Raw genomic sequence first — 72,089 nt, forward strand, 5'->3', positions numbered from 1 at the left:
AACGGCCTGCGTAAACTTTAATGTTTCACCGAGAGCAGATTATCCGCAAAAAAATCAAGCCCTATGAGACGCCTCTCTGCGTTCAGAACATGCGATCATAGCTTAAACCTCAATTTCAAGAAAGAAAAGAAAGAAGGGATAGCTTCGGTGTCACGCGAAGTTACGAACATGCCCTCGATTGTCATGATGCACATCTAACTATATTTGTCTTGTACTTGTTTTCAACAAAATCAATCACTTTTTCCAAACCCCAGATTTGTTTGGTGTTGAGAGTGAAATTAGCTGGCGTGATGCGGACGGGAAGGATCCATGTTAAAATGCTGAAAATTGGTAAGCTGGAAGCCGACGCAGTAAGAAATAAAATTATTGCTTATTCGTGCAAACAGCAAGTGAACCATCCGAGAAGATGCCTATGTCAACTCGATATTGAATAATTATCGACCGAATGATCGATTTGTGGTGACGCACCAAATGCCATGTGCCACAAAGCCTGCTCTAACTAGCCTGCTTGGAACCGGCATGCAGCGTCACTGTTTTAGGGTGCACGTCTGCCCCCTTGTCTTAAATAGATGGAAAAATTAATCCATCAGTTCGAGAGAGAGAGAGAAAGCAGTGACAGGAAAGGCAAGGAGGTGAGCCAGAAGAGCACCCGGTTTGCTGCCCTACACTGAGGGTGGGGGAAAAGGGAATAGAAAGACGAAAAAGACAGAGAGTAAGCCCTGAGTGCGTGTGGGAGGGACGCTATACACAGGGACACTATAAATGGTCTCTTAAGCCGGTGCACATCAAGTATTTTACTAGTGCACGAATCGGTTTTCGTGCCAGCGACGGGCCACGGTCGCTGGCCACGGTCCGAGTATCTTTGACTCGGTGAACAACTTACGCTCCTATTACTGCACCAGACGTATCATGACCACATACGTATATATATACCGATGGTTCGACCTCACCTGCCAGCTCAAGTGCCGCATTCGTCGTTCCAGCTAAGCAGGTTACAGTTAGATTCAAATTGTCACACATCACTACATCTACGTCGGCAGAACTTGCAGCTCTCCATGTCATCAGCTTGATCTGCGATGTCTTATATATGTGGTGCCGTCCGCCTGGTTCCAACCGCGCTCCGGCTCGGGTCGCAAGATTCAGGCGCCTGCTCTAGATCTGAACCAGAGGAAGCGTGCCCTAGCCGAACCTGCAGCAACTCGCCATAAGAGTACATAGAAGCCGGAAGCGGAAACGCGTCAGCAGTTCTCGTGTTGTAAAAGAAAGCATGGTGAACCAACAAGACGTGCGCCCTTGGCTGCACACGTCGCGCTATCAACTAAAGTTGGAGCCACCCCTTCGCCGAATCTCCGTCACATCTTGGTCGTACAGTATACTAGTTCGAAGAGAGCGCCTTCGAGCGCTCTGAGCTAAATCGCGGCGCTCTGGTGGAACCAGGCGAATGTGTTCCGAGCGCTTGATTTCGTTCAGCCGAATGCACCGAGAGTGGCCACCGCACCCGAATGCGCAACCCACCGAATGTACCACCGGTGGTGGTGATAAACTTTATTAAAAGGGGGAAGGGTAAAGAGGGACGTGGCTGAGGGTTAGGGCTCAAGTAAGGCCCTGGGCCTGCTTGGCCTTTTCCGCCCAGTCCACCAGTTCAAGTTGTCGGTCGACGTCCCCGGAACTGAGCCAGGCTGTCCAGTCAGTCTCGCTGCTGACGGGGGGATGAGAGAACGGGAGCGAGGTGCATTCCCACATTATGTGTGTTAGTGTTCCTGTTTCTGAACAGAGCCTACATTTGTCGCTTTCCCTGCCCCCTGTGATTTTGTTAATGTATTTTGGGTGTGGGTATGTATTTGTCTGAAGTCGCCGAAACGCGACCACTTGCGTTTTGTCGAGTTGCTTGAACTCGGTGAGCTGCTCCATTGCGGCCTCGTCCAGGTTGCGTAGGATCTTGTTGGTAACGCGGTCCGAACCCGGCGCCGAATTCGTCCGCAGCTTGTAGGCGGCTGCCGACACCTCAGCGAACGTAATGTCTTCGTCTATGTGCGCGTTCGGCCGGCCCTGGTAGGCCGCAGGTAACGGTGTCTTGAGTTGCGGGCCGATGTACTTGTATCGCATCTCGGCCAGGAACGCCCCCGGGTCCTGAGCATGCCTGTGGATTAACTTGGCCATGTTTCTTCTGCCTTCGGCCCTGGTGGTGTCCGGGTCCAAGAGGTGGCGTAGGAGGTGCCACGTCCGGGCTGCGCTGAGGCGTCCCCTCATGCGATCACATATTTGGTACCATTGCTGCCGGGTGACCTCGGTCGCGTGATCGGTAAAAGAGCGACATCTACTTTTACATGAACACGGTGAAGGAAGAAATGTGTGGGCTTCATATCGAAACGCATGCAGGACGGTGCGCGCTGCAAACACTGGTGTTCCTCCTCCGACTGCTATTTGTGCAACGATGAACAGCACGTGAGTCGTGGGTGTGTAGCACGAACCGTCTTATCGGTGATTGACGACTGCCATTTGGCTCCGGTATGGCTTGTCCCAGACGCACATCTGTCAACTAAGAAGACACGTTTTAGGAGTAGAAACGAGACACCCGAAGCCTTATAGCGTGCATAATATTACCATTGAAGTTTCTCTCCAAGAGTAGAGAAGTCGTTTTACACGGAACCAATCACTGACACACATGCACGTGTCATAAAAGCGATTCAAGGGCACGATGCCAAAGTGTGCACACACGCCGTGTTGATGGTGCCATGTTAATCGCAACAACATCGATGTCCCGTCTCTTAAGAAAGACAAAGATACGGGGCGGCTGAACACTGAAAGCAATCAAAACGAGACAAGCAGGGAAATTAAGAGGGCAAGTTAGGGAGGTTTAACTAGCACGTGGCTGTTTGGCGAACCTACACTTGAGGAAGGGGAAGGGGTATTTATTTATTTATTTATTTATTTATTTATTTATTTATTTATTTATTCATTCATTCATTTATTTATTTCATAATAACTGTCAGATACCCCAAAGGGGAACTGTGTAGGAGGAAGACATGCAAGAAATAATGAGAACTTTGAGCGTTGAAGAATTAAAATTTTAAAACAATCTAGCAAAATACACAACTAAAATACAAAATACATTAGGCAAGTGAATATTAGAGGGAAAGTACAAGATTGTCTGAGACAACATCTTTAAGGGGATTAAATAGATACAAGTACAAGGAAAAGAAGCAAAACGAGGTCTTCCTCGGAAACTGCGGAAGTTGTCAACTTAACAAATAAATAAGACATGTCAATACACCCATGCAACGTACACGCAAATTGTTAAAACAAATGATCACAAGAGGTATTATTACACTGAACAACAGATTAACGAAGGTTAAAATAGTACACGATGGATAATTGCACGTAATCGTTGCAAAAAATTTCCTGAAATGTTTCGAAATTGGTTTGAGTAGCAATGTGTGATGGCAGGTTGCACCATGCAACTAATGTTCGGGAAAGGAAGGAGTTATTATAGTAGGCTGAGCCAGAAGTTGTGCGTTTTATCTTGAAGGTATTGATGATGATAAAGTTTGTGCAGCAACGAAAGGCGGGTGATTCTATGGTGGTGAGATAAGTCGTCAAGCTGAGCGCGAGCTTTTAGTACTGAAATGCAAATATAGGGTGAATAATCCTACAAAATGGAACGGAAGCGCGCAGTTTTGTAGCGATTTGATTTCTTGGGTGATATAAGTTTGCAAGGATCCCAGGTTGCTGATACAGACTCGATTTTTTGGCGTGTTACTGTGATGCATGCTAGTCCACGTAGTTTAGCTAGAGCATCCTTAAGGTTGCGTTTGAGGAGGCCTAATGAGCGGTTAGCTGATGCCAACGTCAGGCGGACATGATGATTCCACGTTAAATCAGATTGTAAGTGAACGCCAAGGTACTTACATGAAGTTTAAGGTTCAATTTCGTTATTTATTATGTAGGATTCTGGAAAACGGTGGTGGCGCCTAGTAAATGATAACCTCGTTTTATCTGTATCAACAGTCATCAACCGTGTGCAATAACATGTATTCGTTGCGTTAAGATCGATTTTAAGAGTATCTTTGTCACTGTCGCATGAAATTAATCAATATATTATGCAGTCACCGACAAAACGTCTGATGTGAGAATACACACAGTTAGGTAAGTCATTAACATAGACCAAGAAAAGGGCTAAGGACGGTACCCTGTGGAACATCGGAGGTTACTTTGGTAGGAGTTCCTGTTGTTAACAGATGTGTATTGTACTCGGGATGAGAGGAAATCCGTAATCCATCAAATAACGGTTGGATGTGTGTTAAGTTTCATCAGCTTCAGTGTTAGTCCATGTTGAGCAACGCAATCGAAAGCTTTTGAGAAATCCAGAAAGATAGCACCAACTTAATATCCTAGATCTAGGCATGAATGTAAGTCATATAAAAAGCCAGCTAACTGTGTGCTGCATGAATAACCCCAGCGAAAGCTATGTTGCTAATCTAGTATAATTTGGTGGTCTTCTAAGTAGTTCATGCTTTCAGTAGAGAAGATGTGGCCAAATAACTTACAGACAGTACTAGTTAAGGAGACGGGGCCATATTTTAATTGGTGAGTTAGGACTCCTTACTTAAAAAAAATGGATTTGACTTTTGCCACCTTTCAGTCGTAGGGAATAATGTTAGTTGATAAATACCGCGATAAGAGTGCACACAATATAGGTGATAAGCTAGGCGACACATTTTTAAAACCTTGTTATTAATTCCAGTCTGATCAGATAGTGAAGAAATTGTAAGTGCATTTTGTGAAGAAGAAATTTCTGCGTCACTAACAATCATTTCTGGCTAATGCTGGATAAGCTGATGAGATTGTCAAGGGGTGGTGATAATGTGGTGTCTTTCTGTGCAAATACAGATTAAAATGCGCTATTCAAGAAATACGCACATTCAGAGTGGTGGGACATACTCCCGTCCTTATTACCGACTGCTATATCCGGATATCTCTTCGCATTTATTACGTGCCAAAAGCGTTGAGGATTGTTAATGAGCATAAAATGTAAGTCATGGACAAAGAACAGTAGTTTAGGGGATTTTAACAGTGACCGCTTTTGCTAATCACCGATCTTATAGTGGTACCAGGAATGTGAGAGGCGGTCCTTGTCAGTTTTACGATAAAAACGTTTTTTTCTTATTATTAAGGTGCCAAATCTGTACGGTAAAGCATAGGGCTGTTGGAGCGTAGGCTGTTTTTGTTAGAGGGAAGAATCGATCAATTAGTCCAGCACGAGTGGTTTTATGTTCGTTATGTTAGTGTTTTAAGTTATGTTCAATGGTTTGACATTGGTATTTATTGAGGAAATGCAAAGAAATGTCAGATAGCTCGGAGTCTATGGTGTCACAATCCGCTCTACTGTAACATCTGGTGTACTTATCACATTGCCATTTGTTGGGCGTGTTGGTAAATTGAAAGCATATTTAGCGAAGATTTGGATGAGGTGGCGCCACTGTGCATGGTTTATATAGGTGTACTTCCTAAAAATCAAGTTGTTGAAGTTAGCGCATTGTGTTGTCGTCTCCCTTCCGTCCTTGTTTGCTGGCGCTAAATATGCTTACTTATCACAGGATGGAAGGCTTGGAAGGTAAACAGCAAGACTACCTGCTATGACATCATGATCAGATGGCCCATCTTGCGAGTAAAGTCGAAGCGCACTTCAGAGATCACTGGTTCGTACAAGATGTAAAATATTAGCGGGTGTAGCCGAAGGTCGCCTGGGACGGGTCATAGGCTGTGTTAAAGAAAAGTCGAGACGTGACTGCTAAAAACCGTGGGCCTCTGACAGGTAGGCTGTTGATGAATGGTTAGCCCAATCCATTGAGGCAAATTAAAAGCACCGAAAATTATTACTACGGATTTAGGAAAACGAGTAGTAATGATTTCAAGAAACCGTTCGAATTCACGAGATAACGTATCGGCCATGTTAAGAGGTCGATAAAAACCACCAATGATTATAAGGTCTGCTTCATGTTAGGTTTTTGACCGATCAGTGGCAACCAAACATAAGAAGAAGGAAATATGCGAAAAAGTATAAGAACAACTGAGATTTGCAGAGAAACAGTAAAAGTCACACTACAGGCTCAAAAATTATACTTCATAGCATATCTACGGCGTCCGCCCATCCTGTTTGAAGCGTACTTCTACGCCTTTAAAGACTGTCATATTTCCCTCGAGACCGCAAAGGTGGGACCGTTCAAATTTAGTGCCATCTTTCTTGCATAGGACTAGCAGTATATTGACCGGCACGGATTCCACGCTATCACGCATGTTCATCACGGTGCAGTATTTCTAGACGACTCTGCTTATGTTTAGTGCAGTTAGCACTCTTAGGATAATTCACGTGCTTTCCATTTGCTACATATGTCTCTATCAATGTCTCTAACCGTTGTGCCGCGAACTTGAGTCACTGGTAATCCATTATGTATGGGTAGAGAATCAGGCTGCGGTGTTTTGAGCGAGCCATATTAGAAACCAACCTTTGGGCTGACTTGGGCCACTGACTACGGACCACTGGGTGCATTCCGCTTTTCCATGACAAAAAAAAAATCTCTTGAATTTGTTCTGTTGCTTGGCGGAATCGAGCCCGCGTCATATGTATTCATGCAAGGTTTTCTGAATATGTAGGGTGTCCTCGGTAATACGAGCTAAACTTTCAAAAATATGCAAGTGCCACGTAGCAGAACAGAATCAAGGTAATGTTTTCCGTCACTAGGATGTACTCAGAATATTTTTTTTGCATTCAGCCTAATTACATAACTCGTAATGATCCATTAAACAGCTTCTCAACTATTATAATTAGATTAAAAGTGGCAATGAAAAAATTGTAGAGTAACATGAAAAACTCCCGATACAGTTTCCTGTTGCTTGATACGTGCTACATAACAGTGTTTTTAGAAGCATGAGAGAAGCCCGCGAATACACGCAAAGTGCCTCGAGTGGCCAGTTGTGCGGCACGTACCTGTCGACAGTGGCTACGCATCTTTGGTGCCAAGGTGACAACTGTAGGATGGCTGGAGCGAGAGAAGTTAAACCATTTGAGCGACCACCTGGAAGGTGAAGCTTTCTGCTAGTATTTGAGTGACCTATTGGACACCGACGAATCATGGGAAAGCTTCAAAGAAAGCATGCTCGAACGCTTCGCTGCTGAAAAGCCGAAGAAATTTCTTTCTGACCATGGCGCAGGATTCACAGCAGGCAAGTTGAAATCATTCTTGAAACGCAACGTTCATCAGCTCTTCACATCGTCTCAGCATCCGCAGTGCAACGGCATGAACGAACACACAAATTAGGCTATAATGAGTCGAATAAAACGCAAAATCAATGAAGAGCCTTATAAATAATGAGAGAGAGAGAGGGAGAGAGAGAACGGCAAAGGAAAGACAGGGAGGTTAACCAGAGATTATCTCCGGTTGGCTACCCTGTACTGGGGGAGGGGCAAGGGGATGCGATAGGTGAGACAGACAGAAGGATAAAAAAAGGAAAAAAACTAAACACACACACGCACGTACACACGAACTATTTCTGTGGGCACTGTCACGAAGCCCGCAAAGGCGTTCCTAGTCTTACGCAGTGTCACCGTACAGTCCTACGTGACACAGTGTACAGTCACAATTTGTCAGAAGGTCCCATGTCTTTCAAGTATCGCAGCAGCGCCTTCATAGCGGATCGCGCTGATGTTCGCGTAGGCCAAGTTCCAAGGATCTTGTTTTCTGTCATTGGGCGCTTGTCCCGTTTGTATAAGGTGGCTGAGAGTACTGCTCTTTGTGGGTTAAAACGAGAGCACTGACAAAGAAGATGCTCGATCGTTTCGTTGCACCCGCAGAAGTCACACAGTGGGCTGTTGGCCATTCCGATAAGGAGAAAGTAGGCATTTGAAAATGCTACTCCAAGCCATAGACGGACAAGAAGGGTGCAGTCACGTCGTAGAAGCTCGGGCGGAATATGGAGCTGTATATTAGGGTCCAGGGTATGGAGGCGTGCACTTGTGAAATCGGAATTAATTCCATTGGGCTAATGTCGGGTCACGCGCAAGTGCGCAAAGTTCTTTCGCTGCGTCGGCTCTCGAAAGAGGAATGGCAACGCAGTTGCCGCCGTCATGGGCAGATCGGGCAGCTGAATCATGAATTCAACATCTTTCAGAGGTCGTTCACGAGTACAGCAGGACTCCACACGAAGTGACAAGATACCGCACTTCTTTTCAGATGTATGATATGCCTTCTTAGCCACCACTGCTAAACAGCGATCCTGAAAATCTGGAAGAGCGAAGAAAGGCTGCAATTCGCAATTCCCTCGCATACTACGAAAAGAACAAGGTCAAATACGACAAAATGTTTTTACCAAAGGAACTTCACATTGGTGACTTATTGCTCTACGAGACTACGAGACACCGCGGCATCCAAACCAAGCAGAACACCGTGCAGTGATAGAGGGACCTTGCGAAATAATCCGTAGCGTCTGCAGTGAATTACGAGATTTACCGATCCGTGATAGCGAGAATATTCTCCCAACCTACTCATGTTTTCTCTGTGCTGAGGGAGAAACCTGGGACGGTTCTTCAGTAGTATGACCGTGAATGAAGAAGTGAAAGTACCAGCGTTAAAAAAGAAAACCCAATATTCGGGTGGTCACCATGACCTATTGGTCACATGTTTGAGCAGTTTTCAAAATTTATGCGTAAATGCACAGCCTTTGTGGTGAGCTTCCCTGTCTCTTTTTTTTCTTTCTCAACTGTTCTCGATTTTTCGTTATTTGAAAGGTTATGAAATATCAGTGGGGACCTATAGGTTTATCTTCTTTCTTATCTATTGCCAACGCCTTTTTATGTATCCTATTGTTTCGAGCTCCCACTACAGCATATCGGCTGGTGCGGTGGCTTCTGTATAAAGAGATCTGGCCTTTCAGCATTGACATACATACCCGTACGTACGTACGTACGTACATACGTACGTACATACGTACGTACATACGTACATACATACATACATGCATGCATACATACATACATACATACATACATACATACATACATACATACATACATACATACATACATACATACATACATACATACATACATACATACATACATACATACATACATACATACAATCCTTCAGTAGCATTTGTTTTCAAGAAAAATGGTTGTGCTATAGCGTTACCAAAATGTCAAGCTTGGGGCAAGAAAATGACGATTTTTGAAGAGTTGTTTATTTGAGCTCTTGGTCGTCTTGTTTTTCTTTCGTGGGTATAAATGGATTGCATCGTTCTTAAGTTTTCTATTGTACAGATTTATCCCTACGATGTAAATGTCAATATGCTGCTGCTGCGACGATAACATCTGTATGGGATAAACTTCTGTGCCCATGAGACATTTTTCTTGCATCAAAAAGAAAAGTTGTTTTCCCGTCTCGCTCTACGAATGAGATTCTAAGCAAGTGTTTTCACGATACATTGAGTAGTGCTCCCTCCTTGCAGCTTTAGGATCTGCCATTGCTTTCGTTAGTGAACTTTCTAAAAGAGCTGATCACTCTTCGTATGCTCATGGCCTTTCTAGCGAACTAAACAATTATCAGCAGCATGGAAGGGGCATAAATATACCAGTCCGCTCTTGCAGGTTTTCTGTATTTCAGTGCTTTTCGGCTGTTGTGCACGCAGATATGCCGTTCAAAGTAGGACACATGCTTATATCAATTTGCGCGTTAACAGTAATTAATTGTGAAGTGGCCAAAATGAACGATGGGTCTGACCTTGCTGTTCTTCAAGCTGAACTGCAGTGCCGATATATGAACAACTCGTAAGTCATGAGCAACCATAAACATTTTCGTGTGGCGAAGCATCATACTTCAAGGCACGAAGCCCTGCGCACTCGATTTGCTTCGTCAGTGTACTATAATACATTTATTTCTACTTCTTCGCACAGTCAGCGTACTATGCTATTGAAGCTGAAACAATCCTGAGATTCATAGATTTTTTTTGTGGCTTCCTAAGAAATGACTCCTTCCATGTATTAGATTCCTAGGTTCATCTTTTCAGTCCGCCGCGGCTTATCTTTATATATACAAAATATCTTCCTTGAGATCGTTTTTAAAGGTCAGCTTTATGGTTCGTGTAACAGAAAACCGAATATTGACACGTGTACTTGTTAATGTGTCTCCGGTGACAACTTTTCACCGGCTAGCAAATGTTAAGTGTTATTCCTCAGCACAAGACGCGCCTGAATGATTTAGACCTTACGCCAATGTTATCGTTCAATCTATCTGTTGTATGTCCTCGCCGGAGCATGTGTTAACAGACCACACACGCGACACGAATTGCGTAGTAGTTTCTGGAAACCATGCGGGCACCAGCGATTGCCCTAGAACCTCCCACGAGTGATGTATAAAAGCCGAAGCGTTTGACCCGCTGATCAGATTGCGAAGAGCGCCGGCTGTGTCCGCTGCTATCGTTGTGCGTTGAGTGTAACTTGCTGTTGTGGGCACAGGTTCGCCCAATAAAAAGCTGTTACGGACAGTTTCGCTGCTGTGCTCTTCCCCGTCACAACTACGTGAGATCTGGTGGAAGTGTTTGTGCGTTCATGCATCGGACGCCCTCGCAAAGCCGCAATCCAAGCCCGCAACCCGAAGACAGCACCAACTTGTCCCCGGACTATCGAGCAAGCCGGAGGCTACAAAACCTGCCACCGGAGCACGAAGTTCTACCCGAGACGACCAATAAGGTCGTGGTGAACTCGACAACCCCAATGGCAGGCCCAGCGTCTCCCATCGTGCTGCAAAAGTTCAAGGATCCGCGGATCGTCCTTTGAAGACCCGGAGAACTGGTTGGAAACATGTGAAAGGGTCGCTGCATTCAATAACTGGAACTCCGACGACAAGCTTCATCTTCATATTAATTTCAATTCTGCATCCTCCCCACGTTTTCCATTCGGACATGTAATTGTCTTGCTTCGAATTTTTTTCTAGAACGGGCAAGCTATGAACGGCTCTTGCGCAGATTGCTGTTTTGTTTTCCTTGTAGGTTAAATGATTTCTTTTTTTTAGTTTTAGATGGAATGTGGCAGAACGTTTTTTTTTTCTTTTTGGGGGGCTTTTTTAGAGGGTGTCTCTGAGGTTACCCGAATGCCATCCCAGCAATACTGCCTGTGGAGCAGCCGCTCCAAAGAAGAACCAATTACTCTTCTAGAAGAGTAATTGCCCTCGTAGTGAAGTCGACAAACTCGACAACGAGGTGCGTACGGATTCACGCACCACCACTTTGAACGAGGAAAGATTTGAAATTTTTACATGCTGTAGGCATTGGGGTTGCGTGGCCGATGGGATATCGAGTTGGTGTCGTGCCCGGACAGTCATCACGCCAAGTTGAGAGAAGGAAGAGAAACTCTACATAGGCGTTTACATCGTTCAAGGATCTCAGTGAACAGATTGCGGCGCTCCTCGCTGCGCCGGCTTTACTTGCCAGGTTGAGGTCCATCCCTTTTTTTTTCTCTTTCTCCACGCGGTGGCCAGGATAGCACCAATCCGGGAAACTTGGGTCATCATAATTCACGAACATGCACTTGCACGTGGGCTGAGGGGGTACCTTTCTCCCTCTCAAAGGTCAGTGTCCAGTTGACGGCTCACGAATGTCGAGGTTGGGTGCTGACAACTGGCGACACCTCTGGCAACCCTTTTTCAAATTTGGCAGTTCGTGGAAATTACCTTATCCGAACCTGATCGACGTCTGGCGCCGGAAAGGGTAGACCACCAGCGCGTGGTGCGCTATTGTTTCCTCCCTCGGATCGTTCTTGGTCGCTGAGCGGGGTGGGAGGCGGAGGAAGGGGCGGGGATGTCCGTGGTCGGAGCGTAATTGCCTCCAGGGGCGACGTCACTACAGCGTTTCAAAGCTACAGGTTAGGCGGTCAAGCATCCTTAGTCAAGAAGGACCGTCAGGCACAACGCTGAGAAGCAGAGTATGAACGTCAACGTATGTTCCGCGCCAAGTAGGTTAACCTAAATTCTTACGGCGAGACCTCCGGATCGCGAAATCCTGTTCGCGCATGGGACGCTTGAGAAAATCTCATCTGCCCTCTTCGAGGAGCCATTACTGTTTCCCTCGTGGCTGCCGCTCCAGGCGAAATAAAAGATGTCAGAAGTAATATTCGTAACAGGGTCCTTACCATCGATGTTTGTAAACGGAGTGCCTTTGACCCGTCAACGCAGTTTAGATTCATGGTGTAATTTTTGCAGCGCGAAGCACTGAAGTGCGGAGAGAAAGGTAAAAAGGACGAAGGAATAGTAAGAGAAGGATGGACAACTTTCTATGGCTACAAAAGGAAAGCTACGCGCGCATGGCTGCTACACATATGTTAATGCGCCAAGTAGCCCGGCAGTGTTTGACAATGCTTTTTGTTGCTCGGAACCAGATGTCGGAACATACGCTGAATCGACGCAGCTTCCACGAGCGACGGTTTCGCGTTTCCCCAGACTCTTTAAGGCAAACGCCGCAAAATAAGTAGACCTCTACACTCAGCGGAGGGTTAGGTCTTGTTTTAAGTGTTGCTAATACGGTGTTCATGTTTTCTCTTCATCAGCCTGAACTAACGTGAATTAAAACGTGGGACTCTTTTCAGAAGCGCCCTCACGTGCGCCCGCGTTGCCTCCGTGGCTTTTTCTTCATAGTCACAGAAAGTTGATCGCTAGTATATTGCCTGTTCTTTTTCTATTCCTTCGTCCTTTTAACCTTTCTTTACGCACTTCAGTACGTCGCGCTGCAGAAATTACACGACGAACTTAAACCAACTCACCCACATCGCTACTCTACGCGGTTTAGATTGTTGAGCAAAATCAATCAGATACGACATTGTACAGATAAGCAACAGCTATATGGTGATTATTTACAACATTATCATCTGGATCGGTAACAAGGGCCTGCATCACTTAATACCGCGTTTGTATTTTTTGGCTTTATTCAAAGTTAATGTCGGCACCTCAATATAACAGCGTCTTCGTTTAGTCTCAACTAGGACAAGTGGCTTAGCCAGAATTTTATTGTTTTTTCTTCGGGGCGGATACCCTCACTTGACTGGGGATGGGGAGGGAGAGGAAGGGGGAGGGTAGCTTGGAAGGGCCGCATACCAGCAGAGAAATTTGGCGGGGTTGTGATGGGGCACATGCCCGGTGGTCCACTCCATGGCTACCCCGCTGAGTTAAATCATTTGTTCTTTCTTTGGAAACGGACAATATTTTGACGAGGCATAATCAGCATCCCAGCGGTTAAAGCAGGTGCAAGATAACCAAGTTAATCAAGAGAACCTTAACTATCATTTTCATATCGTAAGTTCCTCGCACTGTCAATTTGCCTGTTCGTGATTAACGTGAAAATCATCATCACTGGTGAGGGCGTGCCATCGCATGCCGCGTTCGAATACTTAACGCACTTTGTAATGCTTCTCGTCCGCTTGCCCCTTAAGTATTGTAATGTAAGCACTGAATACGTGAGTGTTGTCTGGCAAAGCCCCGAAACATGTCTTCTGTGCTCCGAGCGCAATGGCCTTGACGCTCGTACCGACGCGCAACCGAGCGCACCTGCTTTAACTGCTGGGATGCTGATTATGCCTCTTCAAAATATTGCCCGTTTCCAAAGAAAGAACAAATGATTTAACTCAGTGAGGTAACCATGGAGTGGAACACCGGGCATGTGCCCCATCACAACTCCGCCAAATTTCTTTGCTGGTATGCGGCTCTTCCAAGCTCCCCTCCCCCTTCCTCACCCTCCCCATCCCCAGTCAAGTGAGTGTATCCCACCCGAAGAAAAAAGAACAAAATTCTGGCTAACCCACTTGTCCTAGTTGAGACTAAACGAAGACGCTGCTATATTGAGGTGCCGACATTAACTTCGAATAAAGCCAAAAAATACAAACGCGCTATTAAGTGAACGTATAATGGTTTCCAGCAAGTACGGACGCGAGCACAAGAAGTAGAAACAGACAGGACAACGCTGGACTTACAACTTTTTGTTGTAAGTTGTAAGTCCAGCGTTGTCCTGTCCGTTTCTACTTCTTGTGATCGCGTCCGTACTTGCTGGAAACCATTATACGTTCACCATGCACCAACTGGCCCAGCAAACTACTCTACTAAACGGTATTAAGAGATGTATAATTGTGCGGTGTCTGACCTACCACCATGGGAGCCATGGTTAGAAACCCAACAGTGTGTTGCTACAGACAACAAATCGTGGCGCGAAGGTCTAAGTCCGTTATAAACTATGGCTACTTAGTTGGTCTTCTAAGACCTTGAAAATCAATGCCCAACGTCCTACCGTCCCTCAGTCTGCTAATTTACATTAGAAATCTAATGGAAATGATGGTGCTGGCATGACTAACAAGATTGATTGATGTTTACAGAATCAAGAATGTTTGAAACGATTAACCATGACAACGTCCATGTAGGTAAAACGCGGTAGTGATCTAAAAATAGGCGACTTGTTGCACTTCAATGAATTCACAGCTATTTGAAGAGTGAGTGAGTAAATAAACTTTACTGAATTATCAGTTATTGCGCTGGCCTCATGTGACGCTTATCGTAGGTCGGGGCCCCTGTTACAGGGCTGCGCTGGCTTTCGCAAGCCTGTTGGCTCTTCTTACCAGGAGGATCTGGTCCTAAAGAAAAGCTACATTATGGGGTTCTACGCGGTAAAACCATGACCTGATTATGAGGCACACCGTAGCATGGCTCTCCGGAAATTTAATGACCACCAGGTGCTCTTTAACCTGAACCTAAGTCAAAGTACATGGGTGTTTTCGCATTTCGCCCCCATAGAAATGCGGCCGCCGTTGCCGGGATTCGATCCCGCGAACTCGTATTTAGCAGTCCAGCACCATAGTCACTAAGCAACCGCGGTGAGTGGATCTGGTCCTCTAGGTCTGGGATGGCCAGCAGTGCCTCCCACTAATCTCTATTCGGATTTGTTATGAGACGTTCTATGTTGTATGATGTACACTCCCATGTTATGTGGTACAGGGTTGGTATTGACCCGCACCATGGACATATGTCCCTAATGGCCATGTGCTGTACCTTGTGTAGTTTATGTAAGCTGTCGAAGGTGCCTGCCTCTATCCTATGCAGGTTGGTGGCCTCGTCAGTCTTTAGTTTTCTATTTGAAGAATAGATTATCCTTCGTGCTTGCGGAAAGTCAAAGTACACCTTACCACGCAACCTTCCAAGGAGGACGCGCGAGCTTACTTCCCATCGCCGGGATTTTCATCCTAGCAGTCTTCGGTATTATTGCAGTATTAGCAATAGCAGTGCCTGATATCTACCTACGCAAATAATATCTGCGCTTGGCCGTCAGGCGCGACTCGCCCAGACAGAAGTGAGACTGAAAAAGCAGTAACACAGGAGTCTTCCTACATTCATAAGCAGAGTTTAGATCTTCGGGAAATAACCGCTCAGCTGCCTTACGTGCAAATCGATGATGCTAACATGTGTTGTACGGACCAATGTTAAGCAATTATACACCAGAAGTTACAATGTGTTAATGAATACATTATTGCGGACAGTGACGTTATACATCGCACGTCATAGACTTTCGACTTCGGTTGCGTAGGCGTTCTATATTATTTTTGGCAAGCAGTCACGGCGCGAATGTGCACAATTCACTCTACAGCTTAAGAATTTGCTGTTGATTGGGTGATTAAAAGGAGGAAGACGACGTTGCTTGCTGTAGACGTATATTGACTCGCGCGACTTGCCAGTCATTCCTTCACCGGAGCGCAGCCTTTCAGCATAGCTTAAGAAACGTAAGGTCTATGCCCTTCTATGAATAATCATCCCTTAGTCCAGCATCCTGTTAGTCATCCAGCGCACTGTGCCAGGTCGTACCGTTCCCTCCCCCCTCCTTCGCCGGGCACAATGCCCCAAAGTGAGTTTCCTAAGCGTTATCATTCCCAACCTAAGCTCACATCACCTAAAAAACTTCAGAAGTAGCCGAATACACCTCCCCTAATAACCACAATAACGACAAACTCACGGGCGGCCCAAAGGGTATTCATTCGCATACAACTCCCCGCAAACGTATTGTCTGAACTGTCTTTCTTTATTGAAATGAAAATAAAAGAAAGAGGCGCAGTCACCTTATGATGGTGACGGCTACTCCTTTTCTCATAGCAGAAACAACAATAGAAAAATATCTAGGAAAATGAAAAGAAGTCACTTCATGCGGTCAGAAATCCACAGCACAGTTCTATACGCCCATGAACATAACAGTATAAAAGTGAAATGCAAGTTGCACGACAATGAGTTCGTAAACAAAGTCACAAACACACGCAAACGGTCGTGATGTAGACTTCGATGAGTATATAAACAGATGAGTAATTACGCAGTGTTAAAATAATTCACGCACAAAGAAAACTTTAACATGTAATATACAAGGACTAATAATTGCAAATAATGGAATAACGTTATAGTAACATCGTGTGATTATTCAGTGCAATACCTAGTATTTGTTAAGAATGCCTGTTTCTTCACAAAAATGTTGAAGTGCGTTCAATGCTTTTCGCTGCGCTATTTTCAATGGTAATGGGCCCAGCAATTTTGCGAGTGAGAAAGGCCGGTGAGGATGAATGGAGTGTAGCTCTTGTTCTAGCTGCCCTCTTTGCATCTCGTATACGGGGCATTCGAGGACTAGATGGCGAACATCCTCATCGTCGTGGCCACAGAAGCAAGCCGGGGAAGGGGCCCGTTTGGTGCGATATAGGAAGTGTTTGGTGTATGCTGTCGCAAGGCGCTGTCGATGAATTAGTGTCTCATTTCTTTTAGAACGTTTTGCATCCAGCTGGTATTTGAATTGAGGGTCCACTTCGTAAAGGATTGATTCCTTAGTGTTTTCATTAAACCATGTTGACATACACAAGTCTTTCTTTAGTACTCTCAATATCCGTTTTGTATCCATTGGTGATAAAGGGATGAGTTGAATTTTTGCATCTTTATGGACCGATTTTGCCAATGAGTCCGCTTGTTCGTTGCCTGCTATATGTTATTCCACCCCACTTCGTGCCTGCGATTCTGCGGAGAACATTAACAACACAACTAATTTGGTCCTCCAGGGCGGTCAAATGATGAATCCATCGAAGCTTATGGTCTAAAATCACGCCGAGAAAACGATGTTTCCGAACCAGCTCGATCTTATGGCCTCTGTTTAAAGACCAAAATTTGTAACCCTTCTTCTTGTGAAAGGCAGAACCGCTGATTTTCCATAAAATATCCTCATGCCTCGTTCGCCTAAATAATCAGCTATTGCGTTCAAAGCTTCCTGCAGCCGATGCTTGACAACTTCGAGAGACTTCTTCGATGTCCATATGCAAATGTCATCAGCATACATAGATATGTGTATGTCTGCTGGAAGTACTGCTGGTAAACCTGCCATTGCTGCATTGAAGAGAAGTGGACTTAACACACTTCCTGGCGGAATTTCTTTGTTTATGGTGTTTGGGTCGCTTTGTCCGTCATTTGTATTTATAGAGTTACGTAGGAAGACGCAGACGAAAAGCTGTATACAAGTATATTTACAAGGAAATATGCCGCACTTGGCCAAGAGGCAACAGCCCGCGCTAGCCTCTAATCATCGTCGTTGTCTTCACACTGCTCGCCTCTTCGTCATCGCAAATACCGTTCCGTAGCAATATATGTCTCTGTTTTTCGAGAAGTTAGCGATCCATTTGAGAACTCGGCCATGCACTCCGAGAGTTTAGAGTCCAAGCATAACGGGAAGGTGACTGACCGAGTCAAAGGCCGTCTTAATATCAATATATACAGAAACATCAATGTTCCCACAGCTAATCTCATGGTCAACAAACGTGACCAAGTCAAACATGCGGTCCATTGCACATCTACGTACATCTTCTTACGGACATCAAAATTCCGCCTTGTTGTTGTTCTCCTGAGTGGCTGTGGTTAAATTAGATGTTGAAATCACGGGATCGGGTGGTTAAATTAGGTGTTGAAATACACGGGAGTTAAGAATTTGAACATTCGAGCTTAAAAAAAAAAAAAATTTGTGTGTGGGAAAAAAGCAATCCGAAGAAAACCATGAATAAAAAGATCTAATAATAGATAAAACAGTAAATAAATAAATAAATAATTGATTAAATAAATAAAAGAAAGTTATAGTGGGGAGTGAGCAAGATCATTCTAACATGGATTATAATCGATTGGTTTCAATTAGGTAATTTTGGATTGCCAAGCCAACTTTTCTGTCACTGAACCCAATAATGAAAGCTTCATAAGGTAGGACCACTATGTGGTTCCTTTAAAATTGACGCCAGCGTTCTCTTCCTCTTTGGGCTATACCCACTCCCACCCAAAGACCTTAACACCCGGGCGTTAGAATATTGCCCCTGGTTGTCGAGAGATTTACGTGCCGATTTATAGCCGACCAGAAGGAACGTCACAAAGAACGAAGTACCTGCCCTGGGACGTTCTGGATATACAAAGGAGAGCTTTTAGACCTTCTAATTCCTTTGCGAAATATCTTCCGTCACAAACACATACTTATAGCACTAACATATTTTACAAAATGATTTTGCGTTACACAAAGCACAACTAACCTCATATGCGTCCCATTGCCAAGTGTGCAGCCCCATGCCCACACCTAGCCCGTCCCTACTCGTTCCACCAGAGTTGGCACACCAAAACAACACTCGCTTTAGAGACTTATAAGAAGGATAGAGGGGGGAAGGCAGATAAGGGGGCAAGAAATCCTTATAGTGGGTCACTTTCTTTCACCATGTATACGCTACCATGGTGGAGAACTCTCAATCCTCAACCTAGATTTTAACATCGGACATACTGTTACGGGAACGAAGGATTAAGACTGGAGCCTATTTACAAAGTATATTTAGAAAAGATAATGCAGCGCTGGCCAATTCAGCCGACAGCTTGAGAGCCAGAGAGCATTCGTCGTCTTCGTCGGTGCGCCCGCGTGCATCGGCCACAAGCAACACGCAGTGTATGTACATGTATCAACACTCACGCTCAGTGATCGAATAGTTGCGCTCCGAGGGTGAGAGGAGCCTGCTGGCGTAAGCGATAACACTGTCATTGCCACGCTGGCGTTGGGCCAGTACTGCGTCAATTCCGTGACCGCTGGCATCAGTACGGACTTCGGTAGGCGCAGAAAGATCGAAATGGGCCAGAACGGTAGGCGTTGTGAGAAGCTCGATTAGATGCGAGAATGCAGAGGCCTCGTTATCGCCCCACTGCCAAGGGGCGCTTTCTTCAAAAGCTCGGTTAGTGGTCGTGCTATGGCCGCAAAATTTTTCACGAAACGGGGTTCGTACTCCGCACACGCAGAGTACGAACAAAGGCCGATGAAGCTGCGCACATCCTTGACACACTTCGGAACAGGGAAGTGCGTAACAGCATGGATCTTGCCTGGGTCCGGTTGCACTCCGTTCGCGTCAACGAGATGCCCAGGCACGGTAATCTGGCGACGGCCGAATTGGCACTTCGATGAGTTGAGTTGCAGACGGGCTCGACGAAAAACGTCCAGGGCTGCTGAGAGGCGCTCGAGGTGCGTAGCGAAAGTTGGCGAGAATACTGTAACGTCGTTCAAGTAGCACAGGCACGTGGACCATTTGAAACCGTGAAGAAGGGAGTCCATCATGCGTTCAAAAGTGGCAGGAGCATTACATAGACCGAACGGCATCACTTTGAATTGATAAACACCGTCGGGTGTTACACAAGCAGTCTTCTCGTGGTCGAGATCGTCCACGGCAATCTGCCAGTAGCCGGAGCGAAGGTCAATAGAGTAGAAGTCGCGAGCATCGTGGAGGCAGTCGAGGGCGTCATCAATCCGAGGTGGAGGATACACGTCCTTTACGGTAACCCTGTTAAGGTGCCGATAATCCACGCAAAAGAGCCATGAGCCATCCTTCTTTTTTACCTGTACAACAAGTGACGCCCATGGACTACATGAAGGTTCAATAATGTTCTTGGCAAGCATTTTGAGAACTTCTGCGTGAATAACTTGACGCTCAGTCAGTTACACTCGATACAGGCGGCGTTGAATAGGAGGGGCATCCCCGGTAATAATGCGATGTTTAACAGCTGTAAATTGGGCCAAAGGATGATCGTTAAAGTAAAAAATATCGTGGTAGGAAAACATAACGCGGTAGAGCTCACGAGCGTGCTCGTACGGCATGTCGGGCGCAGTTACTTTCTGTAAGTCGGTGACGGTACGAGTTGCCGACAGCGATGGTAGAGGAGGATCAGCTGAATTGTCTACTGCAATAGATGCTACTGAGTGATCCTCGAATGAGCGAAGCTGGGCTAGAGACATCCCGCGTGGCAGCACCTGTGTCGTCAAGCCAAAATTGACCACTGGCAGGCAGACGCAATTCGCCGTGATACATAAAACTGTATGATGTACTGTGATCCCGTGTGTAAATAGGACGTCTTGCATAGAAGCCGCGTGTAGTGACCATCACGCACTGGTGGGGATGACACGAAGTCAACGTAAGTCAATGCCGAAGGTGGCAAGCGAACGAAGTCGACGGAACTGAGACCACTGGGGTGTGGGGTTCAGCGGAATCCAGAACAGGCAGGTCAAGGCGGAGAGTACTGCGGAACAAGCGATGAGAGCAGAATGTGCGGAGAGGAAGTCGAAGCCGAAGATGATGTCGTGGGGACAGTGGGCGCTGACTGTAACTAGCACGATAGTGGAGGGATCGGCCAAGGAGACGCGGGCGGCACACACACCAATTACAGGGGTTGTTCCGCCATCGGCGACACGGACAACAGGCGTCGTGGCGGGCGTGATTATTAACGCGGCAGCGTTAAGGAGCTGGTGTCGCACAAAAGCCGGTGTCGGCGGTGTCGGTGTCGGCGGCGTTAGCCGTGAGCGATAAATCCCGGGAGGCACTTCGTGAATAAAAAACAACTTGCAAGATGGGCTGGGTGGGAATCGAACGAGGGTCTCCGGAGTGTGAGACGGAGATGCTACCACTGCGCCACGAGTTCGATGCCTCAAAGCGGTACAAAAGCGCCTCTAGTGAATGCGGTGTTGCCTTAGAAACCAGCCGTAGAAACTTATACTGCGGTTTATATCGGTAATTATGAACATGTAACTTACAGAACTCGCAGTTACACGAGTAGCGAAGTGCGTTTCCGCTACATTTCTTCTGTGCTTTCCACACACGCAGAGCCATCTTGCGGCAAACACAGAAGACCCCCTCCTCTCAATGTACGGCGCTTCCCCGACAGGTGGCGCGCCACGCGCGCATTGGGGCTGTGCGGGGACCGGTGCGAGGCGCGTCGCGGCCCGGACTCCCTCTCCCCTGACGACGCTTCGCCGCGCTCCCTCACGGATTTCAAGAGCAAGCGTCCTTCCTTTCTTTAGATCACTATCTGTCTATCTCTGTGCCCGTGCCGATCACGACGTTTGGCTGGCGTACATCGTTTCCCCCTCCGAGACACCGAGTTCTTTGGTTCGTTACGCTTGCTCAGGCGCACGTTTCGTTGCCGCGCGGAACGCTGCGTTGCTCGACGCTCACCGCGTGATTGATGGGTGCAAAGTCCGATGCGGGGCGCCTCGTAAGTGATCACTGCGCCGTAGCGCATTGTCTTACACTCCTTGGCGGGTCGACGGGAACGCTGTCGCGTTCCACTCTTGAAGGCGAAGCTTAAGTGTCCTCCAATTTTTTTTTCTTCAGGGGGTGGCGAAGGTCAGCGCTCATTACCGACAAATGCGCCCCAGTGTCTATAAGAGCAGATACAGAAACACCGTCGACTTGCACGTCAAGAAGATTCAGATGAGTGGGCAACGTCAGTAGAGGATTTGGCGGCGTAGGGAGCAATGCAGCGTCACCTCGAGGCGCTGCATCGTCTAGTTTTCCGGCTGGAAGCGACGTCCGAAGGAGGCGAAAAAGAGCGACGGGGCTGGGCAAAGCGAGATTGTCGTCGTTGGGACGAAGGTTAACGAGAATAGGGGCAGTTCGGCGTAGGAAAATCAGTGGCGGCATTATCGGAGGACATAGGAACGAGAAGGGCCACCTGAGGGGCGAGAGTAGTCAGTATAAGTAGACCGGGTCGGGGAACTCCAGCGACTGCAACAATGCCGAGAAATGTGCCCGATTTGATGGCAGTGAAAACAGATGGGCTTGTCGTCAGCAGTGCGCCATTCAGATGGGTTGCGGAAACGTGGTGGGTAAGAAGATGCCGGACGGAGCGGAATCCATGAAGCCGGTCGGTTATCAGGGCGATGGGCTGAGCAGATGGTGTGAAGACCCATGTTTGCGAATTCCTGCCGGACAACTGCCTGGATCAGGGAAACTGTGACTGCTGGTCTGTTGGAGGGGCTGGAGTCGAAGGCAGCCGGATTGGCGGCCTCGATCTCACGCGGCACGATCCGGGTAACATCGCCAGTGTTGGTGGGACGAGGAGCGCCGGCACAGGAAGATGTCGCTGGGGTGTTGGGCAGACGGGCAAACTGCTGGTCAATACGTCGGCTTTTAGCGAGTTCCAGGCGGCGGCACTCTTATAATTGCATCCACCGTCGCCACGTTGTTGAAAACGAGCAAGTTGAAGGCGTCATCGGCAATGCCTTTGAGGATGTGGGAGACCTTGTCGGACTCAGTCATGTGTGCTTCAACGTTGCGGAACAGAGCCAAGACGTCCTGAATGTATGTGACGTAGGGCTCTGTTGACGTCTGCACGCGGCCGGATAACGCCTTCTGCGCGGCAAGTTGGTGACCGTATGGGTTGCCGAACAAGACTCGGAGCTTTTGCTTAAGCGAATCCCAACTGGTGAGCTCATCTTCGTGCGTGCGATACCAAACTCGAGGTGTGCCACCGAAGTAAAAGACTACGTTGGCGAGCATGATAGTAGGGTCTCACCGGTTATTGCGGCTGACGTGTTCGTACAGGCTGATCCAGTCACCGACGTCTTCCCCATCTTTGCCCGAGAATATGCCAGGATCACGGGGAGCGGGGAGAGTGATGTAGGTCGTCGAAGTGGTAGCAGGTGTCGGAGCCGGCGGAGTCGAGTTGTCGTCGCCGGGAGCCATGAAGGAAGGCTCGACGTACCGTCCACTGCGAAGCTCCATGGCGAGGTACAGGGAACGTCCACCTCCACCAGATATGTTACGCAGGAAGACGCAGATGAAAAGCCATATACAAGTATATTTACAAGGGAATACGCCGCACTTGGCCAAGAGGCAACAGCCCGCGCTAGCTTCTAATCGTCGTCGTCGTCTTCTCACTGCTCGCCTCTTCGTCATTGTAAACACTGTTCCGTAGCAATAGAAAGGCGTTCGAAATAAATGGTTGGTTCTTTTCTTCAAGATGCCCAGTGTCGTCGCCGCAGCATCATATCGTCCACCTCAGCATAAAAAACGTCTTGACGCCTAAGTGCGTCAGCGATATTTGTGCTTTCCAGCGAGTTTAGGACACTGTGACAATTGATATTCAACGTCATCGCATGATATACACGCCACACGTAAAATTGACAGGGCAAGTTCAGTCATGTACAGCCATGCGGTTATAGATTGATCACGCTAGCAAATAGCACTTTCTTGCCATTTTTTCTTTTTTTATTGTTTCCTTCGAATCATTATTGCTTCTTATTCTTTTTTTTCTTTCTTCATCCCGTTCACAATCTTGCTGTGCCCGTGCGAAACGTACAGATACATTACAATAAAATGATGTCGCATTATTCACATATTTGCTGTTCCGAGCTCTGCGTATACAAATCGACGCGACCATGCATCCAGCTTATGCGGTATATGTACAACCAAGGAACCGATTTCAGAATAACTAACCTTGAAATCTTTGGGGGTGCACAAGGCTATTGGTGCTTTTGAGTGTCAAGATAGGAGTTGTTTAAATTCTGATTTGGTAGTTCATGACTCTACTTTTTAACGTGTATGCTATTTTATTTACGTGCATCTTTGTATATTTCTGGTTATTCTGTTCGTCGATGCTGCAGCTTATTTTCTTGCTCCCAAATTCGACTGTGTAACCTCAAACGTGACATGTACACGGGTGTCATTTCGAATTCTGTAAATATTTGTTTTAACTACAATAGATTCTATTGTAAAAAGTGTGAGGAGCTCTAATTTCTGGAAAGAATGGTGAAGATTTATGTTTCAGCGTTGTAAACTCCTTCTTTGCCTGGCGACTAAGGGCTATATAAAAATATAGCTTTTTGTCACAACAAAATGTTGCAGCTGGCAAAATATTGCGAAGAATTTCTTTAATGCACAGATGCCTGCAACGTCTTCCTGCAATGTCGCATCTGTTTTTAATCGTCTTTTTTTGTTTGCTTGTTTTTCAGTGACCCGTCCGAGGACACCATTCTTGATACCATTGATGCTGGGATGCTTCTGACACGTTTTACTGAACTGAGAAAAGCCAGTCGTGTTTGTTTGCCAAAGCCATGCGACAAGCTAAGGGCATATTCTGGATATATTCCTGTTGACAAAAGCAACAAATCATCGTACTTGTTTTTCTTACATATCAAGTCTGAGGTAAACAGCTTCCATCAACGACTGCGCCTGCGAAACATACCAATTTACAGAACATAAATCTAGCACTGCTTTGCATCTTCGCAGTGCTATTTGCCGTCTTATGGTGCTGCATTATGTTTCGAGGGGAATAACGTTCGTCTATTAAATTGAATGCTCCCACTGTTTTTGTATGCATCGGAAAACGAGACTTCTTGAGTGAGCCTCACTGGTGTAATTATTGAAATTTGTATTTTGGCTATGTCAATGTCTCAAGCTACTATTAAAATTGCTGACATAATTTAGATCAATACATAACGTGCCGATTTTGATAATTGAGTACATTTCAGAAGATGAAGTCCCCAAACTTATATATGTTCTGTTCGTACTGATTAGTAAATTTCTTGATAAGTGATATTTTTCAATATTCTATTTAGCCCCAAATGGTACTAAGTGATTGAGGTCCACAATAAAAAAAAATTGCCCCCAGCATAACTAAAAAATCAACGTATCCTTCCAAATCGAAGAGACGTCGTTCATGTGCATTGATTGGTATCACCAGGAGAGCATTTTTCGTGTCATCATGTACATATAAATAACAAGAAGCTAAAATGCCCTTGGAAATGCGGATTCTTATCTGACGATTAAGCACTGGAATCGCCATCTCGCATCTTGGCTTAGTAGAGTGTGCTTCCGATTTGTAGCCACTCTTCGCAAAAGCGGCCTTTCTCAATACCCTCTTGAACAGCAAATACGCTTCATAGTCACGCCCAACAAGCTGATTTTGGCATTGCGGGTGCCCTAATATTTTAAGTCAAGCCGCGTGCTTAGCCGGCGCCGACGCGTGCTACATAAATTAAGTTTTGCTATCATCCTTAAACCAAACCGTACACTCACTGCTTTCTCCGTTAAGATTGCGTCTACAAACGTATGCAAACCTCATTCTAAAAAAAATCGCGGGACATTCATCCCATGGAGATGATTGGCGGCAGTAATTCACTTTCTTGCCACATGTGTGTAATTGGTGATTATGCGTGATGGATTGTTGTGATGGTGGAATTAACTAGACAGAGAAATGATCGTCGATTGCATACTGCTTATATATATTTATGTAGCTTAATTGACTTGTATGTAAATTTTTAGGTACACTAACGTACATTTGCGTGTATAGAGACGATATGTATGTTTTATGCATCTGTACTGCTTAGGAAGAAATGTCCATAGGTTCGGCAATGCATCGTCTTCTCGTCTGTCGTTGATCACAACGAGGAGACGGCGATAGATAGAGAAATACCATGCATACGTGTGAGGTCTAAAGTGTCTGACTCCGCGGACAAAGATGTCAAGGAGCGCACGGTCGGTCCTAGCCGTGGGTACCATGTCGAGGGAGGTCCGCTCGGCGCCAAAGGCCTCCCTCATGTACCGCGGAAACCACGCGTTTTGGCGCTTCGAGCGGTCGATGTTGAAGTCACCTCAGACGGCGAGCGGCACGTCCCGTTCGCGAACGTTGTCGTAGCAAGGTATCAGGGCAGTCTTGCAGTAAGCTATTAGGTGCATTGACATCAATTCCTCCGCCATCTCTTTGGTGACCCGTGACTGACGTAAATGGCGGCAACGGCGATTTTTTGGCCGTTATACGTTACGTGAGTGTGGACGTCTACCACTCTGTTGTGCACTAGCATATTGTAAAACGTGGGGCGATAGACGTAATGTTACGGATTCAATACCGAAGGGGCGTCTGAGAACGTTCTTGTATAGTGCGACACCGGCGCTCCTTGACTTAAGCCGCATGCTGTGCCCGAGCAGTTCAAGCTCACTTGCAGCAATGGTCAGTTGTCACTGGTACCATGTTTTTTAAACTCTGTTTTCTCAGGACAGCAGCCCGATGCTCCGACCATTCGACCATGGACTATACTGGGACCCTAGTTGGCGGGAAAACGATTAGAGACATAGATAGATTCCGTGTGTCGCTAAGGGCACTAAAATTAAGAATTGAAGAACTTATTGATAGCGTTGTCTACTGCTATTAAGTATAGAGTAACTTCAACTTACTTTCTGGTCACAGTACAAGTTTGGCCACAGTGCTATGCCGCACTTATGTAGAGCGTGGGGATTGTCATAACGTCTTGGTATCTTTTTCAATATGAAAGAACGACGTACTACCACATCGCAACATGAGAACATTATATGTGCTCCACAGCAGCGAGATGCTAGTGCTCATCTCTCAATAATTTAACTTATCAGTTTAGAAACTTTGAATAGGACTTATTTGTTAAAATCTGTCTAACAAAAAAATGCAGCAGCGTTTTACACGGCAGAATATACATAACTGCCTCTCAAGGCTGACCAAGCTGTCCCTGAAGGGTCAAAACAATAAATATATGAGAAGACCTATATTACCCTACATGTTACAATCCGCACTATGGATGATAAAAGAAAGGAGTCTGATATTTTTCAGTAATGACCATAATTCTACAACATAAGAATTATTTCTCATCCACAGCCCGATTCCGGAAAACCTCTGCTTTTATGGCTGCAAGGTGGACCTGGAAAATCCTCGCTTTTTGGACAGTTTCTTGAAAACGGACCCCTCGGAATTGATGCCGCAGGAAAACTTTACTACAGAGAACACACCCTACTAAATAATTTCAACATTATTTACCTGGACCAGCCTGTTGGATCCGGATACAGCTTCAGCGAAACGAAAGCATACCCTTCCTCGCTAGATGAAGCTTCGACCCATGTCATCACATTTCTTGAGGAGTTCTTGAAAATTTTTCCCGAATACAAGGACAAAGACTTTTACATCGCTGGCGAGTCCTATGGAGGTACGTGTCTGCTGCCTATTAATGCTCGCCCGAAAAAAAGGTTTCTAATAGTGGCGCTAGAGCAACTCAGGCGCCAAATACACAAAACTCAAAGATCAGAAAAAACGACGCTTATATATGTTTACGGATCCACGCTTTAACTAGTTAACGACTGCACTCGACCTACTGTCGATTTCGGCCAAAAGTCGTTCATATATTTTATTCTTTGGAACTTGGCTAAGTAAATAATGTTCATGATTCCCTTCTTCCAAACACTCAAATATTTCTAGTAGCTTAGTTAAGCCTAAAGGAAGTTTAGTTAATGAAACACAATAACCTTGCGTTGGGAACAAAAAACGAAAGGATGAGAAAGATCCGCAATACCAAAATGTAGTCATTAGATTGCAGTAACAGCCGTCCTGCATTCACTTTAGAATTTTTCGTGTTCAAGTGACTATGGACATGATTTTCACGTGTCGATTTCAAAATCTGGGTCTCCCAAGCCGCTAAACTTGCTAAAAAGTGCTGCGGCCTCTTTAGCTTTCTTTATCCCACTCGGTGTTCGGTGTCTCTATCCTAAATACTTGCAAACGTATTTTTTGTGAGCCATTTGACACATTTTCTTTCAAATACCTTTAGTTCATGGAGTTACCAAAATTGCACGCAAGAGAAATTATTTTTTAATCACTGAAGAAGCAATGAGACTGCCCAATATCTTAATCAGTAGTTTTTATGCTTGCGATTCTATCAATGTGGACGCTGGCATTTGTCGCAGAACGGCTGCTTGCTTCTTTTAACTAGGCTTGAACTGCACGCCAAGGAAATCGCTACGCCTTGTTTAACACATACACTTATTTTAATGACAAGGACCTGTTTTACTTAAAGCAACACTGCTGCAGCCAACTTTTTTATTCTTCGTTTGATTCCTTCGCATATCTGTGATGCACTGCCATAGGTTTATGTGTAGCTTCAAGGAACAGAAGGCCAAAAGGAATTGCCATTTATTTGGTGACTGCGTTGATGTCGCGTCTACCATCGTCGAGCCTATATGCCTGATGGCGCGAGCCCAGTCACGTCTTTTTCCGCCGAAGGGCTCTATGAGTACTGTCCTCTACATATGGCTCCCCCAACCCTAGCTATGAACGTACTGCCGTTGATCGGTTTAAGTTGTAGGCATGGCATTGCCAGAGTCTAGATAAGCTGGCTTCGAGCGGTCGATCGAATTTGTCTATTCGCGTCCACTGACAAGAAGTGCGAAAACATGGCGTCACGCTTGAGGACTTTGAAGGGACCGTCGTAAGGAGCATGCAAAGGAACGCGAGCAGCGTCGGGACGGATGAAGACCTGACTCCTATGAAGTAAAGATGGGCTCATGTAAACATTTCTGCTGTCGTTAAGAACCGGCGGTGGTAGAACAGTGGCCATTGTAATGCGAAGGCGCTTGGCGTAAGATTGTAGGTCAGCAGATGATGGTTCCGAAGCAAAGAACTCACCGGATACACGAAATGTCGAGCCGAAAACGAGTTCTGCTGAGGAACACTGCATCTGATTTCAGAGCTGTGCGAAGACCTAGTAGAACCAAAAGCAGGCGCTCTGTCCATGGAATTATGGAGTCATAGGCACAAAGTGCTGCTTTCAGTTGACGATCACGCGCGGCCACAGGTGGAGGGATGTGATGAGACCTTGTGTGACGCGCACTCCAGGCTACAATAGGGAGTGTAGCGCGTCAAAAACTTGCTGCCGAAATCGTTGTTGAACGTACGGTGTGGAACGTACGTAATGTTGCCGCTGATTCTATAGCAAAATAGTGCTTGTCTAATTAGATTGTATTCGTCAAGCGAATATTAGTTTACATTCTGGAACTAACGCAAGCACCACTGGGCTTGAATGTGCGATGAGTCATGTATAAATAGTCGACGCATTTTACCCGGCAATCAGATTTAGACGAACCGCCGTGGTTGCTTAGTGGCTATGGGTAGTGGCTTAGTGTTGGGCTGCTAAGCACGAGGTCGGGGGATCGAATCCCAGCCACGGTCCTACCCTACGGCGTGCCTCATAATCAGAAGGAGGTTTTGACACGTTAAACCCCATAATTTTTTTAAAGACAGAAAATGGGCGCTAAACAGTGCAATCGCAGCTCGATGCTAGACGGTGCAGTTCATGTACTCTGCTCCAGAAACCTGCGGGTCACAATTAGAACACTTATGCGCGACGAACTACGAAGGATGTTCCCAGCGTCGCAGCCCCACGTTGCATCAATTGCAGACAACGTCCGGGAAGAAATTCGGCAGTCGCTACGAATTTCTGGAGCAGCGATGAGCCCCATCGCTTCCGTCCATCGCTGATGTACACCCACCACCCTCGCGTCACTCGAGAACCTGGCAGGTGGCAAATCTCCGAGTCGCTTATCGCTCTCGTGTTGCCGCTTCTCGGCAGTTTTCTTGCAAAGTTGCGTGGTTTCACTAGCGCCAAGCGAATAAGTCCGAGCGCTACTTTTGCCGCTGCAGCCCAGACAGAGCACCAATAAGCGCGTTGCGCAGTCATTGTCATAACGACACAATAGGAGACAGTCGGAGTTCGAGGTGCCTCGATGTTGCCCTCACACGCTGCTCCGTCGGCCAGGAAGGACATCAAGTGAAGGTTTTCAAGTGTAGACAAACAGCAACCGATGGAGGTGCGGTTGCTGTTTGTCGAAATGCACAAGATCATCCGCCAACGATGACGAAGTTGAAAGAGCCATCTCGAAAACGTGGCAACGACACACCTCCAGCCAGTCGAAACATTGAAGCAAAGGAAATACCACCGATAAAATAAATACCTGATGACGCGATGTAAGAACAGCGGACCTGTGCGAGGCAGCCGTGACCCGACGGAGCGACCTAATTGGAATGCAGGCCAAAGAACCCCCGACGTTGAATGCTTCGCGATGTCAAGAAAGTCCCCACTCTCGTAGACACGGGAGCCGACTACAGCACCATCAGTGGATAATTCGGCGCCAAGTTGAATAAGCTAAAGACTGCATGGGATGGTCCTCAAATCCGCACCGCTGGAGGACACCTAATAATGCTTACTGGAATTTGCATGGAAAGAGTTACAGTTATGACCAGACTTACCATTGCAACCATAGGAATTATTCAACAATACTCCTGAGACGTAATTCTCTGCAAGGACTTCTTGACCGAACACGGCATGCACGGTCACCGACTTAACTTCCAAATCAATAACGCTGTGCCCAGATCAGCAGATACCGTCGAAGAGGGTTGTCTATCACCGTGGTTTGATTGTATTAAAACATGAAGTCGGGATCCCACCTCATACCAGCATCACCATTTCTGTCGGCGCAGCGTCAGTGTACCTCGGAAGCTAAATCATCAATCAACATAACAAAACTTAAAACAACACCCAAGTAATTAGTCACATTTAGATTAAGGAAGTGCTGGCGAGTGTGACAGGCAACCTTCCCTGAGTGTGACTGGCACGCTAACGAACGTGCTTGTTGGATTCTATGTGCTACTTAGCTATATCGAAATTAAGCGCTACTTATGGTACAGGTCCTACCATTTTAGGAAAAGGCAGGGCTCTCTCTAAAATATAATGAAATATAGGGCACCGTGCTTGTCACAATTTTCTTAAGTGTCCGACAGGTTTCTTTGGCTTATGTCTGGAAAATGCAAGTCTGATAATGTTCGGTTTAAATCAAGTTACATAAGTTATTGCATATTAGAAACGACCAAAGCGTGCAAACGAAAATCACATGACACATTTCCGACGGACATCCGGTGTCGCGCCTGCGTCTCTTGAAACCCTTATAATACTCCTCGCTATGACTATTCTGCAGAGGTACAGCGTCGTGTTTATGCCCCGAAAGTCCACAGCTAGTAAACCCCACCCCAGCGAATATGTAGTCTCAGGGTTGAACGGGTGTCCAAAGCAAGCAAAAAAAATTTACGCGACCCTTGTCGCTCGAGTGTAAACGAGCTGCAATGGCGAATGCGGAGCCTATGACCTATGCTTGCCAGCTCCTTACATTTCTCCGTTGATTAGGTTTCACCGTTTCCAAAGGATACCTTGGAAACCTCACGGTACTAACACCGCACGGTACCAAGACACAGATCCCACTCACACATCGCCTTTGAAGTAAAAAATAACGGCGGGCTGGAAGAGCTGCAAAAGATAAAGTGCGAAATCGCAAGCAATCGTGATTCCATGGATAAGCAGAAATGAGAAAAGAATGAACGAAAAGAGCGCATCTCAGCTTCTGCCAGACTTTCAACCCTTCCATCTGAAAAGTGCTGCTCCAACCATTTGCCGAGCAGGATGTTTTCGTAAGGATATTTCATACATCATATTCACTAACCTGAGTGACTATGAGTGTGACAAAGGGCACATGGAATACGAAGGCAGCCGCTAATGCTCTCAGAAACGTCAGCTACTTATTTACAAAACAAATATGATATCATTTACATTCGTAGAGATGCGCATAGGTTTTCAATTATTCATGTATACCAGGAACACAGCAACGTCTTACGCGAGAATTCCGCATACTCTGTTTGCCGTGTTTAACACAACAGTCGCGCGCTCCCATCGGTGCTTACGTAAGGTCAGTTGTTTCATATTCTTTCTTTCACTGCTTTAAGAAAAGATACGCAACAATTTCCTTCGTGTCTTAGTCGTTTGTGCGTCTCTTTTTAATCACTCTGCCACGTATTGAATACGGAATACGAAAGATAAAAGAAATTCTGTCTCTAGCTTCACCATGGCTTTTACTTTTCCATGTTTTGTATCACGTGTTCAGCTTCGTGAATGATTGTAACATAAAGAAAGCAGAAAAAACAGGGGCACATCTCCGCCTGTTTCTACAAGGCCAGAAGACGATGTTGTTGCAGCATATTATAGAAACAGATATCCTAGGGACAATGCAGTCAAACTCAACGCTAGGGAGTCGGACGTGACACCAAGTGGTGTTTATTTCTCGTCAATGCGCCGAAGCAGGCAGGTCACAGGCACGCACCCAGACAGCCGGGAGCTTCAACCACGCTCCATACTCTATTCTGCTGAGCTATCTTAGCATCGGACTGGCTGATCAAAGAAGCTTCATACGAGTTGTGCTGCTCAGAACATTCACGAGCTGTTTTCACCTTCACAGTACGCTACCATGCCTGAAACGATTAGTACTTTGTTAGGCAAGAGGTACGCGGCCTTTGACACGCATATCTAATGCGAAACTTGCTTAGCGAAATGTCCTGCCAAATAGCTCACACACATGACAGCATTCAAATAACGAATGTGCTTATAGGTGCCAGCAACTGGCTCTGTTCCCTACGGAATTACACAATGAAGCCAAAAATGCTACTTCTATATTCTCACTGCCAAACTGCACGACTTCGGGCACATAATTCTTTCATTGAAGCTACCATTTCTATGCATTTTTTCAGGGGTTTGGTGGGTCTGCTAATTCGGTGTCTCACAGAGTACGTGAAAAACAGATACATAGATTAGAATTGTCGTTTTATTGTCCATTGCATTTGTATGCCTACTAATGTGTCCGTGTTTTACCTTTTACAGCAAGGTCAGCCGTTGGAGTGGCACAAATGTTAGTGCCCCAGGCATCGCGCCCGTTTCCCCTGCACATTAAAGGAGTCATGCTTGGCGTCGGATTTCTTTTCCCTCTGATGGATATCATCAATTCAACCGACTTCCTCTACTACACCAGTCTACTTGATGATTGCGGTCGCAATTTGTTAGCTCAAAGGTTCGATATGATTCAGACGCTTGCTGCAGAAGAACAGCATAAAGCGGCTGTACTACTCAGCCAAACTGTTCTCAACTTGCGTATGAAAAGCCAGCAAAGTTTATTCGAAAGTCTCAGCGGGTTCCATCACCATGGAAGCATCACAACACCTCAAAGGCCGAGGGAAGTTTTGTCGTACATGATTTATGCAAACAGCTCAGAATTTAAGAAGAGAATTCACGTCGGTTCTTCGAGGACGCTTGATGGAACTAGGTATCAAATAGCACTAAAATTAGCGTTAACAGACTTTTTCGTGGACCTTAAGGATAACCTAACGAATGTTCTGAACAACGTTCGTGTTCTCTTATACACGGCGCAACTGGACGCCGTATTTCCAGCTGTCAACATCGAGCAGTCTTTAAAGAATCTGGCTTGGCGGGGGTCAGAAGCGCTCCAAAAAGCTAACCGCACCCACTGGTTCGATACAAAGTCGTCACTCAATCTTCTCGGTTATGTGAAAGAAGCTGGCAGTGTTATGTGTGCCACAGTTTTGTACGGAGGCCACTATGTTTCGTTGGATCGCTCGCGTGCAGTCAGTGAGCTATATAACCGGTTTTTGGAGTTCCAAAGTAAGCCTAGCTTACCGGAGGTAAGGAGTTGCTAATTTAGTTTGCTATTCTGTCTAGCAATCAAAGCAAACAAAACTGGGGAATATTGCTGCATTACAATGTGTTTACGGTATTTTGACGAAGCTTTGTAGAAAATGTGGTTTCTTTCGCAATATGTAACCAAGTACTCGACGGTTGCACTGCTCCTATTAAAAATTTTCGTACACTGTATTGCCTCAGCCCAACTTTTTCTAATTAAAACACGCGTATTAAACTACGTGGTCATTGGTGCATATGGCGCGAATTAGGTGTAACGGTTGCATCTTGAAGGTCACGAAATTCATTTGCAAAATGACAACATCGTTTGGCTGAGAACAATGCTAAACATGTTGAAATTTCAGCGCACGAGCTGGACAAGCACGAAAAGGAGACCCCACCACATGAGCGCTAATTAACAAGTGAACGATTACTTTGGAACAATGGGCAAAATTAAAAAAGCCATGGAAAAAAGCAGTGCTTAACATGGCGAGGCAACATTCGGCTACATAACATAATCTCAATATATGGTTAGAGAACGAGAGAGCGCTAAATATGGTCCTGGGAAGAAAATACTTCCAGCTAAACAATGAAATCATCAAAGAACAGTCGTACAATAGGAGAGCGGGAAATGTTGCACGAAAAGAGATCAGACTGCACAGAGAGGCGTATCGAACGTATGAGAAAAGACGAGCTCCAGCCACTCTTTTTCAATAAGACTAACGCTGTTTGAGGGCCTCCGACATTTGACATAGTTGGGCTTCAGCTTTTTGGGGCTGTCGTTCAGCAGCAATACAATTGTGCTATGCCACAGGCAACACTGTAATATATGCGATTTATCCTAGAATGACCAACATAATGACGTCCTTTATGGAAAATTGCTGGGCTGTAGTAGGCATAACACCTGGCTGTTAGAGCAAAATTCTCCGCCAACATTCTGCATATGATCTTGCCCAAACGTCCTCATTACACCTCTGTCATCCATAACTTACCCGGTATTAGCGACCATTATTTACTAAATATTCCCCGTAATGCTCCGTTTCTGAAACTTTTATTGTTTTCCGTCTCCTTTAAGATTACTACTTTATAAAACCCTGTAGCATTCGAAATTAGAATATGCTGCAGTTATATGGCAGCCCTTTCACGAAAACCTTGTACATTCCCTTGAACTAAGCCAAACCCAGCAAGTGGTTTTATTCTTTGGAATACACCCGTGCTGCGAGCGTATCTTAAATAAAATAAAATCTGATTCTTCAGCACTGGCAACACGTTGAAAGATTTCTCGCCTACCATTTTTCCATAAGCTTTGTCCCCACCCTACTCTTCATCCTAAATTCATGTTGGGACCATAGTTAGCTCACCGTACTAATCATCAGCCTAAAGTTAAAGCTAGTGCATCTACCACGACGTTTTTACACTCACTTTTACCACGTACGTCGAATGAATGGAATGAACTTCCCTTTGATATTGTTTCCATAAAAAAAAAATGAAAATTTTTGAAAAGCACTAGTCAATATTGTATAATAGCAAGCATATGTACGAACTAATGTTGGTTGCTGTTGTGTTACTTATAATATTCGATGTTGTATCACTGTATTTAGAAAACTTTCAACTAACATTGTATAAGTAGCAAATAGTGTGTACACGCTCGTAACATATTTCCTCTCTATTTCTTGTGTAACCCACTCCCTTTTCTCTCGTCGAAAGGCCCTGAGGGTAAATAAGCAAACAAATGCCTAATGTTGTCGTTCGGATTTGGAAATACACCTTGTTGTAAAAGCAACCCGCGCGAATACGATCCCAAATCTCAGGATCGCATGCACCGCCACGTCACACATCTCGGAGGCCCTGTGCGGACTTCGCGAGCGCGCTGCTAGATAGTGCAGCGTGTCCTAAAGGAAGCACAAGAGAGGATCCCGACTCCAGTACACTGCTTATGCACTCCGATGCGGCGCGGGAGAAATCTCAGAGGCCACGCAAAGTTCTCAGCGCGAAATTCGCGGCGACAATGCTAGATGGCGCAGCGTGTCCAGAGAGACGCATGAGAGAGGATCCCGGCTGCAGTATAATGCTCATACATAGCGTGCTTTGGCTATCCGCATACGTGCATAGTCATCGTAGATGAGTTCTGCCTGAATTTTATTACTGTTGTAAAAATGGGACTCCCTAAATAATTTCTTAGCATCGAGAATTGCTGTACGAAGCAGGTAATGGTTGCATACTTGTACGTACTGAAGCAAATGTAACTTTGCAATAAATATGATAACGTCGTCGCGAATCGTCTCATTTTACTCCGCAACATCACGGCCAAACTTGGTCAATTTGAGTAGCCTATTCTGTATCAAATTTCCAATGAATTTTTGCGACATATTTTCTGCCGCAAGGAACATCGCTGCTCGTAGGCACCTTCGAGGTGTTACTTCGGGGTACCAAACGCCCCCGCCCCTTGTAGTTCTTCAATGAACATCTTTGACATCAACTTAGCTCACTGGGTATCAGATCTCCTCAATTGTAAGACACAACCCATTACAATTTGTACTGTGCTGGGCGGAATCGAATCTGCGTTATACGTAGAGACAAACTTCTCAGAATATACTACCAGGCGTTCCTACGAGGACGTTAAGTAACATTTAAAAATAGGCATTCTGAAATAAAAACGTGGTTCCTTCGGAGACGTAGTCAGCGGTGCCGACCACGGGGTTATGGGTGGTGCATGGTAATTAGTCGCAAATTCGCAAAATGAAATTAATTAACTTTTAAGCTTTTATTTTCAGCGGGTTCATCATAACCTGGAAACTGAAGCAAACTCTCCGTATAAACAATATCAAGTTTTGGATATGGAAAAATGTGATTTTCCGTGAAAATGTGGTTGGAAGACTTTCGGCCAGCAGAGCGCAGGAAACGGAACTGAGAGCACTTCAATTGGGCCAGTTGGTGCGACATAATGCAAATTTAACATACACAAAAAGTTAAGTAGCTAGGTGCAAGCTGGCCGTTCCTTCCAATGCTAGGGTTTTCTGCTCATCTCCGTTTTTATCCCATTCAACACTCTGCCTTTTTTGCTTTGCTTGCTCATTGTCATCACATGTAGTCTTGTGATGACGTCACTTTTCAAGTCGAACCCTTTCCGCATGGTTACTCGTACAGTGCGTTCGTAGATCATCTAGTTTCGCTTTTAGTGATTTTATTATCTTCTCATTTCCACCTAGCACCGCAACTTCACATATTATAGAACCATACCTAGATCTAGTGACTGCTTGTTGCTAGGGATAAGACATTGCATGCATTGATATGTTCACTTTGCACTGTGCCACTTGATGATTTCTTTTGCTTAGGAGAATTTGTGTTCTTGCTTTCAAGATAAATACCTATCACGACAATTGTGATACAACACCATTTTAAAGGCGCGGTTTTTCGAATAAAATTACATTTCGTTCTGCGGCGCTGTTTCTGTGTATATGTATTCTTCAGTTCTCGTTTATTGCGTTGGTTAAATGTGGAATATGAAACACGAAGCAAACAGGTGATCCAGCAATGAAAAGCCAGCCCACTGCAATAGCAGGAGTACGGACATCGCCTCCACTATTAAATAAATAATAGAAGAGGCAATGGTACGGAGCACCAGGATCAACCAAACGCCAGTCAATGTTTTCTGGTTAATTGGCGCTCAACCACGTCGCGTATCGCATCAACGCAAAATGAGCGTCGAGAACACAGCAGGCACAAGGGTACGAGCGGGCTTTGCACCTAGACTAAACCCACGACGCGGATCGCTTTCAAGATAGGGCCCACGCGGCCGCACCAGGCGCAGTTGCTGCCGGACTACAACGCCGCCGTCCCTTCCGTCTCGAGCCTTTCGCGCAATGGAAGACGGCGCATTTCCTCCCTTGTACGCACGAGATTGAGCCGCGATTGTCGGCACCCTTCGGACGCGGTCGCGCGACGCACAGTGGCTGCCGAAGTACAACGCCGCCCTCCCCCCCTCCCTCCCTTCCACCGCGGGCTTTTCGCGCGACGGAAGACTGCGCGTTTCTTTCCCGCTTACCTCCCGTGCGCGGGATATTAAGCCGTGGCCATCGACTCCCCTCGCACGCTTCCACTCGCGTCTACAGCGTGCGGCAACGGTGTTATCGCCCTTCAACTTTATACCGAACATCACGCTGACAGCGACGACGGCAAACATGCTCCTGCAGTATCGATACAATTGCTACCGCTATTAAATTCCTTCAATTTTTCTTTTAATATTTATTATTGCCTTGGGGGCAGACGTCTAAAATTGCAAATTTGAAGGCAGTGACATTTTCATGCATTCCCATTCTTTACAAAACGTGCAAATCTTATAAAAATCTATATTTCTAAATGAACTTCCTGTATATTGAAATCCATACACAATATCAGTTGGTTCTTATTGAGTGCTGGGTTCGTCTCTTCTCGTAATCGTCCTGTCTGTAGCGCTTTTTCCTTCAAGTTCACTAGCCAGTCTGCTTTCCGGAGACTGTCAATCGAGTTTCTTAATATTAACGTAAGAGAGGAGGAACACGCCCGTGGCAGATGTTGCATGCTCGTGTTGTCTAGTTCCCTAGAATGACGGAGCGGCGACATTGTTTTCTACCATTTATATCTCCTAGCTGGCAGTTCACCGCACAATGTGAAATGGCAATATTCAGTTACGACAAAAGGTCATTAAAACCTTTTACGACAACAAGGATTCAAAAGGAATTTATTACTAAAATAAATAAGCATCAATTGCGCTAGACCTGTCACAAGAACGAGCAAAACGCCCGTTTCTAGATTTGATATGAAAAAGGTTATGTCGCAGCTGACAGCGTCACTGTCCTCCAGCGTATTGTGAGCATTATTTATTGTTTTGCACCTGACTGAGCCCCGATGTCCTAAGACAAAATATGTGTCACCGCAAATTCATATGATCTACTTACCGTTAGAAGCACTTCCGAGAAAGCTTTTAAAAAATGAGGATAACTTATTTCAAATTTTTCTAACCGTCAATAGGTACGATTCCCTCGTCCTTATATGGGCTGTTTTTTTTTTTTTTTTTTTGTTAGACTACACAAAACTATTTATTATTGCCTGAGGCAGATAGCACTGCTCGAATAGTCGAATTTTTTCCTGTCCGTCTTCTTTAGCACGTCTCGGAGATCACACTGTATAGAAATCCAGAGCACATGACCGAACCAGATATTATTTTTTTCTCGTTATTCCTTACACTAGCGAAGTTCTTTGCATATTAGCCGCACTTGTTGACTGTTGGTGCATTAGGTATGCGAGTACAAATAATGCAAATGCAGGGCAGGCACTGCATGACAGATTTTGCCAAGCATTGACGAGCTGACAAAAATGGATGATGACGTGAAACATGGTAACTGGCTGCGCGTTAAACAGAGAAAAACGAAACCCTTAGAGAAGAGGCAATAATACTATTATTAGGCCCACTTTCTGTTGCAGCCTTTAAGGTCAGCAGCTGCATTCATTGAGTGTGCGCAGTGCAGTCATACTGCGTGGTGGTATTTCATCTTTTCACCACAATAACCATCGCTTTAGTGGCTAGCAGAGAATCTCTATAAAACAGCGTTCAGTTCGTTTGGTGTTTATTGCTTTGCATTCCGTAACTGCATTTGCTGTGGCATCGCTTTTAGCGTATGTCCTCGTGGTTAGCGTGAAGTAAAAGGCGCTTTGCTTATATGTTGTTGCACATTGTTGTGATGTGTAACTTCCTATTATTCTAATACGAAAGTTGTTACCTAGTGCATATGTACGTTCTTATTTTAAGCTCTCGCGACGGGTAAATATTTCTTTTAGAATAGGTTAGCTTTGTTAGATTTATTTTTCATAAACGTAACTTACGAGTTTCAGTGAATTACCTTACAATCTACAGAAAAAGTACAAATTTTAGAGGCATGCCTGTCTTTGATGGTAAGGCGAAAGCCTTATGTGGCTCGTTGCAATAGCTCGTACCCGAAAAAGCGGTACTCCAGTTATGCAAAAAATCAGTGATGCAAAACGGTCATCATTAGGAATGGTTCACACCCGCTACAGCAAGCAAAGATGGAATGGTGGGATATGAATGAAAAAATGAAAGGAAGAAAGAAAGAAAAAGAGAAAGAAAGTGGACCGAAAGAAAAACGAATGAAAGACCAAAATAAAGCAACAAAGAAAGACTAAAAAAGGACAGAAAAAAGAGCGCAAGAAAGAACGAACGAAAGAAACACGGAAAGACAGACACAATGAAAGAAACAACGAAAGCAATTATAGGTAATGCATTAGGTGCTTGAATGTGTCATTGAGGAGGTCGACCTACAGTGCCGTGGGTTTACTCTACACTGTGGCTCGTTATGTCTTGAAAGAAGTCTGACCACTCCGCTCGATAACTTAATGCACCACTACGTGGGTAGTCTATAGGCTTTCGCCTTCCCGTGTTATAGGAGTGTAACATGCTTCGGACCTTTTCATTACATTTGGACATGCTCTGAATATAGTTAGAGCATCTGGAATCATGCCTCCTTACGTCATAATGCAACCGAAGCTACAGAATGCTCGGAAAGAATGGAATGAGGACAGAAGAAGCAAAGACGGGACCCCGCAATTCCGACACATCGCACTTTTTATTACAAGTTTAGCTGTGTCGAAGATAGGATCCTGTGTTGCGCGCCAAAGCCACTTTATTTTGTCAAAAACTATGTGACTGTACACAACGGAAGCCTGCGAGGATGGTGATTTTTACGAGCGCTGCTAGCTGCTTTACCAGCATACTGTCAGCAGTTTCAGATGAGTACTAATACTTTCTGCAGTAGGCTTACGAACATGATCATTTGCTTTGTGTAGCTTCACGTACAGATAGACTACTAAGGTGGCAACCCGCCGTGGTCGCTCAGTGGCTATGGTGTTGGGTTGCTGAGCACGAGGCCACGGGATCGAATCCCGGCCACGGCGGCCGCATTTCGATGGGGGCGAAATGCGAAAACACCCATGTGCTTAGATTTAGGTGCACGTTAAAGAACCCCAGGTGGTCGAAATTTACGGAGTCCTCCACTACGGCGTGCCTCATAATCAGAAAGTGGTTTTGGCACGTAAAACCCCATAATTTAATTTTTACTAAGGTGGCATTAGCATGAGTGACCAAAAAGAAAATCTGACAGAGTGAATTATATTCTACATCATATAATCAAATTAGAGCGGAGACACAGGCAGTGCCCACAACGAATATCCCAGACCGCGAGAGAAACCGTCCTTCGGCATTCTCTGAGGTATACTTCGGAAAGAATCCCACCGAATCTCTGTGACAATTTTTCGTCTAGAAGCACTGAAGCGTGACTCAGTTTGTACGGTTGTGTACTCGAACAGAATTGCTGACAAAACGTTTAATTTGCGATACGCTTCAACCTAATAAAAGCAAAGTAGAGCGAAGATCCTGCATAAGCATTAGACCACAGCGAAAGCGGACCCACCACGGTATGAGCGGAGAGGACTCTTTCCGATCTATTAACCACGCGATCTGAATTTATGTGACGCGAATGTCCGTTTTTCATCATGTACAGTGATCGAGGTTCATTGTGCCTTTTTCACAAGATCTGATTTCGCTTGCGAATTCGTTTGCTTGCATATGCGCTTTGCTTTTCCAAGGGGATTTCTTAAATGTGAAGTGTCAAGAAAAATCGCACCATGTTAAACTACGCCTCTGACGACTGCAGCCGAAACGAGTGATGTCTACTAATTAGCGCTCGCCAGAATAAAATCAGCTTCCTCGGCATAAAAAATTGCTTATCACACACGCCAGTGTTATCCTGATCGTACCAAATGCTAAGGCTACACTAAGCACCTGCCAAATCAGCACAGTCGTGACAAATGTCTTTTAAATGTTGAGCAGTTGACCCGGCCATGACCACTGGCTTCAGACGAACTGCGAAACGCGCATGTGTAGCGCAATTCACCAAACAAACCCTTCTCACAAATATGACAGAAGCTGACTTACTTAACTCCCCTAACAGCTGCGACCCATTTCTTTCGCCGTTCTAGTTCGTGAGACCTGCCAGAAAACATGTACCAATTTATCCCAGGCTCGCATTCATGCCTGCGAGTTTTACGCAGCAGTATCGCTGGTTCCACTTGTTCTTTTTCATACTTCCGTGATTTGGACGCTTGTCGGCCTGCCCGTCCCGACGTGGGAGCGGCCCGCAGCGGCTCCTCCCTCGTAAGGGAGTTTCGGAGTCGCTCCTCAGGACCCAAATAAAGTTCATTGCCTGCCTGCCATGAAGCGTATGCCATTGCACTGTCGCAAGACGTATTCGAAAAAAAAGGAAAATTCTCATTAAGAAAGCAAAACGATCCCAACCGTGAGCGACACGAAGTGCAGTGAGCGTGAAGTAATACGCATCGCGCCGGCCGAGCCGCAGAGCCCCCTTCTCAGTACTGTCGCATCGCAACGGCAGATGGAGCCACAGTAGCCGCAAACTGGATTGTACGGAGCTTATAAGGTCCAAAGTTCGAATAGGTCTGCAGCTTTCATTCGCAACGCGTTGTACATCAGACTTTTGGAGTGAGAGAGAAAGAGAGAGAAGGGAAGACAGAAAGGCAGGGAGGTTAACTCCCTGCCTTTAGAAAAGGAGGCACATATTTATTGCTGACTGTGCGTCACTAGGCTCTTTTCTCATTACTACATATCTCATTATTGTAGTAGTGCTGGCGAAGAGCATGCAGCACAATGTCCAGCTCGACATACTTTGGATGATTTGCTATAAAAACTTTGGAGAAAGCTTAAGCTACGCCTTTAAGAGTGAAACGCGATAGCAGTCAAAGCTCCCTGACTGCTTCTCACGCTTACCGGCAACTGCAGCTTATCTGACCGTAATGTTTTTCTGGAAACGCTGGCGTCAAACGCTGTGCACGAAGGCAAGCTTCCTGTTTTTGCTTTTTTTTTTTTTTGATGGTGCTGCAAGGAACCGAGCAGGATGCGCCGCTCCTACTAAGACAGACCTTGACGGGCACCTGGAAAAGGGGTTTGTGTTTGATTTTGCGCGTAACAGAATTACGTTTCCTGGTATATTCAAATTGCAATCCGACGCTATCATGTCTGTAAAATGTGGGTAAGTGTAGACGGAAGAACTGCGGAGTGACGCGGCGGCTTTTGGTTAGCTCGAAGCGGTAGCATTCCTTAAATTTGACATACAAGCTTATTTATTTTTAAGGGCGTCTTATGACAATCCTAGAAGTAACATGTTGAGACCCAACTTCTTTTTTTTGTCGTCATTATAGCCATGACGACCAGAATAGAAACAATGTAGCAAGATCAAAAATAACGTACAGCGCGAAGGACAAGGACAGCGAGAGACGGCATACACAGCGCTGACTTCCAACAATATTTTATTGCGTTGCCACATCGTTCGTGTGCATGTATACAAGAGGGGGGCATGCGCAGAAAATGAATGGCAGTCACAAGGGGTGTTCTAACAGCAAGTCACTGTACTAAAAGCACGGTCACTTGAAAAAAACGAACATTACGATTTCTATCTGTATAGATACGTGACTTCACTAGGGGTCAGCGCGATAGAGGGGGCACTAACGCACATACTACCAAGTTTTCTGATGAAATCAGCTCCCACAATTTCCCAGGTGAGCTGTGAGCTGCGTCTCGGTAAAACTTTAGTATCTTCAAAGAGGGGCACGCAGCCGCGGTCCCGGCAATGGATGCCCAAGTGGCCTTGTACAATGTTACAAAACTTGGACTTTGTTACAATGCTCTCTTAGACGACCGTTTAAGCACCTGCCTGTCTGTCCAACATATTTACTGCCGCAAGACAAGAGAGTTTGGTAGACTACATTCGTTGTGCACGTTGTGCACGCTTTATGTGCACGACAGAGCAACAACTCTGATGTGATTTAGGCGCGTTAACACGTTTACAGTGCCTTGCCAAGCTTTGCGGGGCTGAAAACACGACTGTGATTCCTGCACGCTGTCCAATTTTCTGTAGCCTCTGGGAGACATGATGCACATACGGTAGCACTGCAAACCTGCGTCTTTCAGCCAGCTGGGTCCTTGGCTGAGCGAGTTCATCGCGTTTTGTGCGCCTCCGAAGCAGTTCCGCTATGGCTGAAATTAAGTCCAAAGGGTAGCCAGCTCAAGAAAGGCAATCAACCTGTGCAGCAAGACTATGTTGCATCTCGTGTGGGCAAGATTTATTGAGGCTGTTAACGAGACATAACCTTACAATACCTCGTTTAACGAGCTTTGAGTGTGCGGAGTTGAAGGGCAAGAGTGGCTTCTTACTTCTCGGTTCGAAGCACCAGTACACATATTTGTGAGCAACCACAGCCTGAAATCAAGAAAGCGCAAGGAATCATCAATGGGGACCTCATGGGTAAGTTCTAGAGGCTCCAGCTCTTTGTTAAAGATCTCCAAGACTTCAGAAACAGCAGGCTCAAAAGCGTGATCAGTGCCATCAATAAATATCAGGTAGTCGTCTACAAATCTGCACACTTTGACAACAGGAGACGCGGCTAGGTGACCATGAGTATTGTGATCATGACGAGCTAGATAAATATGACTTAGTACCGGCGCCAGGCATGATCCTATAGAAACACCGTTCCTTTGTATGTAATTTTGTTTGTTCATTCCATGAGGTGTAAATTGATTTCAAGTAGAAGGTCAACAATTCAAGAAAGCCGCTAACATAAACACCTGCAGCATTCTGAAAGCCAACTGATCCAAAGTCATCAATGTATCAAATTTCATCAATGATAAGCATATTGTGCCGAACGCCCACTGACCCTGTTTTCGGCAAGCATGTCGTAAAGTTTCAATATATTTTCTAGCAAAGAGAGAGATAGAGAGAGAGAACAAGCGTTTAATAATCTGAACCAGTGAGAAAAAGCGCTTCTTGCTTCACCCAAGGCGGGTGGCCTCCTTAGTACAGGTAGCCATTTGCCTTTGCCGCTTCCTTGGCCTGGCTCACCAAGCTAGCGAACACTAATTCTGATGAAATGCAATTTACCACGGATGCATTCCGTACAAACGATTCTCAACACTTACGTACAAATAATTTTAGCATCGTTATTTATATGCAGTAAGATAATGTGGAGAAACTAAAACAGGAAAAAAAACGCATATGATTCCTGATTTTCCTAGCACATATCACGTGGCAGCTACTAGCACAGTAGTAAAGCCAATCAATTAAGTATGTATTAAAAGGATGCACGCTTATGCACGCAGAATTTGGTATGAATTTGTTCTTTTTATGATATCTTTATTCCTTTCAGCAAAGTGTTTTTCTTCACGCAAAGAAAGCAACGCTAAGAAAAAAAAATAATTTAGGCATGGCTGTAACAATGAGGATTATTGATTCTGAAGTATTTACCCTTCGCAATTGTATGTGCCCTCGGCTCTTTACCCTTCACGCTATTATTGAAGTGGAATGCTATCCTAGGAAATACGTCGCTCTCTTTATTGATATTCTCGAAGAACACGGCATGGAACAATTTACGATAATTACTGATCAGCTCGACAGCATAATTTTATCTGAACAGGAAAAGAAAGATAACTTGGACAATTCGTCGAAACTAGGGAGGAATACCTGCTAGCTAAATACCAGCACAATGGAATTGGAGCTGTAGATCTACCCGAGAAAACTAATGTGATCCTTACAGCACATAGCTCCACGGATAGTGCTACAAGCTAGAATCCAGAGTAGTTGACATCTGTAACAGAGAAAGGCGGGCTAGTTGGTGGTCGATATTTGAATCCGCACTTGTCCAGTGTTTCCTTCTCCGTCCGTTGTCGTTTGCACGGTTACATTATGCATTCAAATAGTAGGCATATCCCAGAGTCTAAGCCCCGATTAGCTTCATCTCCTGAAACATGGTCTTATGCCTTGTCACACGAAGAACGCAGTAAACGAATACGAACTCCACCATGATATTACAGAGCTTTCAAGACGCATGCGCATCAAGGAGTGCTTTTTCGATAGGCCGGATGTAGGAAAACAGGATAAAGACTCTCTTAGACCACCTAGCACGTGGACACGGGAAGCCGAACAGTGCCCAGACTGATTTACACGTAAAGCTAATCTAAAAAAAAATCTAGAGTCAACGCGGCATTGCCGGAAGCGCAAGAATTTCTCCCCCGCTCCGCACCATCTTCTTCAAGAACTCGCAGAAAGCGATGGTATTTTAATAAAACTAGAAGACAAAGGCGGCAGTATCGTAATCTGGCCCATACAAAAGTACAAAAATGAGGCCTCCAAACAAGTGAGCAACCACACTCATAACAGAGAACTCGACTCGAACCCAACTTCACACTACAGCAATACCGTGCAAAGCACAATAGTGGAGCTCCAACCAGGGAACTAATCACGCTATCTGAATATCCCTTCATGATGCCTAAGAACAAATAAGCGGGCCGCTTCTATCTTCTTCCTAAAACACATGTGGTTCCCGTAGAAGAAATATTTACAGCAGAAATCCCAGGTTGGCCTATAGTGTCTAATAACAACACGCCTACCGAGTCACTATCTAAATTCTTAAAGCACCCCCTGTCAAACATCCCCCCCCCCCCATCTCTTGCTCAAGACACGCCGCACTTCTCTCGAAGTATGGACGGTACCAACGCCACCAAATCATTTCCGACCGCTCTATTCTAGTCACTTTGGATGTTTCTGCCCTTTACACTAACATATCCGAAAGTGAAGGAATTGAAGCCGTATAGAAATCCCTCGCAGCCAATCCCCAAGCGCATGCTCCTAAAGTTTACCTGTCACTCCTTGGGTTAGTTCTCACATTCAACTATCTCGAATTCGACTCCTTTCACTACTTCCAAACATTCGGCACTAGCATGGGAACATCATTCGGTTCTTCATATGCGAACATTTTAATGGGACAGCTTCAACTATGTACCAACTGGCCCGGATTTCAACCCTTCTGCAAAGCACTTCTTCTTCTCTGGGCGTTTTTCTAAATGTTCGTTCTCCCGGCAGTCAGGCTACGCTTTGTATTGGCGCAATTGCTTCCATCACTTGTCGAGCACGCGCCCTTTCCCACTGCCTCAAGGTCAACCTCGCTCCGCCAGAGCTTGTGGCCTTCTTCGGTTTGCTGGAGCCTTCGAGAGGCCATTGGAAACGAATGGTCAAGATTTGGAAATCGGAGTGATGGAGGCAGGCGAGGCTTCTGCACAATTGGTTGCGAGTGTTTTACCTCGCGGGACGTGATGAACTGTCAGCAGTTCGCTGTTTCCGGGATCATCGCCGCTTGGCAGGCCAGGCGACATAAGTGTTCTGGAATCGGCTGAGGGCTTATTTGCCAAAAAAGAAAAGGCTAAAGGTGAACAGGGGCTCAGTTACATACTTGGAAGGTGCGACAGTGCCCATGGTTGATGATGATCTGCTCCAAATGGCCCAAGTACAGCCTCACACCAAGCTTAAGGAACCATGAACTGCTCGCAACCGTACATCAGCTCGCTGATAAAGCATACAAGGATGAAAAACAGCGCTGTCTGTCTGAAGGGGTTGCGTTTTTCTGAAGGTTTATGGCAAGCATTTAGGACACAGCAACCGAGTACTCAACCGGGTTGTCGACCACTTCACCGAAAATGATCTGACCTTTCTCCAAGCGGACAAGGATGGTGGCTTCGTGGTCGTTCCGACAAGGTCTTTTGGAGAGAAGGCAATGGCTGCTGTAGCGATGAACTTCGTGTCTACAAATCAGCAGCCCTCGAGGTTGAAGACGGCAGCGGTGAAGCTCCTGAATGAAAACAAGTTGGAAAAACTTTCGCGAAGTGTCATGAATTGCAAGGGGAACCACCTGCGAGTGCTCTTTTCAGCAAAAACACACAAGGTTCGTTGCCCTCCTAGAGCCACCAACACGGAGACAGGTTCATGGCAGAACTTAACGAGTCCATTTCTTCAGCAACAGTTGACGGCCCTCCCAGTGCAGGATCTATTCAGCGTGGCTCGCTCGGCAGCGGTTGTAGAGGTCCTTAATAGTGGGATCCTTGTGGCCAACATGGCCTTTTCAGTTGACATTGAAGACCTCTTCTACAGCGTTCCCCACGATGAACTCTTTGTAGCTGTGCATGGACTTATTGGTCACTGCAGTCCTGTAAACTTCCGGAACGCGTGTGGTATGTCGGTGGATGCCTTTCTAGAGCTCTTATTCCTTTGTTTGTCATCCACTATTGTTGAATTCAAAGGCTCCTTGTTCCTTCAGAAAAAAAGAATATGTATTGGCTCTAGTGTTGTTCCAGTGCTTTCCCATGTTTTTTTAGCAAAATGTGACAGGAAACTTCAAGGCTTCCTCCAAAACAAGCGTGTGTGCGAATTTTTTAGGTATGTGGACGATATTTTAGTACTTTTAGAACTTCTACCTAATGACACTCTACCCTCAGCAGTAGACGATGAATTGACAGCTTTTAAAGCTTCTTCACGCACTCTTAATTTCACTCATGAACTTCCTAGCAACTATTCTATCAGGATCCTAGAACTGCAACTAACATTCTTTGATGACGGGCATTTATGCTGGATGTTTTCACCTAGAGGCAAGAAAGCTGTTTTACCATTTTGTTCCGCACATTCGAAGTTTGTAAAAAGAGTGACTGCAATGAATTGTTTCCGCAGTGCACTCGAAAGAAGCTGTCACCACGCTATTAAAAGTAGCGTTGACGCACAATTCCAACATTAGGAAGCCACAGGGTTCCCTCAGCCCCTTTTGAAAGCGGTGGCTGAATCATTGCTTCAGAGGCTAAAGAAGGAACGTAAGAAGCTGGCAGACGTTGGGGAAACTGAACGTAGGAAACCTGAAGTCATGCCGTATGTGCATAAAGTTAGTCACAACATCAAGAAGCTTGCCGCCAAGCAAGGAGTAAGTGGTGTGTTTTCTGCCCCTTGCAAGCTTTCGGGTCTGTGCTCGCGCACTTCTCGAGGGAGGGCAAGGAACCACGTTTGCACAACGCAGCTTGAAAACCGTTTTACGGCATGTGTCGCAGGGGTTGTGTATAAGCTTCCTCTCAGATGAGAAAGAGTTTACAAAGGCCAAACCAGTCGATGTATTAATGGCCGCCTGCGTGAGCACCACTGCTCCCTGGGGTCAGATAACGGTGCAAACTTGCCTCGCCATTGCAATGAATGTGGCTGTTACCCTTTGTTCAGCAATGTAACGATTCGTGGTAGGGGCAAGGGCAAAGAAGAGCGAGAAATCCTGGAAGCATACTACATTAGTTTATTAGGTGACGACTGCATTAGTAAAACCTCGGTGCGGTTACTTGAAAAAGAATATGCATTTCTAGGTCGGTCAAGATAGATGCGATATCTTACCTTTTCATGCTCTGTTATTAGCGATGCTGTGGTTGCGCATGCTCTGCTGGCCTTGCTGGGACTACGCCGTTTCTAATAAAGCTCAGTTGATAGTCCAGTAGTTGTGGTGTGAACCTCTCCTCTTGTCCTTTGTGTTTTGTGACTGGTTTTTTCCTTCAACTATGTAGCAACTGGCCCGGATTCCAACCCTTCAGCTTGAAGCAGATCTGATAAAATCTTACTCTTTTAAACCCCACACCTATCTGCGTTACCCCGACAACATATTTATAATATGGAAACATGGCACAAGCGAGTTAACCGACTTAATCAGCCATTTTAACCGCTTTCACCCAAGTATTAGATTTACTGCTCACCACTCTCCTAGACAAATCAACTTCCTCGACACGACGGTCTACATAGAAAACGAAAAACAGAGAACGACTATTTACCGGAAGCCTACGGATAGCCAGTAATATTTACACTACAGCAGCCATCACCCACTACAATGCAAGCAAGGAAGTTTTGTCCGGCAAGCGAAATGAATAAGAAGAATCTGCTGCGAAGACCACGATTATATCCACCACCTAAATGACCTTAAAACAACGCTAGCAGAAAAAAACTATCCATAACTTGCTCTCGATAGAGGTTATGATGTCGCGTCAAGATTGGATTGACAGGATTAGCGAAGAAACAGCCTACACCAGAATCTGACAGACCGCCAGCCTTTATACCAAAATATTCTAATGCACTCCAAAACATAAACAGCATCCTATGAAAATATAACCCGATATTATCAAGTAACGAGCGTTCGAGAAGAGCCTTTCCGGATGTACCAAGGCTTGCCTATCGCCGCAACAGGACAATTAAAGAGATGTTAGTAGACGCAAAAGTCAACCAACATCATTCCCCCGTAATAAGAGCATGTTGTCGCCCCAGGTGCAAAACCTGCAGGCACCTTCAAAGTGACATTAAAATTATAAACACCGCAAATAGTTATATACACGAGTTCGAATCTAGCTTCACTTGTACGAGATGTATATGCTTGAATGTTCCTTCTGTAAGAAACAATATATCGGTGAAGCGGGACAATCAAAGAACGTCAGATTAAACGGACATCGCGTGAACACCGCTAAAAGCTTCCCAAAGCCGTCGCCGACCATTTCAACCAACATGGTCGTAACCTTGATGAACTTAAGCTCTACATCTTACAGTCGAATTTCCGTTCTGAACGAGAAAGAAATACAGAGAATCACATTTCATCCTTAAGTTCAGTACATTTCAACCAATAGGCAGAAACGTATCAAAGGGGGCTTCATAATATATACGATGTGCTAAATTTGAAGCTTAGTTATTTGCATTTGGTTGCTTAGTGATCTTTCTTCATCCCTTTCTTTTTTCTTTTATTTATGCATTGATTCCATTTCGGAATTTTTTTTACACGAGCACCGTTTTTTGCCGCTCCTTTTATTAGCTCTTTCAGCGAGACGATAGCCAACTGGTCTCCAGTGAAGCAGATAATAGAAGGGTGCGGTGCACGCGGCCGTTGGCAGGCCGGCTGACACACGGCCGTGTCACCGGCCGTGTCCATAGCACCCCTTTCTTCTCAATTCTACAACCTCGCCGCTAACACACCTTCGGTCGTTGCCTCAACCACCCACATTACCCCCTCTTCCCTTTAGAATCATTATCATCATCATCAGCCTGGCTACACCCACTGCAGGGCAAAGGCCGCTCCCATACTTCTCCAACTACCCTGGTCATGTGCTAATTGTGGCCATGTCATCCCTGCAAACTTCTTAATCGCATCCGCCCACCTAACTTCCTGCCGCCCCCTGCTACGCTTCGCTTCCCTTGGAATCCAGTGCGTAACCCTTAATGACCATCGTTTTCTTCCCTCCTCATTACATGTCCTGCCCATGCCCCATTTCTTTTTCTTGATTTCGACTAAGTTGTCCTTAACTCGCGCCTGTTCCCTCACCAAATCTGCTCTTTTCTTATCCCTTAACGTTACACCCATCATTCTTCTTTCCATAGCTCGTTGCGTCGTCCTCAATTTAAGTAAAACCCTTTTCGTAAGCCTCCAGGTTTATGCCCCGTACGTGAGTACTGGCAAGACACAGCTGTTATACACTTCTTTTGAGGGATAATGACAACCTGCTGTTCATGATCTGAGAATGCCTGTCAAAAACACCCCAGCACATTCTAATTCTTCTGATTATTTCAGTCTCATGGTCCTGCTCCGCGGTCACTACGTGCCCTAAGTAGACGTATTCCCTTACCACTTCCAGTTCCTCGCTACCCATCGTAAACTGATGTTCTCTTCCGAGACTGTTAAACATTAGTTTTCTGCAGATTAATTTTTAGGTGCACCCTTCTGCTTTGCCTCTCTAGGTCAGTGAGCATGCATTGCAATTGGTCTCCTGAGTTACTAAGCAAGGCAATATCATCAGCGAATCGCAAGTTGCTAAGGTATTCTCCATCAACTTTTATCCCCAATTCTTCCCACTCCAGGTCTCTGAATACCTCCTGCAAACACGCTGTGAATAGCTTTGGAGAGATCGTATCTCCCTACCTGACGCCCTTCTTTATTGGGATTTTGTTGCTTTCTTTACGGAGGACTTCGGTGGGTGTGGAGCCGCTATACATATATTTCAGTATTTTTACATACGGCTCGTCTACACCCTGATTCCGTTATGCCGGCGTGACTGCTGAGGTTGCGACTGAATCAAACGCTTTCTCGTAATCCATGAAAGCTATATATAAGGGTTGGTTATATTGCGCACATTTCTCTTTAGAATAACCCTACCTTTATATACTGTGCCGAGGAACGCATATGTCGCCTTGAAATAGACAAGTCCACTTGTCTAAACGTTGGCTCCAACTTTTACCTTGCTTTTGTTTTGCTCATCGTCTCGAATTTCCATCTCCCGCCTTCCCCATGTTTCTCCTTTTGCTTAATTGTGTTTCGTGCTCGCATTCCTGCAGTTTCCCAATGCAGTCTGTAGGTCATAATACATTTTCCTTCAATTGATTTGTAAGACCGTTTGCTCGGTTGATTTGTAAGATCGATTGGGAGGAAATTTGAAATTTCGAATATGAATCGAATAGTCTTGGCCTTTCACTTTGTATTTTATTTGAGAATTGAACATTCGGAATTATCGAATACTCTTTCCTATTCTAATATTAGAAATTACTGTAGTTACCGCAGCGTCTCGTGAGGCAAACTGATAGAAGTGAGGATTGTAGCGAATGATTTTGTTTGTTTCCGAGCCAACGCGCTTGTTTCCGTGCCAACGCATCAAGCAGCTTATTTTATATCATCAAGATCTTACTGGACATTTATACATCGCCAGATAATCATAAAGTAGGTAATTAACTACCGTAAGCCAAAAATAATATATTTTATAAGAGACGTTCTGCAAAGCGCACACATATTAGGCACTTGTCTTTTGAGGCTTTCTAACGGCCATGTGTCATGTACGCGGAGAGTAAGAAAAGTCAGCTTTCATAAACATTCCATCCTCCCCTGAAGCAGAGCAGAAAATTAAGGGAAATTTGACGCTGAAAACAAAGTTGAGCGCGACACCTTTATTTTCTCACGGCAAATTCACCTCACTAAATGTGCCATTAGTTCATGCCTAGCAATATTTCAAGTGTCACATGGAACCCCACTTCTTTTTGTGGAATTAGGTAATGTTTTCCTGGCTTCTGCATTAGAACAAAATTGCAAAACGCATCCAAGTGCACAACAGAATCATTCCTTTTAGTCACCTATATATTCTGTCTCAACTTCATTAACAACGATTCGCAGAAACACGACCAATGCCCGAAAATTTTCAATATTCGTAAGGAGAGCTCTCTAAATTAGAGCATACAAACATTTCATTAAATCATGCTTCTGAATTATCAAACCTTTTTTTTACAGCCAGGGAAGTTACCGGGATGGTGTACTATTTCTTAAAAGAACCAAGGCACTATCCCTCCTACCTCAAAACTGCGATGCTTGCCACGATATTTGTGTTTCCTTTGCTAGAAATGGTTAATTTTGCTGGATACCATTATTACTCTGGGTTGTTAAATAATTTCTATAGATGAGCGCTCGCGCATTGGCTTGAAATGACGAATACTCGTGTGGAAAAAACAGAACCCACAGTAGCTGCTTAAGAATTGGACACTCTTCTCAATGTGGTTCCCGCGGGAAAAATGACTTTATACCAACTGCTCATCGTTTTTAAACATCATGAAAGCATCGTCAACTGCTCTCCAAGCAGAACTCAAGGCGTATTGGGCTTACCCCAATAGCACCACGCTTAAGAGAAGAGTCCACGGGAATACATCGATGCTTCTTTCTGAAGCCAGGCCTCTGCTCACAACGCCACCGGATTTAACAAATTTCTTTGCGGACAAGGCAAGGAAACTGCAACACGCCCTCGACAACGGCTCGTCCTCTACAAACACAAACGGACACGAAAAGTGCCTGTACCAATAAGTACCGGCCATCAGCAACGCGTGTTAGTGTTTCCACATGGCCATAGTACAGACAGACAGACAGACAGACAAAGAACTTTAATAACAAGGTCCTGAGAAGCTTTGCCCTAGGGCAGAGCTGCGTTGAAACCATCTGCATTGAAATAACAAAAACATTGCCCATTAGGTGTAAACAATGGCGACGAGAGGCAATAGGGTTGGAAAGGTCGTGTTGTTGTTCGTGCCTGGCTACATCACACGAATGTGCCGCGGAAAGTCGACCGTCTACCCTTTGAAGTAAGGAATGAAGATTGATATCACTGGCCCTGTACGTCTACAACATCAGACAATAAGTGTAAATGTTGGCGACGCCAGGCAGGGGTCTTGAAGGCAGACAAGCTGCGGAAGCGAGAACAATCGCCCGCCTCGCACCTCGCCCACACACGACTTCGAAGTGCACGCGGAAACAAACCCCGTAGGAATGTGACATGGAGCATGTAGGGATGAAAAAAAAAAAAACGCTAGTCAAATTGGAGCGCGAAGGAAACAATGGAACACATGTAGAGACATGGAACGAGGGCTAACAGTTGCTCGGTCCAAGCAAAACAAATCCAGAATGTATCGCCACCGAGCGCGCACCAATATGCTTCATCTTCATTTTTCAGTCTTTACGCGTCTTTCACGCTATCACCACGTAAATGTCAGACAGGCAATGCGTCTCGATATCTTGTTTCCGAATCATACAGCGACGAGAGCTGACGTAAGAACATGTATTCTTTTTCTGCTCTTAATAAAATCAGCTTCTACTATTTCGCGTCTTACGGTATTCCTGCTATGGCCTGAAATCTGCTATTCCTAAAGCTGGGCCTTGCAATGCGCACCGTCTTTAGTTGTTACTAAAGTTCTTACTTTAGCTCCTACTTCGTGTGCGTTCACGAGTTTGATCGTTCACGAAGAACCCCCAACCACTAACATAACTCTTGCCGCATATCAAGCGCGTTATACACAATGCTCAATACAAGCATATGTCCTTGCATGCTTGTTCTGGTAGCGTTCTTCTGGAAACCTGAAATTGAACCTGAAATTCGAGCACCTTTGGCACCGAGAAAGCAGCCGGAACATTATAAGTCATCATCATCATCAGCCTGGTTACGCCCCCTGCAGGGCAAAGGCCTCTCCCATACTTCTCCCACAACCCCTGTCATGTACTAATTGTGGCCATGTTGTCCCTGCAAACTTCTTAATCTCATACGCCCACCTAACTTTCTGCCGCCCCCTGCTACGCTTCCCTTCCCTTGGAATCTACTCCGTAGCCCTTAATGACCATCGGTTATCTTCCCTCCTCATGAAATGTCCTGCCCATGCCCATTTCTTTTTCTTGATTTCAACTACGATATCATTTACTCGCGTTTGTTCCCTCACGCAATCTGATCTTTTCTTATCCCTTAACGTTACACCCATCATTCTTCCCAATGATGAGGCAGATCATGACTTTGGTTCTCCTGAGAATTTACATTATAAGTATCTGTTATAATAGTCTAACTTGTGTCCCTGAAGTAGAGCAAGTCACACTGCATATTCATGAAGTCTAACTCCATAAATCATCATCAGCAGCCTTATTTGCGGCCACCACAGTACGAATGCATCTCGCAGTGAAGTCGAATTACCGCTGCTATGCTCCTACGCGTCAGCTCACACCGGTCGCAATACTCCTAATTTCGTCATACCTTGATTCTTTGCCATTTTTGACTGCCATTTCCTCCAGTTGACAACCACTCTAACTCTAACCCACCACTGGTCACGCATTACATGGCCGGCCCTTAATATCAACTAGAATATACCATCCTGCTGTTTGCTCTCCAGTCCACATAGCAGTCTTCGTGTCTCTTAGTGTTACCGGTATTTGTTTTCTATCACTGCAGTTTGTTTTTGTTTTCTGTTTTTAGTAGAGATACAAGGCAATAATTGTACGCTTTCCTTTTCATGGATAACGGTCTATTTCATCGGACAACTGCCGTAAGCACGGTGCAGGAAAACTGCCAAAATGACACGGTGCAGTACACCAGGCCCGTTTTCTCTTTCGCTTTTCTTTCACGGTATTCACTCTTTTATCGGTATGTTGCATATATGCAACAAGGCGGAGTAAAAGGTTAACCCTTTACAGCACCTTCACCTTCAGTGCACCTGCACCTTCAATGGTGTTTTGCCTGTAGTGTCCTTTTTAATTATTCATTTGTCATCCGGTTGTCACCGAGCATCAGTTGAGAGGCACATCACATTCCTCGAACGTCACTGCACCTGCTTTTCAAACAATGAAACGCTGACTTTCATCACTTGTGCCCATCTGCTTTAAGATATACCTACTCCTAAATGTTAAGGAAGGGTGCTGGAAAAATTTCAGTCCGAAGCAGATGAAAATGACGCATCGATAGCAATTGATAGTCTCACATAACGAGGGTCTTGAATCTGGCAACATTGATGCCTTCAAGTAGCATGCGTGGGGTTATTGACCAGTTGCCTTCAACCAAAAAGACCACGTACTCGTGACGCCTGCAGCAAAGAGGCTGTTCCACATGCGCCGCCAAGTTTCGTGAGTGGTGGCGCTGGCTAACACTCCCAGGGTTAGTTCTAGTAGTAAAACATAAATACCAAAGAAAGTCTATGGGGAAACGGCGCCACGGTAGCTCAATTGGTAGAGCATCGCACGCGTAATGCGAAGACATGGGATCGTTCCCCACCTGCGCCAAGTAGTTTTTTCATCCTCATTCATTTCCATTAATTTGTCATTTCTTTATTTCAGTTAGTAAGTACAAGTAATTTACCCTATGTTGTCCTTGGTGTCATTGTTTGTCGGCTTCCGAAGGTACGATTAATAAAAATCGGGCCCCTTTGGTTGACTCCATTTCTTCTCGTTCGATAGAAATTAAGCATTTTTCCACTTATTCACCGTCGACTAGAATGCATCCATCGGGTCTCTGCTTGAGATGTTCTACAGCTGTGCGAAATTTGTGAATTCTGGTGCGAGATATATCTAGAGGCAACTGTCATCGAACAGTCACTGCTTTGCTTTCTTTTGTTAAAGAGATGAAGGTCCATTAGGAAAGTTAAGGGATTGCGCTGTGACAATGCTAGATCTAGAAAACCGCCACCACTCACTATCCCGCTTAAATAGGGTGGAAGCTAGGGCCAGTCTGTGTTGCGCCATTCAAGTTCTGGAGGACCAGCGCTTTAATGAAGCATACAGAAGAGAACGGCACACACCGTGCAATGAGCTCGTCGCTTTTTTTCTGACTGCTTAGTCTAAGCGCTCGTCGTCTAGAATTGGAACAATCCCGTTTCGTACAGTTTAGGCGCTGTTACGTTTCGCCTACAACGCACGGTAATGCCGGCGCGGATGCAACGGACGCCGGGGCTTCGTTCAAAGCGGCGGACATTTTGGCCCGTTCGACGCCGCCGCAGCGCCTCCCCGCCAAGCGTGTCCAGGCGTGTTTCAGTGCCACGTGTCTTCGTGTGTGCGTGTGTGTGTGTGTGCCCACGCTTGTCAAAGCGCGGCAGCCGGGGAGCGGAGCTCCCCAAGTGAAGAGCCAGGAGGTCTGTCCGTCGGCGGGTTGGCGATGCGTCACTACACTCGTCTCAACATGTCTCTCGGCTCGACCGTGCTCCGCCGTCGCGTGGGCTCATGCTCCGCCGTCGCGTGGGCTCATGCTCCGCCGTCGCGTGGGCTCATCCCGTGACCTTACTTCTGGCCCGCGACGCCGAGAGTATAAGAGCAGCTGCCCCCGGACGCCGGAGGGAGGCTCCGATTTCTTCTGTTGAGTTACGTGCTCTCCCGTCTCTCACTTCGGTCGACCTGACCGGCCGCTCTTTTGCTATGTTAGAATAAACAAGTTGTTCTGTTACCAGTCTTCTCTTGCTTTGCCGGGACCTTCGGATGCTTCCAGTACCCCAGGCCGCCAGGCCAACGCTACCCTTGGGGCTTGCGACCCATTTGCAATAACGGGCGTCGGCACCGAGTCCCCAACAACTGGTTGCCAGCGGTGAGATCGCGACAACGGAGGCCAGCAGCGAAGAGATGCGGTTGACTGTATGCTGAGCAGCACAACGACCATCCGGGAGCAGTGCAACGAGCCCTGTGTGATGACTGGTTGCCTGCAGCGGAACGACTGCGCTGAAGTCTTGGCTGCGAGGTTTGGTGAGTGCGGGACTTTCTTCTTCTGAGTTTTGCCAGGCTTTTGTTAGTGTTAGAAACAGAGCTGGTAATTGTGGTTGTCGTTGCTGCCGGGTTAGTTTGCGGCAAGACAATAGTAGGCAGTAGAGAAAGCAGCATTCAGAGCAGCCATGGATTTGAAGTCGTTGCGCAAACCGAAATTGCTGGAGCTTGCAAGAGAGTTGGGTCTGGATGTCTCAGACAAACTCAGAAAACCAGAACTGCTAAGGGCTATTCTTGAGTTAGAAGCTGAGGATGACGAGCTGTCGGAATGCCTTGAGACCATTGAGGAGAGGGAGACGGCAAAAAGACAGGAGCGTGAACTTAAAGAACAGAAAGAGAAAGATGAGCGTGAACGAAAAGAACAGATAGAACGAGAGCAACAAGAGAAAGAAAGAGAGCGCGACCGTCAACACGCTTTGGAAATGAAGCGTCTCGAGTTAGAGATGGAACGCGCTCGTAATGGAAGTCAGGCACACGGTGCAGGAGAACGAGTATTGTTCAAAATGACTGACCTGATGCGGCCGTTTAAGCTTGGAGAGGACATTGGTTTGTTCCTGGTTAACTTTGAGCGAACGTGCGAGAAGCAGGGGTTCTCTCGGGAAACGTGGCCACAGCGCTTGCTCACTTTGCTACCCGGCGAGGCGGCCGACGTAGTCGCTCGCTTGGAGAGAGAGGAGGCAGAGGATTTCGACAAAGTGAAATCGAGTCTGCTAAAAAAGTACAGGCTGTCAGCGGAGGCGTTCCGTCGGAAGTTTCGGGAAAATGAGAAAGGCAAAAGTGAGCCATATACAGAGTTTGCCTACAGGCTTATATCAAACATGCAGGAGTGGCTCAAAGAAGAGAAAGCGTTTGGTGACCACGAGAAAGTTCTGCAGTGTTTCGGGCTAGAACAGTTTTATAGTCGGTTACCTGAGAACGTGCGGTACTGGGTCTTGGATAGGCCAGACGTTAGTACGGTGGCTAGAGCCGCTGAGTTAGCCGAGGAGTTTGTGACGCGTCGGGCTCGCGGAGCTAAGGACGGTCAAAAGGGTGAATTTGGCTCCAAATTTGAGAGGCCGAAGTTCACACCCATGAGAGCAAAGGGGGACACACGTAGTTCGGATGCAAGTGAAAGCAGTCCGACCGAACGTAAGGAGACGGCGGCAACCGAAGCCGAACGCAGAAAGCGGTTCGAGACGAGGCAAGCGCGCGTTTGTTATACGTGCCAGAAGCCGGGTCACTTTTCGGCGCAGTGTCCAGAAACAAAAACAAAAGTCGTGTTTTTGTCTTTATGCAGCACTGACGAGAACATGAAGCTTCTCGAGCCTTACATGCGAGACCTCCTCGTGAACGGGAAAGAGTGCCGAGTGCTTCGCGATTCCGCAGCTACAATGGATGTAGTTCACCCCTCTTACGTAGAACCCGATATGTTCACGGGCGAGTGCGCATGGATCAAGCAAGCAGTGGAAGCTCACAGCGTGTGTCTGCCGGTAGCAAAAGTGCTTATTGAAGGACCTTTCGGAGCACTTGAGACGGAGGCCGCAGTGTCATCTATGCTGCCCCCCCAGTACCCGTACTTATTTTCGAACAGGTCCGATCACCTCCTGCGCGAGAAGGGGCTTTTGTTTGGTGAGGCTAGCGTTCAGGCCTTAACCAGATCGAAGGTTCGGGAGCTCGCTGCAAAGGCGGTAGTTGCGGGGCCGACGTTGTTGAACGATGAGAAAGGGTCAGAGGCGCAGCAAGCTGGTATTCAGAGCACGCCCGAACTGAATAAAATTCAGCCTGTAGCGTTAAAGGCACCAGATACTGGAGAGGAAAATCCCGACACGGGAAGGTTAGAAGAGCTGTCTCCAGATTTGCTCATCGCGCCTACGTCAGACGGACTTAATAGGTTGCTAAAAGTCAGCCGGTCGGCTTTGATAGCCGAGCAAAAGAAGGATGGCAGCCTAGAAAACATACGCTGCATTATCAAGGAAGGTATCGCCAAGAAAAATGCTCGCTTTGTGGAAAGAGGTGGGGTCCTGTACCGGAAGTATCTAGACCGCAGGGGAGTGGAGTTCGATCAGCTGATCGTGCCTCAATGCTATCGTCAGGATCTGTTGCGCTTGTCGCATGGGGGTTCGTGGTCCGGACACCTAGGAGTTAAGAAAACTAAGGACCGTCTCTTGCAAGAGTACTATTGGCCAGGGTGTTTTCGGGACGCAGACCACTTTGTGAAGACATGCGACACCTGTCAGCGGGTGGGCAAGCCAGGGGACAAATCGAGGGCGCCGTTGAAGTTGGTACCTATCATTACGGAGCCTTTTAGACGGCTCGTTATTGATACAGTGGGACCTCTCCCGGTAACAGCCACGGGGTACCGACACATTTTGACTGTGATCTGCCCAGCGACAAAGTTCCCTGAAGCAGTGCCGCTTAAAGAACTCAGCTCAGTTGAGATAGTCAATGCACTACTGTCCATATTTGCGCGAGTTGGTTTTCCTGCAGAAATCCAGTCAGATCAGGGCACAGTGTTTACTAGCGCTTTGACGACAGCCTTTCTCGAAAGGTGCGGGGTAAGGCTGTTACACAGCTCAGTGCACCACCCCCAGTCGAATTCCGTTGAGAAGCTCCACTCCGTCATGAAGCGCGTGTTGAGAGCATTGTGTTTTGAACATCAAACTGACTGGGAGCTGTGTCTGCCTGGAGTGATGTTTGCATTAAGAACCGCGCCGCATGCGGCTACGAGGTTTTCGCCAGCTGAGCTGGTGTACGGTCGCTCGCTGCGATCTCCGCTTCGCATGCTTCGAGAATCATGGGAAGGCAGGGGCGACGACCCAGTCGTGGTAGAGTACGTGCTTAAGCTCCTCGAACGCTTAAGAAGGGCACAGGAGTTGTCAGGTGAAGCAATGGCAAAGGCCCAGCAGAGGGCCAAGGTTTATTATGATCGGACAGCCAGGGCCCGTCGTTTTGAGGTGGGCGATGAGGTCATGATATTGCGCACATCGCTAAAGAACAAACTCGACGTGCAGTGGGAGGGCCCAGCACGGATTGTTCAAAAACTGTCGGACGTTAACTACGTGGTGAGTCTGCCAGGAAAGCGGAAAGCACAGCAAGTTTACCACTGTAATCTGCTCAAACCCTATAAGCAACGGGAAGCAGTGGTGTGCATGATGGTAAACGTGCCCGAAGAGCTTCCGGTCGAGCTTCCGGGACTAGGCTCAGTGACGAACAGGAAAGACACCGATCAAGTCATTAGTGACTTAATAAGTAAAGCATCGCTGTCGCCTGAGCAGAAAACCGAACTACACCAGCTCTTACAAGAGTTTCAAGGTCTGTTCTCTGAGAGGCCTGGTAGGACTTCTGTCCTTACTCATGACATAGAACTTACCTCCCCAGAGCCAGTACGATCCAAGGCGTACCGGGTGTCACCCCGCCAGAGCGATATTATGGAGGCTGAGGTAAAGAAAATGCTACAGCTCAGTGTTATTGAAGCAGGTGAGAGTGATTATACCTCCCCTTTGATTTTAGTTGAGGTACCGGGCAAGGAACCTCGTCCTTGCGTCGACTACCGCAGGCTTAATTCCATCACTAAGGATCAAATTTATCCGATCCCTAACATCGAGGAGCGCCTTGAGAGAGTGAGTAGCGCTCAGTTTATTTCCACCCTAGATCTTGTCAGGGGTTATTGGCAGGTTCCACTTACAGAAGAGGCTAGTAGGTATGCGGCGTTCATTTCACCAATGGCGACATTCCGTCCTAAAGTTTTGAGTTTTGGTTTGAAGAATGCGCCATACTGCTTTTCAAGCCTCATGGATAAAGTGTTGCGGGGACAGCAAGAATTCGCTTTACCGTATCTAGACGACGTAGCGATATTCTCCGCATCCTGGCCTGAGCATATGGCGCACTTGCGGGCAGTGCTAACCCGCCTGCGCAATGCGGGCTTGACAGTCAAGGCTCCCAAGTGCCAGTTGGCACAGGCCGAGGTTGTCTACCTCGGACACGTGATTGGTCGGGGTCGTCGCCGCCCCTCTGAAATAAAGGTGGCCGCTGTGCGAGACTTCCCGCAACCGCGCACGAAGACCGATATTCGGTCGTTCTTAGGTGTCGCCGGCTACTATCAGAGGTACATCCCCAGGTACTCGGATATCGCGGCTCCCTTGACGGATGCTCTAAGAAAGACAGAGCCGCAAACAGTCGTCTGGGACGAGACAAAGGAAAGAGCTTTTAGCGCCCTAAAGAGCGCCCTAACAAGCCAGCCTGTGCTACGATCGCCCGACTACACAAAAGGGTTCGTTGTTCAGTGTGATGCTAGTGAGCGAGGCATGGGCGTTGTACTGTGCCAACGGGAAAATGGAGAAGTAGAACACCCCGTCCTGTATGCTAGTCGTAAGCTGACGAGTCGTGAGCAGGCGTACAGCGCCACCGAGAAAGAGTGTGCGTGTATCGTGTGGGCCGTTCAGAAATTGTCATGTTACCTAGCTGGCTCGAGGTTTATCATTGAGACGGATCACTGCCCTCTCCAATGGCTGCAGACCATCTCTCCCAAAAATGGCCGCCTCCTGCGCTGGAGCCTCGCTTTGCAACAATATTCCTTTGAGGTGCGTTACAAAAAGGGGAGTCTCAACGGTAACGCCGATGGCTTAAGTCGAAGCCCCTAACGTGGGAATCAGCCTCAAAATTGCTTGTTACTGATGTTTTTCTTCCTGAGGCAGGATTTTTAACCTATTGCTTTTGTGTAGTGTTTCAAAGTGATGATGTGCTTTCTAGTGCAATTTTCCGATTTGTGGACGCGTTCTGAGTGCTGCTAAACTACTGTAAGGAACTAGGCAGCAGTATAAAAGGGGAAAGAGCCTGGCAGGGCTTAGTGAGGGTTGTGCCGTGCTTGCTGACTGAGCGGTTGACTTTCGGCGTAGTTCGAACGCTTGCCGGAAACGAGAACAAAAATGTCAACTCTCCCGAAGTCACTTTGCAGTGTCTTGTGTGCACCTGAACGTGAGAACGAGGCCTTCTCTGTGCGCTGCGCTCAAGAAACGCCAAAGGACGCCCGACTTCGGTTATGAGCATCATCGAGCGACATCCCTCCGGACAGCGGATGCAGTCCCCTGACCATCGGGATCTCCTTCCCCCGGCGGGGCGGTCTGTTACGTTTCGCCTACAACGCACGGTAATGCCGGCGCGGATGCAACGGACGCCGGGGCTTCGTTCAAAGCGGCGGACATTTTGGCCCGTTCGACGCCGCCGCAGCGCCTCCCCGCCAAGCGTGTCCAGGCGTGTTTCAGTGCCACGTGTCTTCGTGTGTGCGTGTGTGTGTGTGTGCCCACGCTTGTCAAAGCGCGGCAGCCGGGGAGCGGAGCTCCCCAAGTGAGGAGCCAGGAGGTCTGTCCGTCGGCGGGTTGGCGATGCGTCACTACACTCGTCTCAACATGTCTCTCGGCTCGACCGTGCTCCGCCGTCGCGTGGGCTCATGCTCCGCCGTCGCGTGGGCTCATGCTCCGCCGTCGCGTGGGCTCATCCCGTGACCTTACTTCTGGCCCGCGACGCCGAGAGTATAAGAGCAGCTGCCCCCGGACGCCGGAGGGAGGCTCCGATTTCTTCTGTTGAGTTACGTGCTCTCCCGTCTCTCACTTCGGTCGACCTGACCGGCCGCTCTTTTGCTATGTTAGAATAAACAAGTTGTTCTGTTACCAGTCTTCTCTTGCTTTGCCGGGACCTTCGGATGCTTCCAGTGCCCCAGGCCGCCAGGCCAACGCTACCCTTGGGGCTTGCGACCCATTTGCAATAACGGGCGTCGGCACCGAGTCCCCAACAGCGCGTTGTAATGACAGGGCGAAGAATAGACTTCCGGCGCAGATTCTCTACGGGCGACTACACGATAGCTCTGAGTACTGCATTCGACTATAGCTCTCGACTGCTATTCTAAGCATACTGAATAAGCATGCCCGTAACATTGCACTGTTTAACTCCAGAGATTTGATAATTCCATATATTACAATTTTTGTCGCTGCATACGCTTTTTTCACACTAGTTTGATGCTTGCTCTGTGCTTTACTGCTTCCACAGTCTTTTCAGGGTTACCGCTTTCAAACTGATTTTTGTTTATAGGCCATCTACGACAGTAAAGTCAGTTTTGCAAACTTCGAAGCTTTATTGTTTTTATCCTCTGAACTTTGCCCATTATGTCCTTTGATTGCGATAGCCTACTTGTCTTTCAAACAGTTACGTGGCTTCCGACTCGTTCTGTCGTTTTTTTTTTTTATTTCAGGATAAAACATTCAAATGCAATATTCCGTCATTCCGTTGATCTTAATGACGAAATTTTAGCTTGCGTTTATATGAGCAATAGCAAACAAAAAATAGTAACAACAGAAGAGTAAGCATATCTTTATGTACCACAGAAACGCAAATTGAAGTCCGCGAATGAATTGATGCTTTTATGTGCACAGTTGCAAGCCCTCCCCCAAGATTGCACGGCGCAATCAAGGCGTCTAATTTTTTGCTCTTCTCCTTCTTTCCCATCGCTCAGCCATTTATACGAGTCGCATCTACACAATCAGGAACGTGAGCAATCACATAGCCAAGCAGGAAGACTGATTGGCTATGTGATTGCTCATAATACAGCAGAATGCTCCATTCCATTTATACAATAGTTAACGAATTGTTGTTTGGTTGTGTTTTTATGCACGGCTCTGTTCTTATAGTCTATAGCGGCTTATTTATATTCTACTTTTTTTCGTGATTTTCAATGAAAGCTGGAATTTGGGCGTTTTTCTCGTGATTCTTAACATGCCCGTCTTAATTTTCCCCAACACACTTTCGTATTCAACATGCACGACTATCTAAATACAGTATGAAATTCGATACGTTTCTTTATCGTGGTAGCAATTATGCACACATCGTAGCCGTTATGTTTCGTAACAAGTCAAACTGCGAGAAGGTCGCGCCCCGTGTGCCATTTGCTGCGGGTGCGAGGCAAAGCGCCCGAGAGTGAGCTAAGCATGCTGCAGGTCACGTGAACAAGCGCACTCAAAATTAGTCAGCCAGCATTGTGACAAAAAAAGTTCGTGGTCATCGAGTGAAATTTATTCATGTTTGCCTGTGCGCACGTAACACCATGTTTATTAATATAATTTGTAGGCGAGATTCTACCACACTTTATACGACCGATAAACCTACAAACCTTACTTATTCTGTATCGCTATCATTGCTTCATTGTTCGGGCGAAACTGCGTCTTTCTTTTTTTCGGCCACTTCGATGCACACTACTGGTTCTTCCGTTCACAAAAGAAATGTTCGTTATTTGCTAGTTGTTCTTTTCGTGAACTCTATATCAACAACTGCCATCCCTCAGAGCGATAGACTTCCTGCGTAACCTTTCCTAGTTTTCTTGGACGGGTCATTTAATTAGCCTCGAAGTGCCGTTCTAGACTCGCAGGTAGCGTCGGCTTTGACGCAGCTTTATCCGCCACTGTCAATCCATATTAGTCGTTTCGCTTTTGCAACGATGTAGTCGGCGTGCCATTGTTGCCGTTACACCGCGGGCATGCCGTCATGTTCATTTCGAAGCGACCATTTCATCGTTATTTTTTTCGCCATCACCAGGCCTCCATCATCATGCGGTCACCTCCAATACGGTGTCGTCAGGCCGTCGTCGTCACGTTCGATTCAGTTGCGCGTTTACAAGGGACCTGCGGTAGATGCCCACTCTGTTCCATGCTGTGGTAGCATACGCAACCTAATAGCCTCCTCGCTGGCACTGTGGGCTGAACGCTACATCATACACCACAAATGTCTGCACCGACTCGGAGAGTGTATGCCCAAGCCAAGTTTGTACGCAGCATTGCGCACGTGCTTTGTGCCGCTCATTCAATTCTTTTCTCTTTTTTTATAAAAAGACGCAACAAGATTAACTGTGCAATAGGTAGATTGATAACTTAAACATTCTTTGTTGAGATATACACAAAATAATTTCCACACGGCATCATCCTAGAATCCTGGCTTTCTTTTTTGAATATATCCTGCAGTGGCTTGCAATAAAATTATGCAAATTTGATACTGTTATATATGGTCCATCATAATGCATGACTGAATGAAATAACTATCCTTCGAACGTCTGTGCCAGAATTGAAGCATGTCTAGAGCGAAGGGAAACGTAGCTGCTGCATAGGCGCACACTGCTTATTTCGTGGTTTCACCACGGCGCTGTAGCTGCGTGCATTCGCTTTTTTTAATTAGGTTTTATTATTAATAGACAAAATATAGTACAAGGCAATAATATACAGGAGGAGGTACCGAGGTCAAAGACTGTAATTGGACCTCCTGTACAGTGTATAAGTAAAAATATAAACAATAACAGGCTTCATTTATCGGTATTTTTGCGAATGCGCTCCCAGTCGTACTCCCATCACAACTGCAATACTCCCGGACGCAAACAAAAATACTTTTGTGAGATCAAGCATTCACATTGATGTACGAGTACAATCATTTATTCCAGCTCTCTCACAACCAGCGTCCTTCTCAACAAAGGTGTGCTCGTTTTACCCGTTAGACAGACGCTCAGCGTTCCACGGCATTTTGAAAATGTCATCTGCACAATGTAAAGAATGAAACCCCATCAACCAGGCAACACCTACGGGAACGCGCCCACCTTGTCTGAGCGTCTTCTCTGCATTCGGTCTAATCGTTTTCCAAGTAGCAATGAAGCTGCACCAGTTCTCAAAGGGCGTCCTTATCTCAGCCGCCATCTTAACAGCGTGTAAATGCAACACTGAAAACGGGCACCCTGAACCTTCCTTCGCTGCTACCAGAAGCGCTTCTCCAGAATGTGCATATATCAACGAAACGTAAGTACCTCAGCAAATCTTGAAAATCAATCCATTCCACAACATCATAACAGCCACGATCTAAACAATTTAACATAAACACCCAGCCTCCCAAAGTGCTTCTTGACTAAAGTCCGGTCGTTTCCGATTTGTTGTCGTGTCCTTTCCACTGCAAGAAGTACTCCCCAAGTAGCCCATAAACACGTAGTAAAATGCGTATACTTTAGAATGACAGTAAAACATAATGAGCAGCGCTTATTTATATAGTCAACCTCAAAATAAATTTCTTCCCAAGTGCCAATCACTCGCAAGGCTGGGGAGCCAATTCAGCTTCCTTGTAGGTGCGGTGATTTTTGTCGCGTATGTGTATGTTGCTCGTTTTTTAACTTCAGCGGGATTATTGCGAACGATTATATACCACCTCGTGTTGTGCGTTTTTAAGCATGAAATGCTTTAAGCTTCCGTTGTCAGCGACCTTCAAGTAACCTTGAGCCAAAAGCCACAACCGTTATCCGGGCACTCAAACGAGAGCGTCCCGGAAAGTTACGAGAACAAAACGAAGCCATCCGGGCAACCAGTCAAAACATTCAAAAAATGACAGGTGTCTTCAGCTGTCGCCTAAGAGACGCGAAGGCGAAAGCCTTGTAAAGACTACTGTAATTCACCTTAATCCAATTTCATCCATCTTAGTCCACTTTAATAGACCTTAACCTTCATTCATCCTTCTTAATCTACCCTCACCCATCTTAATCCATCCTAATCCGCCTTAATTCACCCTAATCCATCTTAATCCGTCCTAAACCATCTTAATCTAATCGCTGATCAATCACTAACTTAGCTAATCATCAATAATCCTTAGACACAGCTGGACATGCTTTGGTTCGCTTCTGGCCTTCCTTGGGTCTCGTGATATTTTCTGTACTTCGCACACCACCTTCTAACATAGATACCGAAGGCTTTCGCCTTAAAATGATGTCTCTGGCCCCCAACTCTTTGTGCAGAACCACATTACCTACGCTAGTTACTGCCCAAACAAGGTAAAAAAATATTGCGTCAAAGTTCTTCTCAATGATTGTTCACAATATCAATCAAGCTGTAACTTTATAGTACACTGAGGCTTTATTTGTCATTTCCAATATCGATGTTCAAAGGGAAAATACAGGGCACTGTGCACTTGTCATCTTTCGGCGCTGAGCGCTGAACGCCAGCGGTCCGTGAGTTCCGCGGCGCGGGTTTTGCGTCGCCTCCTTCCCGGCATTTTTCGCTGCCTGTCGTGCGGCCTTCAGCCGGTCTTCTTCTTATAGCTGTGCAGCGTATATATGAACCAGTGCACACAGTATGGCGTGGTGTGGTGGGATGTGCTGTAGCGAACATGCAATACACCATTTTAAGATTGTCCCTAGCATCATCTCCAACCAATCTGCTTCCCTGGTTGCCATTTCATGCTTACATCTACTCTCGATTACGAGAGAGCCAGCAATTTTTTACCAGCATACTGTGGCACGTGAAAATTGAAATACGGGAACTTCTCGCTTTTATCCTTTTTATTGATTAAAGACTCCTAGAATATAACTTCTTGTCTTTTTTTAGTCAGCTAATGTGGATTTTAGAAAGCAACCCTGCGAAAACGGCGCGGCCGCGCATGTCCGCGTGTGTAAAAACATTTTTCGCAAAGTATTGTTACCTGTTTGCAAGTATAAAATATTTGCGAAAATGAGTATCCTTCTGGGCACTTAAGTAGAGTTACCATGAATACGGTGTACTAAAACCTATGCAGCTGGAAATCAATACCAACACCCTCATAAATAATACACTTACACCCTACAAAACAGGAATATCCACAAACCGAAAGAGCCATACAATAGGTGGTTTTAGCTGCCACAACACCCTTTTCATTAAAGGGTACAAAGCATGCCGTTCCACCAGTTTCTTAGAAGCCATGAGTGTACGCGCTTCCAAGCAGCACCACCTAAGAAAAATTAAAACCAGTAAATAGTAGTATTGCTGTATTGACGGAAAAATGTCACCAAAAACAACTAGAAAACAAGACTTGGCAGAGTTATCTTTCTTCCTAAGATTTACTTTACGATACGAAGACGGCCACGACGCAGCAGAACTTCGATAATCAAACACATCCTACACGCACAACGGAGCAACACCAGCACCAAACAGAGCACACATTCGCAGAAATATTTGCGTACAAACACTGCTTGCGCTGGCTAGACCTATGTACCTGTGAACCGGCTTATATAGCCATGGCGCTTCGACCTGCATTGTAGATCCAGCGGGTACGTATATGTCCTACGTAATTAAACAATAAATCTCGGCAGTATGCTTCCTTGGGTATAGTCAGCCAATAGGCAACGCAAGCCCACACAGACTTCGTAATATAAAATCACAATACATCGAATGCCTCTCAACTAGTAGCGACCTCCATTTATTAACCTGCGGGCGACATGTAAAAAGAAACAGGAGTTTTGACAGCCCATAACACTTCAGCGCCATAAAATGTGTTTTGGGTGAACAATACACCCTAACGAAAACGAAAAGGTTAGTTTGGTAATCAAACCACCTTAAACCCACACACTCAGAGTGCGGTCAGCTAATATTTTCTAGGAGATGAGCTGTTTGTTTATGTATACAGCTTCAATAGTCTGTGTACCTGATGAGATTAGCTAATGCGTACTGCAACTTTATGCGCGTTCACGTTGCAAGCCTAAAAAGCAACCATGCATGAACAAAAATTATGAAGTGCTTCTGAAATTACGAAGTGCCCACTCTAGAATTATGCAGGAAGCCACACCGACTGCAACTGCTCTTTGACATTGTAAACAGTAGAAGAAAGATGGAATCCATCATTTACTTGCAGCTTAACAGCGCAAGGCCGACGAGATGCAAACACAGCAAAACGTCTAATACCACGACTGAAAACAAGCGCATATCGTGCTTTTTCTTTTGTTTTGTTTCCTCAAACTACAGCAGAATGGAACGCACTTCCATGTGCCATTGTTGGGTTGTCATCAGCCGGTGCCTTCACATCTGTCGCGCAAGTTTACCGGTGCTATTTATCGGCAATGGACATTTTTTTTATTCTGCATATTATTGTTATTGAAATGCAATAGGCTTACCGAAGCGAATAAGAATAACAATAATAGTAATAGTTTAAGTTCACTGCAGCAAAAAGTATCTATGTTTTATGCGAGGATGTTCTAAACTAGTTCTAACGCATACGAAAGAAGAGATACAGACTAGTTTGCTGTGCTATACAAATTTAGTTGCCGGTATATTGTAAATAGATCGAATGTGTTAGAATAGTGAACAATCGAATGTGTTAGAATAGTGAAATTTTGGACTCGCATAAGAATGTTCGAGAAAAACAATCTCCGAGCATTGAATTGCATATGTAATATTTCATTTCCAAACACAGCAAAAGACAAAGTTTACGTAGAGCCCCTTGGTGAAAAAAATGGCTCATTGACATTATTCACATGAGTTATTTACAGGTATACTTAAATTATTGTCATATCATTCACAAATAGAGGTCCAGTCAATTGAGGAGCTTGTAAATTAGAAAACTCTGATTTCAGTTGTCTGGCACATCATGACCATGACAGGAGCAAAAAATAAAGATTAAATAGATCGTCATCTGACGCAGATAAAGTGTTGATTTCGTTCAAGCACTCAAGTGTGATACTACAGCATCACACATTGTCTTAAACGAAGAAAAACATGGCGCGAATGGACAAAAACAAATTCATTTGCCTAACTCAAGACAACAAACTAGAATACAGGCTGCCTCTAAGTGAATAATTGCGTGATGAATGGCAACAAAAAACATTAAGCAGCAGTTACCTGGCCCACGCGTTAACTTATGAACTGGCGCACCTCCGCAGCAAGAGCAGCTCCATTAAAGCAGAATCATTAGACACAGTCTTCACTTCAATAGCTTTCATTTCTTCTAGACATCGACAAATGTTGCAGCTGCTCCCTATATATTCGAAATAAATGAATATTCAACAATTTGGAATAAAGTCGGACATCTCTCTAGCGAAGTTGTACTTGCAGCGAAAGACTTCGTTAAATCGCGAATCTCGTTAATTGGCGGTTTGAAAGCTTCAGCCTTAAAACAACTTCAGAAATACCCAGATAGTTCCTGGTGGATAGTATCTTGTTAGCAAGCGCTTATGAACAAATTGCAAGATATTCGGGCCGTAATGGCGCGACCATGAGCGCCAGCGTGGAGATCACGTCGGCAACAATGCACCGAGGTGGCTCACGGCGTCCGAGATTCGTGTCTGCTGATCGCGCGGTGCCGTAAATCTTCGATGCCATGGCTGACCGCGCTTAGTGCCCGTAGCCGGCGCCCGCAAATTAAAAGCAAAAGTGTAAAAAGACACGGGTATTCGTTCTGAGAAAAAGAAAGTCACAGTTTCGCCAGAAGAGCAGAGCATTGATGACGATAACAAAGAGACAAATACACAAGGTGTGTACGTAGTTTTACCGGTGTCATGCGAGCTCAGGCAAACATTGTAATATAATATAATAAAACAAATTATACTCAAATACGAATGGAATAGCAAGGACTGTTCTATTGATATTCATAGTATTGAATATTCGCACACCCATAGTAAAAAAAAAAAGCTAGGACTTCTCCGCGAACTTTGAAATGATTTGCTAGAATTATGAGGCTATCAGGGCGATACGACGTACATCAGCCTCTAAGTGTTATAGGAAATCATCGCAGTAACAAAATTAGAGCACGTGACACTAATGGTAAATTCAACTGGTCGCTTTTGAGCAATCTATAGAGCGCTTTGGCGTTGTACTTAACATTCGGGTGATCAAAATCGAGCGTTCCGAACCCATTCGCTTTTATTCAGAGCGTCGCGCTAGGCTCAGGACGATGTATCAGAGGTGCTTTCACCTTCGAGTTGCGTGTGCGAATGACACCCGAAACAATTTTGGTCACAGGCTTCCCCCGAATGCTCTGGGAGCATCCGAGCATTCGGGACTGTCTCTAGATCCAATGCCAAGTTGCCTCCGCATCGCTGCAAACCTTGTCTTAGCCCGGAAGGAATCACTCGGATGTATCACGAGGGTGCCACAGTGGGCTAGTTGATATTGCATCTTGTAGTTGAAAACAGAGCTCGAGTTGTGTGCGGTTCAGTCCATGTTTCTCGGGCTGTTTTCCCCTACCAGATACTGATATTGGTAAAGATTTCTATGACTTGAGTGTTAGGACTACTTAAGCCGTCTACTTTCAGGGAATCGGACGAAGATCTCCTGCTTTACCCAACAAATGACCGGATACCTCCAGAGGACCTTCTCGCTATGAGATTAGCCAGCCGTGTCTGTTTGCCAAAGCCATGCGACAACCTAAGAGCGTTTTCTGGTTTTATTCCTGTTAATGATGACAAGACTTCGTACTTATTTTTCTTGCTAATTAAAGCCACGGTAAGTAATTCCCAGCCTAAACACTTCATATCATTCTTCCGGGCATATTGGCGCTATCGTGCGACGTTTAGCTAACCGCGTGATATTATGGCAGCGCAAGAAAAATAACACAACATTAACGCTGCCTGGGCACCAGATTTTTTTTTTTCGTTTTTTCACGCGCGACAGTAGGTTCATGTCGATTGCGTGCAGCAAGTTCTTATT

At 45.9% G+C, this 72,089-nt stretch overlaps 2 protein-coding genes across 2 annotated transcripts in view; both read left to right on the forward strand.

Annotated features, from left to right (window-relative positions):
- The first annotated feature begins 9,624 nt into the window (after positions 1-9,624).
- On the forward strand, positions 9,625-33,877 carry LOC126528595 (probable serine carboxypeptidase CPVL). Its single transcript, XM_055069188.2, has 4 exons — positions 9,625-9,823; positions 24,334-24,526; positions 27,006-27,330; positions 32,875-33,877. The coding sequence occupies exons 1-4, from the start codon at positions 9,687-9,689 to the stop codon at positions 33,702-33,704; spliced, it is 1,485 nt and encodes a 494-aa protein (XP_054925163.1). The 5' UTR covers positions 9,625-9,686; the 3' UTR covers positions 33,705-33,877.
- Positions 33,878-66,255: 32,378 nt separating this feature from the next.
- LOC126528596 (venom serine carboxypeptidase-like) overlaps positions 66,256-72,089 on the forward strand; it is a 24,957-nt gene continuing 19,123 nt past the window's right edge. Inside the window, exons 1-2 of the mRNA XM_055069016.2 lie at positions 66,256-66,452; positions 71,696-71,885. Coding sequence (XP_054924991.1) covers positions 66,307-66,452; positions 71,696-71,885 — 336 coding nt within the window. The 5' untranslated portion in view covers positions 66,256-66,306. The remainder of the gene's footprint in view (positions 66,453-71,695; positions 71,886-72,089) is intronic.

This window comes from Dermacentor andersoni, chromosome 9 (assembly GCF_023375885.2).
Source record: "Dermacentor andersoni chromosome 9, qqDerAnde1_hic_scaffold, whole genome shotgun sequence".
In the NCBI taxonomy this organism is placed as follows: Eukaryota; Metazoa; Arthropoda; class Arachnida; order Ixodida; family Ixodidae; genus Dermacentor; species Dermacentor andersoni.

Bases quoted from the DNA above. Each gene is read 5' to 3' on its own strand.
- LOC126528595 (XM_055069188.2), top strand. From the start codon at position 9,687: ATGCCGTTCAAAGTAGGACACATGCTTATATCAATTTGCGCGTTAACA. The intron at 9,824-24,333 runs GTAAGTCATGAG...CTTGTTTTTCAG, and splicing joins TGCCGATATATGAACAACTC to TGACCCGTCCGAGGACACCA. The intron at 24,527-27,005 runs GTAAACAGCTTC...TCTCATCCACAG, and splicing joins TCTTACATATCAAGTCTGAG to CCCGATTCCGGAAAACCTCT.